General features: G+C 38.2%; 4 protein-coding genes across 12 annotated transcripts; 2 read left to right on the top strand and 2 right to left on the bottom strand.

Moving 5' to 3' along the window:
* Nucleotides 1–14,164: 14,164 nt before the first annotated feature.
* LOC121980004 (transmembrane emp24 domain-containing protein p24delta4-like) lies at nt 14,165–15,096 on the bottom strand. Its single transcript, XM_042531977.1, has 4 exons — nt 14,851–15,096; nt 14,576–14,788; nt 14,411–14,508; nt 14,165–14,309 (listed from the first exon to the last, which is right to left on the bottom strand). Exons 1-4 carry the CDS (start codon nt 15,094–15,096, stop codon nt 14,165–14,167), a joined length of 702 nt encoding a protein of 233 aa, XP_042387911.1.
* A 1,037-nt stretch (nt 15,097–16,133) lies between these two features.
* LOC121981724 (phosphatidylinositol 4-phosphate 5-kinase 1-like) lies at nt 16,134–33,013 on the top strand. Of its 5 annotated transcripts, none has more exons than XM_042534405.1 (10): nt 16,134–16,626; nt 18,157–18,214; nt 18,398–19,468; nt 20,788–20,955; nt 21,979–22,144; nt 22,917–23,024; nt 23,099–23,286; nt 27,509–27,663; nt 30,981–31,152; nt 32,151–33,013. In XM_042534405.1, exons 2-10 carry the CDS (start codon nt 18,177–18,179, stop codon nt 32,425–32,427), a joined length of 2,343 nt encoding a protein of 780 aa, XP_042390339.1. In that variant the 5' UTR covers nt 16,134–16,626; nt 18,157–18,176; the 3' UTR covers nt 32,428–33,013. The 5 variants fall into 5 exon arrangements, with proteins under 5 accessions (XP_042390339.1, XP_042390340.1, XP_042390341.1 ...); XM_042534406.1 differs by having other exon boundaries at nt 16,134–16,456; XM_042534407.1 differs by having other exon boundaries at nt 32,168–32,304.
* Nucleotides 33,014–33,709: 696 nt separating this feature from the next.
* On the top strand, nt 33,710–43,663 carry LOC121981727 (probable plastid-lipid-associated protein 4, chloroplastic). 5 transcript variants are annotated; one of them, XM_042534414.1, is made up of 7 exons: nt 33,711–34,108; nt 34,533–34,646; nt 35,141–35,239; nt 35,943–36,017; nt 37,708–37,775; nt 38,513–39,652; nt 42,275–43,663. In XM_042534414.1, exons 1-6 carry the CDS (start codon nt 33,785–33,787, stop codon nt 38,574–38,576), a joined length of 744 nt encoding a protein of 247 aa, XP_042390348.1. In that variant the 5' UTR covers nt 33,711–33,784; the 3' UTR covers nt 38,577–39,652; nt 42,275–43,663. The 5 variants fall into 5 exon arrangements, with proteins under 5 accessions (XP_042390349.1, XP_042390348.1, XP_042390347.1 ...); XM_042534413.1 differs by having other exon boundaries at nt 42,914–43,663; XM_042534412.1 differs by lacking the exons at nt 38,513–39,652; nt 42,275–43,663 and adding an exon at nt 38,237–38,509 and having other exon boundaries at nt 33,713–34,108.
* A 652-nt stretch (nt 43,664–44,315) lies between these two features.
* LOC121981726 (transcription factor TEOSINTE BRANCHED 1-like) lies at nt 44,316–45,805 on the bottom strand. Its single transcript, XM_042534411.1, has one exon. It carries the CDS (start codon nt 45,549–45,551, stop codon nt 44,616–44,618), a length of 936 nt encoding a protein of 311 aa, XP_042390345.1. The 5' UTR covers nt 45,552–45,805; the 3' UTR covers nt 44,316–44,615.
* Between the last annotated feature and the right edge of the window lie 26,000 nt (nt 45,806–71,805).

Here is a 71,805-nt window from a genome sequence, read left to right on the forward strand (position 1 = left end):
GAGTCCGCATTTTGTGTGAGGACGCGAAGACGAGGAAAGGAGCTGCCCAGTGCGTCGAGAGAGAACTGGAAGAGAAGTGGAATAGCTCCCCTTCGCCGGAGAAGCACGCCGGAGTAACGATCGAGACAGACGAAAACGTCGCCTGGGAAGTCGCCTAGGGCAAGACCGCGTCGAGAGAGAGAGAAAAGAAGAAATAGAATGAGGGGATCGATTCAGATCTAAGGGTTTAAGACGGGTTTTAAGGTCTCGATCGATCGACCGATCGATTGAGAGTAAGTGAATCGATCGGTCGATCGATTCACAATGCTTTTGTGAAAATCGAACAAACGGCTGAATCGATCCATAGATCGATTCAGACGCCTTCTGTGGAAAACCGAAAGAGCGTCTCAATCGATCCATATCGATCCATTGATCGATTGAGGTGCTCTGAATCGATCCATTGATCGATTCAGATGCCTTCTGTGGAAAACCGAAGAGCATCTCAATCGATCCATTTATCGATCGAGGTGCTCTGAATCGATCCATTGATCGATTCAGATCCCTTCTGTGGCCAAGTGTGAGCCTCCCAATCGATTGACCAATCGATTGGGAAGCCTGATATTTCTGCACGTCTGAAAAACTTTCAGAACCAAGATTTGGAAAAGCACAACTAATTGTACACTACTCCAAAAATCACGAAATTTTGCATAGACACTATATGTATGTCCCAAATTATAAAAAAAAAATAAAGTTTAATAAAAATGAACTCACCTTAGTGAAAACTTTCACAAAACCACAAATTATTGAAAACTTCAAAGCTATGAGGAAGTTTGTATCTACCTGTTTCATAATAATCCTCATCCAATAACACACTTCAACCAATGTTTCAGAAGTGAGTTGTTATATGGTAAATTGAAAATTTCCAATCATAATCGTAGGGCAACGGGCACATGAGTTGTACACTTGCTTTCCCTATGATTGGACAAATGAATGTTTCATGTGAAACTCATTTTTCTTGGCCAACTTAATGCATCATAACAAGCATTATGACCAAGATAAATGTTCCTAACCTCTCACCCCCATCTAAATCACACAAAGAAGATAACCCTATGTGTTTGTGAGAGGCAAAAATTAAGGTGAACCTAAAAGCTTTACCTATAAAGTGACCATGGAGGATTTGATTTAATCAATACAACACATTCCCAATTCTCTTCTAAGAAAGCTAAATTCAACTTCGGGAAGAGGTTTGGTGAAGATATCGGCTTAGTTTGATTTTGATCCAACATAATTTAACATGATATCACCTCGAGTTACATGATCACGGATAAAATGATGTTTAACCTCTATGTGTTTCGTTCTTGAATGATGAACGGGATTTTTGGTTAAATTGATTGTACTCACATTATCACAAAGTACTTGAACATTGTTATAGGTAAGTTTATAGTCTTCTAGAGTATGAGTCATCCACAATAATTGTGATACACACTCTCCCATGGCGATATATTCCGCTTCGGTTGTGGAGAGAGCTACACAATGTTGTTTTCTACTTGACCAACTTACTAAAGAGGACCCTAGAAATTGACAGCTACCACTAGTGCTTTTGCGATCCAACTTGCATCCAGCATAATCGGAATCGGTATAGCCCACTAGATCAAAAGTTTCGGTTCTAGGATACCAAAGACCAACATTTTGAGTCCTTTTGAGATAACGAAGAATTCGCTTAACGACACTCAAATGTGACTCCTTAGCACAAGATTGATACCTAGCACATATACCTACGGTAAAAAGTATATCCGGTCTACTAGCCGTGAGATAGAGAAGACTTCCTATAGCACTACGATATACTTTGGAGTCAACTTCTTTCCCCTCAATGTCTTTATCCAACTTAGTATTTGTGGCCATGGGGTTAGATTTTCCTTTGCATTTTCCATTCCAAATTTCTTAAATAGCTCTTTGACATATTTGGATTGATGAATGTAAATGCCTTCTTTTGTTTGCTTAATTTGTAATCCTAGGAAAAATGTCAACTCACCAACCAAACTCATTTCGAATTCACTTTCCATGTGATTAATGAATTCATTTAAAAAGTCTTTATTTGTGGAACCATAAATAATGTCATCCACATATACTTGGGCTACAAATCGTTACAATTATTTTTCAAGAATAAAGTAGGATCAATTTTTCCTCTATGAAATCCTTTTGATACTAGAAATGTTGATAATCGTTCATACCAAGCCCGAGGAGTTTGTTTTAGTCCATATAAGGCCTTTTTAAGTTTATATACATGAGTTGAACACTCCAAATTTTCAAATCCCGGTGGTTGCTCAACATATACTTCTTCTTTTATTACACCATTTAAAAATGCTGATTTTACATCCATTTGGTACAATTTGAAGCCCTTGTGGGCGGCAAAGGCCAACATCATTCTAATTGACTCCAATCTTGCTACGGGTGCATAAGTTTCATCATAGTCCAACCCTTCTACTTGATTAAAACCTCTAGCAACCAATCTAGCTTTGTTTCTCACCACTATCCCTTTATCATCAAGTTTGTTCCTAAAAACTCATTTTGTATCAATAATTGATTTGTTGTTAGGCCTAGGAACTAAATCCCAAACTTGACTTCTCTCAAATTGAGATAATTCATCTTGCATTACTAAAATCCAATCCGGATCAAACAAGGCATCATCAATGGTTTTTTGTTCTATTTGAGATATTAAGGCAACTTGACTTCCTTCATTTCTAAAGTAAGATCGAGTTCTCACTCCTTGAGTAATGTCTCCTACTACTTGATCTAAGGGATGATTTACATGAGTCCTAGTAGGTCTTGAGTCTTGATTTGTTATAATTTCGGGTTCAAGTGGCAAAGATTCATTTTTCTCACCATCACTTTCTTGATTTTCTTCTCCTTGATGATTTACCTCATTTAGTGTTAGTTTCTCTAACTCAAATTGTAATTCTTCATTGTTTGTTCTTATAGAGTTTAAAGAGGGATTTTCTTCAAACACAACATTTAGTGATTCTTCCACTAGTTTTGATCTTTTGTTGTAAATTCGGTATGCCTTGCTATGACTTGAGTAACCTACAAGAATCCCCTCATCCGCCTTAGCGGAAAACTTTTCCAAGTGATCCTTGGTGTTTAGAATATAAACCTTACACCCAAATACTCTAAGATGCTTAATTGTAGGTTGTTTACCAAACCACAATTCATGAGGTGTTTTTCCTAGAAACCTATGTATTAAAGTTCGATTTTGGACATAACAAGCCGTATTAATTGCTTCGGGCCATAAGAAACTATGTAGTGAATATTCATTTAACATGCTCCTAGCGGCCTCTTGTAACACCCTATTTTTCCTTTCAACAACTTCATTTTGTTGAGGTGTTCTAGGGGTTGAAAACTCATGTTTGTAGCCTTTTTCCATACAAAAACTTGTGAATCTATCATTTTCAAACTCACCTCCATGATCACTTCTTATTTTGTTTATCTTATGAGCCTTTTCATTTTCTACTCTATTACAAAAAGCAATCAAGGTATCTAGAGTTTGATCCTTATGTTTCAAGAAAAACACCCATGTATATCTAGTGTAATCATCCACAATCACAAAGCAATATCTACTACCATTTAAAGAAATATATTTACTACTATCAAATAAATTCATGTGAATGAGCTCTAAAGCATTTGAAGTACTTACAATATTTTTACCTTTATGAGTAGCTTTCGTTTGCTTACCCATTTGACATGCATCACATATTTTATCTTTTTGAAACTTCAACTTTGGCAATCCGTGCACCAACTCCTTCTTTGAAAGATTTTTGATATTCTTCATGTTGGTGTGAGCGAGTCTCTGGTGCCAAAGCCACGTCTCCTCTTCTTTGGACATGAGATACTTAGCAAACACATTAGTAGCACCAAATAGTTCAACTTGATAAATATTTTCTTTTCTATGGCCTATAAGAACATTGGTGTTTAGTTCACTATGTTTGACTAAGCATTGAGATGAGTTGAACTCAACTCTATACCCCCGAGTCACATAGTTGACTAACACTCAAAAGATTAAAAGTCATGCCTTTTACTAGTAACACATTTTTTATTACAAATTTCTCGGAAATTCTAATATCTCCAATTCCAATAACTTTTAGCTCACCACTATTACCAAAAGAAACGGTACCTTTACTTTTGTGTCTAAATGATGAAAATTTTGATGAGTCTCCCGTTATATGCTTAGAGCATCCACTATCTACGAACCATGTTGTTGGATGCTCCCCGTTTTCGCATGCCTGTTTAAACACGATGAACCAAATGTTTTGGTACCCACACTTTGGGTCCGGTAGCATCAATAACAAATTGCTTGGGTACCCAATCTTGAACACCCTTAACCCTTGAAGCATGGTTTCTACTAATTAGGGACATGAATTTAACTTCTTTATCTTGAGATTTGAAACCTAGTCCCGCTTTGTTGTACACGTCTCTTTGAGCTCCTAGAATCATGTCTAAGTATTTTGAGTTTGAGGTAAATTTTACTAGAGCACATCTAAGATCATCAACTTGTGATTTCAATGATACATTTTCTTTTTCAAGATCATCAACATCATTTCTGTCATTTTCATGAAGCATGCATCTTTCACATGACATAATTTCATTTTTGAGTGATTTCAATTCATTTTGCAATCTTTTAACCTTCCCTTTTGATTTAGCTAGTGCATTGGTTAAGCATGCAATGGTGGCATACATCTTATCAAGCTTGGGAGAAATTACCTCATCATCACTAGATGATGACTCACTTGAAGACTCCACATCTTCTTCATGACTATTTTCATCTTCACTGTCTTCTACATGACTTAAGGCCATGAGAGTCATGTGCTTTGAGCTCTTCCTTTCATCTTCTTCCGATGAGCTTGATGATGAGTCATCCCATGTGGCTTTCAACGCCTTCTTCTTTTTCTTGATCTTTTCCTCTTGCTTCTTCAATTTTGGACACTCCGTTTTGTAGTGCCCCTTTTTCTTACATTCATAGCAAATTACATCAGTCTTATTCTTAGAATCCACAAGAGATTTACCTTTTCTTTTCTCATCATTGAAGATTTTCTTAACATCCTTCTTGTCAAACTTCCTTGAATGTCTCATCATTCTTCGAACAAAGTTTGCCATTTCACTTGATGATAGCTCTTCATCACTATCACTATCACTATCTTGTTCGGATTCTGAAGATGACTCCTTCTTCTCATTTTTCTTTTCCTTGTGCTTCTTTTTGCTCTTTTCACTTGCAACCAAGGCTATACCTTTCTCCTTATGACTTGTGTTAGCTTGCTCATGCAATTCAAGTTCACAAAATAATTCATCCAATTTCACTATTGACAAATCCCTTGAAACCTTATAAGCATCCACCATGGATGACCATAAAGAATTTCTTGGGAAAGATTTTAAAGCATACCTTATGAGATCTCGGTTCTCCACACTCTCTCCAACTGAATGAAGACCATTTAGGAGTTCCTTGAATCTCCCATGTAGTGAGCTTACCGTTTCTCCATCCTTCATGGTGAAGTTTTGAAGTTGATTTATCAACAAATCCCTCTTTGCAATTCTTGAATCCTTGGTGCCTTCATTTAGTTCAATAAGCTTATCCCACAAATCTTTGGCACTCTTAAAGGGTCCAACTTTGTTGAGTTGTTCCGAGCTTAATCCACATTGAAGAGTCACAATCGTCTTTGCATTTGCTTGAGCCTTCATTTTTTGTTCAACAGTCCACCTTGATGACTCAAGCATTTTTCCATTTTCAGTTGGCGCAATGAATCCCTCCGTGATTGAGAACCACATATCAATTTCGGTCATGAGATAGTGTTCCATGCGGCTCTTCCAATAAGCAAAATTGCTGCCTTCATAGAATTGTGGTCGTGAAGTACTATGTCCCTCCTTCATTGACATCTTGTAGCTCTTTAACTTGTGCTTTCTTGATGATGAATCCTCAAAAGCAAACCAATGCTCTGATACCACTTGTTAGGATCGGTTGAGCTAGAGGGGGGGTGAATGACTCACTTCTTTTGCTGACCAACTTTGTTTTGCACAGCGGAAGTCTGAAGGCAATGCTAACACCGGTATTTACTTGGTATCCACCTCCTCAAGGAGGTGACTAGTCCAAGGATCCACACCACTCACACTCTTTCACTATCAAAAACCCTCCTTCTCGGATTCACACCGAAGGTGGAGAAACCTTAACAGAAATACAACTCTCCCTTCTCTTCAAAGTAAATATTACAAACACTACAAAGAAGAAGAAGAGAAGGATTACAAGCTTTAACCGGCTTCCTCTTTGCAGGTGAAACTTCAGTACATAGTGGAGAGGAGTTTGAACCCTTTTCTTTGAATCTTGATCGCTTGAGAACTTTCAAAAGACTTGGAGAGCAATGGAACAGTATGTTTTTCGTTGTTATGTGTTTTCCAGTTTCTTCCCGTGTTTTAAACGTTGAGAAAACTAGCCGTTTCTCACGCCGCCATCGCCGTGGATCGATTGAGGTTATATCCCAATCGATTCACAAGTATCCGTTGGAAGCCATTGCGTCAAGATCAACGGTGCAGATTGTTTTATTTGACTTGGATCGATTGGGGCAGCGTTTGAATCGATTCAACCATTTGCTCATGAAATCGCAGCTTCGTGAATTGATTGGCCGATCGATTCAATACCTTGAATCGATCGGCTGATCGATTCAGAATGATTCTGTGCTTCGCATAGAATGTTCATGGATCGATCGGCCGATCGATTCAATACCTTGAATCGATTGGCTGATCGATTCAGAACGATTCTGTGCTTCGCACAGAATGTTCTCGGATCGATCGGCTGATCGATTCAGTACCTTGAATCGATCGGCTGATCGATCCAGACGTATTCTGTGCTGCGGAGAACCTTACCAATCGATCAGCCAATCGATTGTCTTACCTTCAATCGATCGGCTAATCGATTCAGAGGCGATCTGCCGCACAGCTATGTCTGAATCGATTTACCAGTCGATCTCTCACAATGAGGCTATCACACACATAATCTTGTGACTTGTAGGAGCTTCTCTTGCCAAGAATCCGGTCCCCGACCTTCTTGGACTTCTCTTGCCTTGCATCTGGTCTTCTGACCCGCAAGAACTCTTTTTGCCAAGAATCCAGTCCTCGACCTTCTTGGACTTCACTTGTATCTGGTCTTCTGACCTGCAAGAAACTCCTCCTGCAAACTCACAATGCATGTTAGTTCCACCGTATTAACCTAAACTTAAATAATTGTCAACACATTGAAACTTCCAGGGCATGATTGCACCAACAGTTGGAACCCCAAGGTTGTTTTGATGTGATCAAATAAGATAAGTTAGGTCTTGTGGTGTTTTAACCTTATGTTTAAGTGTACAAGAGCTTAAGAGCACAAGAAGTCGAGCAAAAGATACAATTAACGAGAAGGACGACACAGGAGATAGCCGATAGGCTCGATGCGTCTAAGGGACGAGATGCTGCGGAAGAGTATGCGGGCGGATAAGAAGGAGGCGTGCAACGTTTCCGAGGGACGAGATGTCGGAGCGGAAGGTTGTTTGAGAAGGTAGGAAATTGAGTTCGGGTGAGCCTTATTCCGGATGGTCGAGATCACCCAAGCAAGCGGAGCCGGAGCGGAAGATCTGAACCGAGACGAGCAAAACCGGAGTAGAGGGGTCTGGATCGAAAAAAGTCAACCATGTTGACTTTAAGGCTCCGAGCGCCCTGACCCAATCCGAGCGGCCGGACCAGTACGGGCGCCCGAAACCCAATTCTATCCAAATCACGTTTGATCACGATCTGTTATGGAGGGAATAAAGTTTTATCCCCCTCTAGGTGTCTGGAACCCTTCCAAGCGCCCCGACCAAGGTTATAAATATAGCCTTGGTCCAAGAAACTAAATAGAACAAGTAATTTTCATTTACAATACTTATGTGTTTCTCTTTGTTAGTTTAGCTTCATCTTTTCGTGTTTTCACTGTTGTAAGAGGTTTCTCCGCCTGAAGGAGTATTTAATGCGCTTCACTTCCTTGTACTAACAATCTCCCCGGTTGTAACCAAGTAAATCCTCTAGCCTCAGTCTTTCAGTTTATTTCTGATTTTATTTATGCAAATGGTCATTAAGTCCGAGAAGGGTATTTTCTATTTTATTTTGCACATGGATATTCAACCCCCCTTCTAGCTAGCCCAACGGTTCCAACAACATACACTAACATACACTTCTAAAGAGGAAGAAACACATCATAGCACGTGTTTCATATTATGTGTGCAAAAGTGACCATTTGGAAAATGAGTAGTTGAGTCCCAACTCATTGTGTGAGATTCATAGGTTTATATATACAAACCTAATTTTATACCCTTAAGACTTTCAACTATTTCTTTTATTTTTTTTTATTTTAGTGATGCTACTTTAGCATGCTACCAATAGCCATGAAAGATTCGCCAATATGGTACATGTCTAAAAAGTAGCTAAAATAAAGATTGAAAGATTCTGATGGGAAAGGAGAATTTATTTTTACACTTATTTTATATTCACAAGCCTTTCTTTTTTGGCTTTCTAAAACAAAGTGCGTAGCGGAATATAATTAAGTAAGAAATAATAAAACAAGACACGATTGATTTTATTTGCTTCGGAACCTTTGTTGACTCATATTCTAAGACCTAGGTTTCTTGGACATTTTCGATGGATAATCCACTATCAATTGTAAAATCAATATAGATAAAAAAAAGTGTAACAACCTTACACTTTCTTAAGTAATAAATAACTTAATTAAAATGTTACCTAACACATAAAGATGAAGATCGGGATTGAGCTCTAGTGATGGAGTTGGTCTAACTATAGCTAAGTGTAGTAGCGTCGTAGTAGAGTGAAAGCACAATTGCAGAACATCCTAGCGATCAAGGATGCACGTTGAAAAATTGATTCAAAGCCTCTGCTCGAAGCCCTCTTTTAAACAGTGTTGGAAGCACCTCTAAGGGTCCAGGGCGCCTCCAATAGCGCTTAACTGATCGCAACCTCTAATTTTTATCCGCGCGAGGGCGCCTTCATTAGTTCTAAGGCACCTCCAATGTGCTCTGAGACGCCTCTATTAGTACAGTTGACACTAATAATTGAACTTTGGTTTTGATGAACGATAAATAGTTAAAGTTAGATTATGTGTTATCTGAAACCTTTACCGAGTGTGCAAGAATTGACGGATCTAGAGGACCTAACATTAGACTGAAGCCCAGTTAGGTATAAGAACCTGATAATTGTCATAAAGCCCAGATAGGTCAAGGTATGACCCGATATCTGACAGAAAGTCTAGTTAGGTCTGTGGGATCTAACAACTGGCTGAAGTCTAGTTAGGTCTACGAATCTGACAACTGGCAGGAAGACCTGGTGGGTCAAGAGGCACGCCAAATGATTAAAAATGATAAGTAAGGTAAGTCATTGGAGGAGAGTAATCTAGTGAGGACGAGCCCCAGTAAGATTATAGGCGACAGTCTAACTTACATCCATTTTGGAAGTCTAAGCCAAGACCATGAGTAGATCCTAAGACATGATCTAATTAATAATTATTTTATTTTAATTATGCTAACTCTGTTTTGCAAATTATTTTTTGTTATTGGGCTAACATGAATTTGCATGATTGAATTACAAATAATCACCTTGGATAAACAATGTCTGAGGCGCAAATAATCACCTTGGATGAACAGTTTCTAAGGAGACACCCTGGATTGAGAGGAGGCACCCTCGGACGGATAAACTTCGAGGATAGAAGTTTGCTATGCGAAGGCATCTTAGAGTGCATTGGAGGCTCCTCGGAAGTGCGCTGAGACACCTTGGAGCATTTGGAGAAGCTCTCACGCAGATAGAAATCGAAGGTCTCGAAGCTAATAAAATCTGAAGTCTGCACGATCAAATTTGAGATTGGAGGTGCCTCAGATAAGGTTGGAGGTGCCCTCAATACTCCTTATAAATAGTGTTCAGCCAACACTTGAGGAAGAACTTCCACACACGCTCTAACAATCATTCTGTGACTTCATTTTCACGCTGCGGCTATACCACTACTCTACTACACCCGACCACTGCCGGAAGACTGACTTCAACACACGAGCTCATCCAGATCTTCATCTTTTAATGTTGGTAACAAATTTACTATTATTTTTTTATACCTACTTAAAGGAAGTGTAGTTTTTTACACTATCTTATATTCTTCTTGTACTCAATTACTCTACCGGAAGTTTACTGGTAGAGATTTTAGTTGATTGCCCATTGATAGATGCGAGGAACTAAGTCTTGGAGTAGGAGTTGCCGAATGCTCTGAACCAAGTAACCGACTATATTTTGATTTTTCTTGTGTTTTATTTTCTTTTATTCCGCTGCATCGGGACCCCACATGACAGGAGCTTCATGCACTGGGCTGCCCTTTTTTTTTATTCTATTGCACGCTCACTTGTTTTAAAAGTTTTTTAAATACATGTGATTCACCCCCTCATGTGACCAATGGTCCTACAACCTCCATGCAACGAACTTCTATCCTTGAATCGTATCTACATGAGGGAGACTCTGCACTATCCAGGACGCCTCTATTCAGCTCTAAGACCCCTCCAGTCAGCTCTGAGGTGCCTTGAGCATTGTTCATCTGAGACTTATAATTTGTGCACTTTAACTCCTATAAAACATGTTAGTTTAAATACCAAAGATACCATGCAAAATAAAGTTAACACATAAATAAAATAAATTTATCACTTAGATCATATCTTACCAAGACCAGGTCTAATCATAATCTCAACTTAGATTTCTAAAATGGATCTAAGTTTGACCAGCGCTTACTATTCCCTTAATGGGAAATATGTCCTCACTGGATCTCTCTCCTCTAGTGCTTACCTCCAATTACCTGCCAAACATATGGTCCTCCAGACTTATTTGGGCTTTCTCTAGTCATGCTTAGTGTCTAATCAATCTGATCTACTAAAACTTTCTTGCAACACTAAGTTAGCATAATATATATAAAATATTAAAGTAAATCAATTTTAGCATCTTTTAAAATTCACTAGTTTGGTCGACGATGCACTTCTCTTATTAGGACTTTCATCATCTAACTTCATTATTAGGATCTGACTTCACTCATTAGTGTTGGTGCAACCTTAGGTCAAGGTTGACCTGGTTGACCCAACTCAAGGTGACTTGACTCGAGTTGTATTTTGATGTTTGACTTGGGAAGATTGTCGGTGCAACCTTAGGTCAAGGTTGACCTAGTTGAGTTGCATGTCGATGTTTGACGAGAAGAGAGTTGTATTCTTGATGTTTGACAAGAATAGGTGTTTGGGAGATTGTAGGTGCAACCTTAGGTCAAGGTTGACCTGGTTGACCTGATTCGTGAAAAGTCCAAGTATGGAGACTTGACACTGGAAAAGTCCAAGTACGGAGACTTGGCACGGGGAAAAGTCCAAGCAGGTAGCTTGGCACGCGGAAAGTCCAAGTATGGAGACTTGGCACGGGGAAAGTCCTAACTGGGATGTTAGGCAGTGTGGAAAGTCCTGGTGAGTGAAGCCAGGCAGTGAGAAAGTCCTAACTGGGATGTTAGACAGTGTGGAAAGTCCTGGTGAGTGAAGCCAGGCAGTGGGAAAGTCCTAACTGAGATGTTAGGCAGTTGGAAAGTCCTGGTGAGTAAAGCCAGGCAGTGAGAAAGTCCTAACTGGGATGTTAGGCAGTGTGAAAACCCTAGTGAGTGAAGCTAGGTGAAAGTCCTGGTGAGTGAAGCCGGGCAAGGGAAAATCCAGATGGATCAAGGATGATCGGACTTCTGGTGTTGAGAAGGTCAAGTAGGTCAAGGGAGTGACCGGATACTTGACACGAAGAGAAAAGTCCAAGTGGGTCAAAGGGATTGACCGGACACTTGGTGAGGAGTCTTAGCAGGTCAAGGGAGTGACCGGATGCTAAGCATGATGTACCAATAGGTCAAGGTTGACCGGATATTGGTTTGAAAGGTTAGGGACTTGGTTTGGGCAAAAACCAAGCTCTGGATCGGTCTGCAGACCGATCCAGCGATACGTTTGTGTATCTGATCGATCTGGTGACCGATCAGATAACAAACAGAAGGCAAAGCGCAGTTCTGTGAGCTTACTGATCGGTCTGGGGACCGATCAGCATGAAGTCTGATCGGTCTCCACGACCGATCAGAGACGCAGCCGAGAGAGGTGGGATCGGTCTGTGGACCGATCCAGCTGTGGCCTGATCGGTCCACAGACCGATCAAGAAACGAACAGAAAGTTGGGCAACTTTCTATGGAGCAATCTGATCGGTCTAGGGACCGATCAGCCCAGGGCCTGATCGGTCCCCAGACCGATCAGGGTGGAGCCTGATCGGTCCACGATTCGACCGTTGAGTCACAACGGGTCGCTCCGTCTTCTCCACTGGCTTCTGTCTTCACTGTGCAGGTTCGCAGGTTATAAAAGGAGATCAAGGCTTTGGTGCTTCTCCTTCCTTCCTTCTTCCTTCTCTTCTGCTGAAGATTTGTGGGTTGCGATAAGAGCTCTGTTGAGTTCCTTCCGAAAGCTTCGCGTGAGCTTCCCCGACTGGAACAGCTGCTGCTGTTAGGGTTTTTGAAGCTGCTGCTTCATCTGGACTCCAGTCGACGAGAAAGCAAGATTGGTAGAGTGCTTGTGTATTCTTATTGTATTTCTTGCTTATTCTTTGTACTTGTACTCCTGTTTGCTGTTGCAAATAAGTGTGGCGAGGTTTCTCCACCCAGAAGGAGTTTTTATTAGCCGGTTTTCCGGGGACTCATCCACCGACGGATTGATTGGGTTCGTCCACCTTACGGACACGCCGAGGAGTAGGAGCATCATCTCCGAACCTCGTACATAGCTGTGTTAAGGTTTGATATTCTTCCTTTCGTTTCTAGTTTATTTTTCCGTTGCGCTAACGAATTGTAGGAAGAAACGAGCGATTTGGGGCGGCTATTCACACCCCCCCTCTCTAGCCGTACGAAGGATCCTAACAATTGGAACTTCCTCTTGCCTAACTTCCAGTTAGGACTAATTACTTAGAAGACTTTTCACCAGCCTAACTTCTAGTTAGAATTTACCCTTGCCTAACCTCCAGTTAAAATTGTCACTTAATATACTTCTTACCTGCCTAACCTTTGGTTAGAACTTACCCTTGCTAGTCTCTAGTCTTGACTAGACTTTTCTTTTCCAAATATCAAATTATGTTTGGATTAACCTTGCCCCCACGGGCTTAGCTGAGTTGGTAAGTGGCAGGTTGATTGCCACATAAGGTATTGGGATTGAATCTCGGGGCTGACGAGGCGTAAATTGCTGCAACCCATGTAAACCCCACCTGCCACTTGCCTTCTCGGTCATCATGATTTACCTTATTCGTGTTGGTCCTAGGGCGGGCTGGCGGGAGCGAGCGTAATCGTCTTTTACCACATGTTTGGATTACCCCTTAGTCAACCTGACCCGACATATTGTCAAATATTAAGATCTTAGAGGTCGATTATGCTAATAGTTAAAACATAATTATGAAACATGAATATAGATAAATATTTTGAATTAAATATGCTCTTATTATTTTATCTGGGACAAGAGATATGTTGATTAGCAGAGTAGTATATCCTCATGAATAGTTTGAAATAAGTTGCTATATATCCTTAACATGTGTATGACTATAAACTCTTATTTAATATGTTTATTGGTCATATGATCTATTTGCTTATATAAAATTGATGGTATATGATTATGGTTTATTTATAGATTGAAGAAGTCTATATGTGAGTGGGAGATGTAAAAAATTTATAATGGCTAAATGAGTCTTCCACGAGGATGGACTCCATCAGACCTAATTGAAATATATATATATATATATATATATATATATATATATATATATATATATATATATCAAAAAAAGGGGTGTGAGAAAAAATTGAAAAAGAATTCTTATTTTATTACGAAAGCGCCCCTACTTCATACTAATTTTGTAAATAAAAAATATCATAATTATTAAATATTTGGATTGTCAGAATTAATCCTTTTCTGTTCGTGATCAATGTCAGACCATTGAGACATTTCTATCGCCCGTGAAGGAAGGTTAGTAAATTAACTATAAATCATCCTAAATCAAATGATGTCTTTTTATTCGATTTTCTAGTTAATTTTCCGTCATACCAACTTCCTTTGTCACGACATGTCTAGATCAGCCTCTTCTTGTGGAAGTACCCCTTTAGGTGCCGCAGCTGCAAAGCCGAAGACAAAATGCACACAGCGACAGACATCAAACTGAACAACGCCACCCTGTAGTTCGCCTTCTCACTATCATTCTTCATTTTTTCTCCCCTGCAGAATCCATAAACCGAAACGCAAGTCAATGAGTTGCACGTTCTCAAATGCCAAGTCGAAACTAAATTACGAACTCAGAGAATTAGTACTATTCTTACTTGCCGACCAGATACAGCATGCGTTGATGGATCAATTTCGCATACACCACCGCCTTCCTTAGCCCAAGCTCAACACCCTTTGAAAATCCACAAAGAAGCTAAGGTACTCGAATAAGAATTAATGAATTTAAACACAAGTTCCAACTCATAACGCATCATGCATGCCTCAATGTTTTCCTTCTTGGCAATGGCTTCCCAGTCCTTCGCAGCGAAACCGATCTTCCAGTCGATGTTAACGCCTGTTTGAATGCTCGTGTTCTCAGTACTGTCCAGCGTGAAACAGAGTTTGTAGGTGCCTTGCTCACTCGCGGTGAATCCAAACTGGCCTGTTGTTATATTTTCTTGATGGTGAAGGGTGTTCTCCGACGGCGAAGTCACCTGGAATTGAAATAGCTTTAGAATCTAGAAATGCCCATAAAATCGATGTCGCGGGCTTTCACCTTGACGGAGACGGTGGGCGTGACGTCGGACTTGTTCTCGCGGGCGACCGCGTACTCGGCCAAGGTGAGGACGCCGGCGTCAAGATCCTCCCAGATGCATTTGGTGCCGTTCGGCGCCGGCAGGCTCAGCCACAGCGCCGCCGCCGAGGGGGGCTTGACCAGTGCGGTCAGTATCCAGGTCGCGAGCAGCAGCATCATGCCTGCCGTTTCGTCCATTTTTTGTTGCTCCCTTAATTCTGGATGCATCGCATTAGTAGTTGGATTTGGCTTAATAACTCCAGTTAGATTCTAATTAACTGCGGGCATTTAATTCTTCTTTCGGTTTTGGATTTAATTAAATACACCATTAACTCTTCTAAATCTGGTTTCCAAATTTCGTAAAGAAATTAAAAATTAATCATTCTCTCTTTTCCATTTATATGCTTATCCAGAATACAAATAAATAAATGACTTTGAAGTCTGAATGGATCACCACATGGGCATGCTCTATTCAGGAAAACAATTATTATGTATTTATATGTGAAGCTGACACGGCGGAGGTTGACGTGCACGATCGAGACGTGACGTCCGGCACGATGACGATAAGTGGTTTATCAACTACGCCAGGTCAAGCAATTACGCTGGCGCTCTCCACTCTAAATTATATAAAACAAAGGTATATTACGAAGTCAGTTTATAATTGCATTTTAAAAATGTTTGGTGTGATGACGGGTTAATAACGTTAACGGGCAAGAATGATATTGGTTGACGAGCAAAGCATGCACTGGGTATCGACTAGCGAGTGGGGCCGGCAAGACTGTCAATTGCAACACGTCTCTATAACAAATACCATACGCGTATTCGTCTCCCGAACAAACCACGCAGGTAGCGCCAAATTGCTATTTTTTTCCCATTAACATACACGTATTTTTTCGTTTTGATGCCCGAGTCCCTGTACATTTTAAAATTGCAGATTCGTCATTATTTCTTGTCCTTTTAATTGCTTATTAAAGCAAGCACCGCCATCAGCCTGACAAAAATATTTCGGTGTCTAATGTTGCGGGCCCCCATCGTTAGGGCTGGGATATTTAAAGCTACTTAAAACTATAGACATTATTGATACTTGAATGAATAAAAAAAACGTGAGTCAGCGAAGAGAGGTTGCTTAAATGAATATAAAAAAGTTGGAAGGTGGAAGCAAAATTAAGAGGTGAATATTGAAATATCTCATTTTGAAGGATTAGATATGCAAATTTCGCCGAGGATATATAAAAACAAGAAAAAGGCAGCCTTTATTCACGATTGCCACATTCCATTCCTTTACTTTCCGTCGTTGGTAAAAAGTAAGGCACAGTGGAAAAAACAAGACACTCCGATTCCGACGGCAAGCGGCAGCACCAGCGGCGGAAGAACGAGGCAAGAGGAAAACAACAGAGAGGGGAAGGTAAAGCCGACGTCGTGCTTGAAACGAAACAAAGACTCGGAGAGAGATGCGGATAAAATTATGGGGCAGGATCGTTGGATGGATTCCGGTCGGTGCGTCGTGACGGAATCGATGCCTCTTGCCACTTGTTCTGCTCAGTTGGGAGCTCTAGCCCTTTTTTGGTTGGAAAATTCTTGATCCTTGGTGCGTCCTGTTGGCGTTTTTTCGCTTCCGGATTCGCCAAGCTGGTTTCTCATTCTTTGGTTTCCAATTTCTCCTTTGCGTCCTGGATGCTTGTCCCGTGCGGTTGGTGCTACTCGTTTTCATATTTCTAGTGCATCCGGAGGGAGGTTTGGGGTGCGAGTCTCGGCGAGGTAGGGTTTCTATTTGCTCTTAGCACTTTATGGTCTGATCGGTTTCTTCGAGTTCATGGGTGAAAGTGATTAAAGAATGATACTCTTTGTGAGGCGAATCTAATAGATTTGAGTAAGATATAGTACTTTATTCCGTTAGGACCTAAGCTCGTGGATAAATGAAAAGTGTAGTTTAGATATATTTGTAATATCTTTGATGATGAACTTGAAGCATTGTATTTCAATGGGAGGGTGGATTGATTTGCAGGGTGAAAGGCTTAATATATACGTAATAAATTTCCTTACTATTTCCACACTCACAACTTGGAGATCAGGAACCTCAATTCAGTTAAGATGAGGTTCAGATTTTTGTGGTGATGGAGATTTCTTGGAAAGGGTTGCTTTATTATGTGGAAGCCATTTTCAAATTGAAGTTCTCCTGTTTATGTCTCTGATTACACTTCTTAAGGTTAAGGTTACCAGGGCGTGTTGTTCTGATTTTGTCTATCAGTTTTCAACATTGAGATCTCTCTTATACTCAATGCCTTCCGTAGCTGTGTTGTTCGGAGCTAATGGTATATCATTTAGAATTTTGAATAGGGAAAGTACCCAAATAGGACCTCTACCAATGAAAAATTATGAGTTCTGATACTCTCACGGTTTTAAAAAGTTTTTGCTTAGGATTTCTATGAGGTTGTCTAGGCAAATTTTAAAGGGAATTGCATGGAAACCACATGTGGCTGCATATGGCATATGCACTCTGCATGTACTGTTAAAAAACCGTATTTAGTTTCCTCAAGTCTATTTAAACAAACAAATTTACTTAGACCCATAAATTTTCCTATTCAAAATCCTAGTGTTAACTTGATAAATAGGTTTGACATCAATATAAATATTTCTTTAAAATTTTCAATACTGATGTGCATATGCTCTTGCATTCCACTATGCGATATAAAATGAGTCCATTGCATTAGCACCTACTTAAACTCTTGAATCCTTGTGTCCCTTGTTTAAAAATACCCAAATTAGGGCCCTTCTACTAAAATACCCTTCTCAGTCCATGTAGGCAATTCTTCTTGTATAGACTTTACTGGCGAATCTATTGTTGGATCTGTGAATGTCAACATTTAGGTTCCACTTAGAGGTCTTAGAAATGGAACGTTAGAGCATACAAAAGCTAATATGTGATTTCATTAGTTATTAAAATATGTCAACCTCTTTCAAATCTTAATATGGATTTTGTATATGTTTAGTTGGATGTGTTGGCCAAATATGATTTTGCCATACATTGTTTTTCCTGGCCCTAAGAAAGATTAATTGTGTACTTCGCCAAGGGGAGCATACATGAGTGGGTGAATGTGATGGTACCTTTGTATTGTGCCTTCTTATGGTTCTCGTTTCCCATTTTCAATTATGCAGAGATTACTATCTAGCTTTTGGACTCATAGACTTTAATGCTACTGCTTGTTTAATGCTGAAACTGTCTTGCAGTCTCATATACGGAGATCTTTGCTTGTGGTTTTATCTTATCTTGATGCTTTTTTCATGTAGATCTTAGTCGGGAACATAACATGGCAGGTTTGAATATGAGCCCTGAGCTTGGTGGAAGGTGAGATGTTTTTGCCCTTGTTTCATCTACCTAGGTATTACATTATTTGCTCTCATCTTAAACAACACATCTATACATTTTAAGATGGTTGTTGTTAGAGTCTTCTTGATAAAAGCATCAAGTTAGACAAGTTTATGCTCTTCTTATCTTCTATTGAAATTTTATTTGTCACTTGCTTGCTAGCTATGGTGAGAAGGTACTCTCAAATGGTGATGTCTATGTTGGAAGTTTTGATGGTTTGCTTCCTCATGGGATAGGAAGATATACCTGGTCAGATGGAATGATATATGATGGACAATGGGAGAAAAGCAAAATAACTGGTAGAGGAAAGATATATTGGCTATCTGGTGCAACATATGAAGGTGAATTTTGTGGAGGTTTTCTCCATGGTTCAGGTACTCTTTTTGGACTTGATGGTTCTGTCTATAAAGGTTTATGGAGGATGAATAAACAACATGGAAAGGGAGTCAAAACTTATTCTAATCTAGATGAATATGATGGTCTGTGGAGGGAGGGTTGCCAAGAAGGTCTTGGCACATACAGATGGTGTAATGACAATACTTATACTGGAAATTGGAAGGCTGGAAAGATGTATGGTAAAGGGGTTATGAAGTGGGCAAATGGTGATATATTTTATGGTGATTGGTCAGATGGATTAGAAAATGGCTCAGGCTGCTACAAATATGCGGATGGATCAATTTATATCGGAATTTGGAGTAAAGGGTTAAAGGATGGACATGGAACCTTTTTCCCTCCCGGAAGCAAACTACCTAATGAACTTAGATGTCCAGAATCTGTTCTGTATGATAATATGGCACAAAGGCTTTTTCATTCTGCATTATACAGTGCCGAAGCACCAGTGAGCAAAAAGGCCTTTAACGGAAGATGTAAAATCACTAGATGGAGCACACTTGGTTACTTCCATAAATCAAAGCGAATATCACATAGGCCATCATCTCTTGGAGTCTGGAACATCGACACTAGTTGTAGCAGTTTGTCAGAGAGCACATCTCATACACAGTGTTCTTCATCTGATGGTCGCCATGTACTTGTAGATGCCTGTGTTGTAGCATATGATAGAGAGTACATGCAAGGAGTACTAATAACCGAAAGCATTAGTCATTATGATTTTGAAAAATCTCAAAGAAGTAAAAAGAAGTGGAAAATGAAACAACAATCAAGGGGACCTGGTGAAAATATTTACAGAGGTCACAGGAACTACTATCTGATGCTAAACTTGCAACTTGGAATTAGGTAAATATCTTGAATTAGTGAGCTTGAGAACATTGTTCAGTCTTCTTTTTCATTCCTTAACTCCTTCATTTAGTAGTTGTGTAACTCATATTGCATCAAACTATTTACCAATCCTTTTATTGGATTACTCTGTGCTTTGAAGTTAATTTATTCTGATGACAGAGAAATTTTTAAAAAATTTGGTAGGTTTATTTCTACATAGGAATTCAAAACAAATCTCTTGCCTATTTATTAGTCTATGTAGATTTGGTTTAGCTGAGTTTTTATATATTTTGGTTGAAAAGCCCATGCAAATAAATCTTCATCACATTGAGCCCTCTAGAGTGTTTTTTTCCTCCCTCACCCAGTTGACATCCTCTTGTTGAAAAGAATGTGAATCAAAATAATGAAAAAGGAGAATCTGAATTGAACTTGATTCAAATGCTTATGCACAAACAAATTGGCTTAGTGATGTTACCAAGGTTTAAAATCTTGTTCCAAGCTAGGCTTCTCCTGGCATGAACAAAATGTGGCAACGCTACATCGAGTATGCCGACATGTGCTGGACATATGAATTAAGAGGAAGGAATTGGGGAGGAGAATAGGAAAAAAATAGAAGGAGAGGAGAAGATGCAAAAATCCAAACCCTAGTCCTTCTCATGGTCGCCTCGTCTAGCTTGAGATAGCCTTGAGTGAAAGCTCCAACATTGTCATGGTAGTTGCTATTATCATGGAAACCTCATGTGAAAGCTTTGATGCTATCACAATTAGCATCTAGGACATAGCCGAGTTGGTCACTACGTGGTACATTTATAGAAATGGGCAAAGGTTGATTCCCGATGAAGCCGGTGGAAATAACCTCCCATGTAGTGGCCTACTCGGGGCGCTTGGGGTTTTGACCTTTTGCAGAAATTTGATGCTATCACAATCATCACAAAGCCCACGTGAAGGCTCTAATAGCATTGCTGTCATTGTTGACCTCGAGAAAGTCAAATCTGTCTCAATTGTGGAATGGGTTTTGTCTTCTTGGCCACTTTTTGTGTGTTGGTCAGCAGTTAGATTGATATATCTCACCCATGTTGATTGGCATAGAACAAATAAGAAACTGTGGATCATATTAATTATTAGCATAGTGAAGATTGATAAAATAATCATTTGATAATAAGAAAGTTAGCTTCTTTTCATTAGCACGAAACTTTCCTATTGAAATGATTCTCATGAGCTATCCTTTGTGGAATCTATCTTCCTAAGCTCTATATTTAACTTTTATTTGTTTTGATTATTATTTGTTGCTGTAACCTCAACGTTGAGAAACTGAGTTCTCCTTTTGAAACTGACAGGTATACAGTTGGGAAAATCACACCAGTGCCTATGCGTGAAGTCCGATCCTCTGATTTTGGGCCTCGAGCTAGAATACGAATGTACTTCCCTTGTATGGGATCTCAATTTACACCTCCACATAACTCCATTGGTTTTTTTTGGAAGGACTATTGTCCTATGGTTTTTAGGTAGTTCAGCATCATTCTTTCTGATTCTTTATTTAACTTAAAACAATCATTTTAGACATGTATTCTAGTGATTTACATCAGCTTAGGTATTGTTTTGGTCTTCCATGTTCATGCCATGCACAAGCAGTGAGAAATAGTTCTTTATCTTGGTTTTGATGCTAGAGGTTCACCCATTTAATCAAAAATATCATATAAGGAACTTTGCATGAGTCTTTCCAACATTATCATTTTGTATTTTCCCAACTCCCCCTCTTTCTGTATTGGAGTATAGACTTAATGACGTACATTTCCAACTTTACTGGCCTTGACAAAATGGCATGCATAGCCAGGGATGGTGGGACAGTTGGTGCAATGGGGGTGACTGCCCCAACTATCCCATAGGGAGTTAAATGGCCTTTTTATTCCTACTCAATCTAGTGAATATATTAATGCAATTTAATTTTTTTCTGGAATCAATTTCCCCTAAAAGTACTTGGCTTTGCAGCAAAAGTTATGAACAGTAAGAGTACATGGTTTCATAATCTATCTTTCCTTATATATATTTTAATCATACTCTTCTTGCATTGCATTGCATTTCTGTGATATATTCCTTTTATTTTGTTATACTGTAGAAATTAGAAGTTCAATCTGCCTCCTAGCCTTGGGTAAATTATAAGAAGAAGATTGTGTTGATTTTTGTTTTCCATCATCAAGTGATAATAGAAGTAGAGGAAAGGGTTTTCATATATTATAAGTTAGTGGTTGCACCCAATGCCCATAGTGATTAGAGTGTCTACAGCTTTATAAGTTTCAGCAGACACTTGCAGGGACACAAGCAAAAGTGCAGATGTTACAATTTACACCACCATTTGTTCACTTTTATCATTTTTTTTAAATACACAATATATCTGAATATTTGTGCCCTAATAACTACTCTGTGTCTCTTTGCACTTGCTTTGTTGTGTGATTTCTTATATGCAGCCTGTCCATTTGATTGCTTGAGAGTTGGTGCTCACTGTTTTTCTTAATGCAATATGTTTTCAGGAATCTTCGTGAAATGTTTAAGATAGATGCTGCGGACTACATGATGTCCATATGTGGAGGTGATGGTCTGAAGGAGCTTTCATCTCCAGGAAAAAGCGGCAGCATATTTTACCTTTCGCAAGATGAAAGATTTGTAATAAAGACTATGAGAAAATATGAACTTAAGGTTTGAATACTCATCTATGCATTTTATCACAGAAAAAATGAATTTTTTTTTCCCCCACAGGGCATTTGAGTGTTTTTTTTTTTTTCAATTTTCAAATGTTGCTTGCTTTGGTACCATTTAAATGAAATTAGTCACATGATGTTAAATTGTCAAAATTTTGTTGTTTCCCTCTCGTCCTTGCTTTGGATTGATTGTGTAATAGATGTAAAAATGGGTATATATTCAGCGCAAAAACATTGTTATCTTTTAATTTGGCAGCATATTATACACTTTTTGTGAGCAAATCCTATACAAATTGCTAGTTGCAACTCTTTTGCATAATTTCTTATCCTGAATCCTTTATCCATGATATTTTTGTTTCAAACACACAGGAGTTTTCTTCTACATGCTGCTTGATGAAGCACCTAATATGTAGTTCTGTAGTATTCTTGGGCTCTAGTGCATTAATTTATAGGTACATCTCTTTTTTGTTTTAGAATCAATTCTTCTATCAGTTTGAATTCAGGAAGGGATAAGGTCCAAGGTCATAAGACGCTTTCAAACTGTGTAAATTTCCAACCTAATTTGGTCTAGTTTAGAAGAATTTTTCGTAGTTCCAGAAAAATGCTGCTTAACAAAGGATTCTGTCATTGCTTAACTGTGACAAAGTAGATCCACTATTAGTTGTTCATTAAACCTAGTTGGAATATAAGCAATAATTTGGATAGCAACTGCATTAGCATAAAATTTTCAATTTAACTGAAGGTTCTGAATTTCAACATTTAACTTGTAGATCCTGTTAAAGATGCTTCCAAATTATTATGCTCATGTTGGAGCCTATGACAATACCCTAATAACAAAATTTTTTGGTCTCCACAGACTGACTATTAAAGGGAGGAAGGTGTGTTGACAAATTTTCATCACAGTTCTACATTTCAAATGCTTTTACTGCTATTTAACATGTTGTTGTTGTAGATTCGCTTTGTTGTTATGGGAAATATGTTTCGGACAGAACTGCGAATTCACCGTCGGTATGACTTGAAGGGTTCCTCTATTGGAAGATCTACAAGCACACATAAAACTAATGGGAACACAACATTGAAGGACCTTGACTTGTCATATGTTTTTCATTTAGAGAAATCATGGCGACAGTCACTTTTTAGGTCAGCTACTTAAATTCATTGTCTTTAAGATGATGTTTAGTATCATGTTAGACTTTCATTTCTGCCAGAGGCAAGGAATACATCATTCACTCAAAAACGGGCCTATCCTCTTCTACAAGTATTCAAATCGTAGAAAGATAATGGAAAACATGAGGGAATATTTGAATTTAGATCCTGGAATGTTGCTAATATTATTACTAAGGTTGCAAAGACCTTGGAAGTAGTTGTGAAAATCCTAGGTATAAAACCAGCCTCCTCCAAATGAGGGCTTGCTCCCATAATATATAACTAAATATAAAAATTAGGCAAGCCGTTAGCCTTTCCCTTTACTTAAAAAAGGTATCCTTGTCATGTTTTATCCTTTTTATAAGATTTTCCATGTTTCATATGAATGCCATGTTTTATATTCTCTCATTCCTAATAAGTTACCGTTTGCATTATTAATTGTAGTATCATTTTCACATCACTAGCTTCTTTATGGCTCTTTGCATATGATATTCCCTTTCTCTAAAATCTATCAATAAGTTGATATCCTTCATCTACCTTGATAAGTATTGATGTATTTCTGCCTCGGTGCAATGATGCAATGGTTAGGTCCTCTAACGGATAACCAAGGGATCTAAGGTTCGAGTCTTAGTTGCGGCGCATTATAGGAGATTTCCCCTCCGTGAACGCTACTATTTGGATGAGTCTCCATGAGCGCTTATCATGAGCCGATGGGAAATTTCCGTGAGGCTAGGCCGGTCACCTCTAGGATTAGTCGGTTCGAAGAGCTGAATACCTAGATTATCAAAAAAAAAGTATTGATGTATTTCTGCATGTCATATCACATTACTAGCTTCTTTCTTGCTTTCTTTGAATGGTCATCCCCGTCTCCAAAACCCAAGGATAAGTTGATATGTTTTAATGACCTTGATCACCGTGAGATACAATTAAGCCTGAAAAGTTGGGGAAGCTTAGTTCTAAAATGAAACTTAAATGCATCCTTGTTAGAATTTATTTAAATTAATTAATGAAATAATAAATCTAAATGAATGGATATTTGAAGTAAAATGGGTCAACGCAAATTTGAAAATTCAAGAAAGGCATGGCCGTTGAAATGGAATGGGTGTGAATGAATAGTTGCGATACATTCAGAAAATTATGGCTGTTCATTTTAATTTGGAGCTAGGCAGTTTTTTCAGTTTTAACATTCAAAACTGAAAACAAGTTGTATCTTTTGGCACATGTCTTTTGGCAAGAGACGTATCTATTCATTGTGACTTTTGGAAGAGACTATTCAAGTCTATAAATAGAGAAGAGATTGTGAAGACAAAAACAACAAGTTTTTTTCTCTCATCTTTATAATATCGAATTTTTATATTCTCCAAGTTTCAAAATATTTTCTATTGTTGCTTATAGAAAATATTGCAAAGGCTTGTCATATCTCAAAAACTATTTGTCATTGCTTCCTTAAGCAACATTGAGAGGGGGCAAATATAGTTTTTAGGAAAATGTATCTCGTACGTGTTTCAAGTCTTCAACCATTTGTTTCCTAATTTTGGGAGATCACCTCATATCATATCATTTTTCTAACAATTTCTTGCTCTACTTGGGAAATATGTCCTCAACTTGTTAAAGATACCTTGCCTTTCTTTCTCTATGCATCTCCCTTCTTCTATCTGTTCAATTGAGAGTTGAGGTTGAAGGATCGAAATAGTGATAGAGGGTGGGTGAATATCGCTCATTAAAAATCATTTTTATTTCGTAAAACTAAATCAAAGTATAACAGTGGAATTAAAAATAATAGATAAGGTGACAAGGTTGGTTACTTAGTTCGGAACTTGTGTCGACTCCTACTCTAAGACCCACGATCCTTGATTGCATAGTTGGGCAATTTACTATAATTCGTAGAATGAAGTTTACAAGTATTATGCAAGCTAAAGTAAATATACCGACAATGAAATTCAAGACAAAGATCGTCGAAGCTTTTTGGCGTCGTAGCTTGCACAGAGTTGAAGCACAGTAGAAAGATGCTCAGAAGATTACGCAGAAGTTTTGTAGTCAGCTCGGATCTCAAGGTCCTTTTATAAACTACGTTTGGTCAACTGAAAAAGCCTTCGGTCAACTGATCCTTTCGGTCGACCGATCTATCTATCGGTCGACTGATCACACAAAATTTCTTCTTTGCCGAGATCTGATCGTTGCCTCATTAATAGCATTTATTATTCGGTCGATCCTTGAGTTCGGTCGACTGATCCGCCTGATTGTCTTCTTCGCTGAGATTCGATCTTCTTCATCATTAATGCTTTTAAATGTTCGGTCGACTAATCCCTGGGTTCACACTGATCCGCCTGACTTCCCAATTCTACTCTGCGCGATCTAAATCCTGCCATATCAGCTTGGTTCGGTCGACTGAATCTCCTATTCGGTCGACCCGATCCCTTCGGCTTCTGCAAAACAGAGTTAGTTCCACACTTTATAAAAAAAAAATCCCTGCAACACAAAGTTAGCACAGTAGTATAATGCTGCATGAGTAAGAAAAGACAGTAAGATCTGTTTTGATCTCAACTTGGAAATCTCTCGGTTTCTTAAGTTGGATCAGCGACCTAGGGTTTGTCCTTTCCTAGGACACGACCTCCAAGTCACTCCACTCCAGTTGTTTACCTCAACCTACCTGTCAAAAATTTGATCCTCCAGATCTGTTTAGACCTGTTTGGACTTTCTCTGCTAAGTGTTTGATCGCCTGAGCCATTAAGACTTTTTTTACAATACTAAATTAGCCAATTGCAATAATAGTAACGTAAAATACTATGGTAACACTAATCTTAGGTTTACCAAGATCTACTGGTCCGCGGTCAATCGAAAACCTTTCGATCAATTTTGCTTGGAGTTTACTCCTCTAAGACTTCTCGTTACCTAAGATTACCTCCCCTAGGATTTTTATCACATGACATCACTCACCAAGACCTAGGATTATTTCCTCTTAAGATTTTCACCACCTGACATCACTAAGACCTAGGGTTACCTCTCCCTAGAATTTTCACCACCTAGCTTCACTCATCAAGACTCAACATCGGATCGGCCTGTCAGGGATTCAATATCGGGTATCAACTTTGACCTGACTAGACTCCTTTAAACATATTGTCAAACAAACATCAAAATCCTGGAGGTCGATTGTATCAATAGAGGTATTGGTTGGTCTGACAGTGGTGAAATTAACAATGCTAGATATGTATAGAATTATTATCTTCCTGCAAAATATTTGTCAAGAAACAATTTGATACATGAAAACATGATCCAGTATGCTAGTTAGTAGTCATAGTATGAATGGACCATTTTGTCGGAGAACTCTTGATCATGAATCTATGGTTTCATGCTTTTTGCAACTATTGATGCATACAACAGTTTTTAGGTTACAAAACCTATATATGCGAGAGCAATTAGGGGACTAATTGTATATAGTTCATAACTAAGTTGTTTTTTTGTAAAAATGACAATAATGATTTATAAACATTGGTAGAGGGTATCAAAATCAGGTTATAGCTAGGAGTTGCTCGGATCAATTTGTGTAGATCTCCATCTACGATTATGAGATCTTCTCCATTTTTAATTTATGCGCCAATGTTAGCCGGAACACCTTAACACCTAAGCTGCTGAGATTCTTGAGTCCACTTAAGGCCACATAGGAGTAGATTGATGCACAATTATCTAGCTGTCTATTGGTCCCAACCTTATGAGCGTATTTTGTTATTTCTTCTCTTGACCTTATGAGTGTCTTTTCATGTTTATTCTCTTTCTATGAGATTTTGGCTTATGTAATATAGAAACTAATTGATTACAAGGGCAACCAACCTTTTGTTCCTGTCACAAGGGCAACCAAACTGTTGGTTTATGTAATATAGAAACCAATTGAAGAAAAGACTGACTACGGGCTTATTCAAGAAAAAAAATCCTAGCTGAATCACACAAGTACCTTGTATCTCTTTATGCTCGATCTTGTTTACATCTTTTCATATTCTTTCTTGTTGTCACTCCTCACTGACCAGGATACATTTGTGGCTTGTGATCTGCATTTCATTTCTGATTTTGAAGTTCACGATACATTTTTTTTTTTATATTTGCGGCTTCACAATGAATTTAACTTGAGTTTATTTTCATGATTACATCCTAGAGATAGCCTTCAACTCACTGAATTAACATTCTTTCTTCTTCTTTTTTTTTTTTTTATAAATTTTTTCAGACAAATCTCTCTAGATTGTAAGTTCCTGGAATCACAATCCATAATCGATTATAGTTTGTTGCTGGGTCTGCACTTTAGAGCTCCTGAGCATTTGAAGGCATATTCAGAATCTCATAATTTACCAGCAGAGAATGCAGGTTTACCAGACAATTATTGTAAGTATCTTGTCCATTTCTGGTATCAAAGATACATTTGTCTACTTTTTTATATTCATTTATAATATTTCATTCTCATGCTTATAGTTTTCCAATTAGAGATATTTTTATAGTCACTGAATTTATTTTCCTCCATTATGTAATATAAATTTTGTGCCTCATTTTTTAGATTGAGTCAATGATCTTTGTTGTGGATTTTGTGGTCCAAATTAGTCAGTAAATTTTGACAACCTTTGGAATTTGACTATCCTTTATAAAGTTACTTCAAAACCCTAATGAAGTTTGATATAAGATCTGCCTAATATTTACTGAATATTCGATAAAATACATGGATATATCACTTATGCACAACATATTTGAACATATTTGTTTATGAATTATGGCCAGCTATAGTAGAACAGGATATTAATATGGATGTATGACAATGGTCTCAATGCTGCTCTGATGACTTTGCAAAAGATAAATATTGCTGAAACTTCATAAGTAATCATTGATTAGTCAAAATTAACTCTTGTGTATTTTATGATGACCATTTTCTTAGCCTTCTTAGCCTCAATTCATGCATATTTTACCCCATTTAGTTAGTGAAAAATTAAGCAGTTCTAGAGGGTCAGAACTTTACTTTTTACTACACCTTTAGAAGGAGAGACTTAACTGCCATTACCATAGATCCACACACCAAGTTGTAGGTCATTTTTTGTCAATTAACATGGCATCTACTGGTTTGCTGAATAACACGGATGATAATAAGTCTTGTAGTAGGCTTGCATACTTATAAAGATCCATCTATCTTATTATGATTTCTTGCTTGATTTACTCTCTCTCAATGGTGTGGGGCACTCGTGGGGAGGCCGTCATGATGACGGATTTCACCTTTTTGTAGAAGGATCTCTTGCTGTTGCACTTAGCGGTCGGCTATAAACTGACCCCGTAATTTACCTTCTTTCACATAATCTGGGGATGGACTGTGAGGGACGCCTAGGGTGAGCATAATTACCTTTTACTATAATGATCTCCTGCTATTGTTAGGGATATGGAAGTGTGACCACTGTCATTGTCACACAAACACATTAATTTTCTGAACAAATCTTCAGTATATATATATTTTTTTCAATTTCTGTAGTGCTTGTGTCACATTTTCTTTTAACAAGTCAAACTATTTTCACATTCTGAAATATGTGAAATCAATCCTTGTATTGGACGAGGAGTTGTAGAAAACATTTGAATAAAAAACAAACAAAGATGTAATCCTCATTTTCTTTGATGTTACCTATTCAATTTTTAGATGTTTTAAACCTAGGCCCTAAATCATTGGGCTGATCTCAAATAATTTGTTGTAGAACTATTTTTTGGGTTGACATACTCCCAAGGCGCTTTACCTTGCACCTTTAAGAAATGATTATTCGAAAAAGTGAAGTGAAAGTGGCATTGTCAGGCTATTTTTTAGTTGGCTGTTCAGTATAGCCGTGTTATTCCTAAATTGTTCTGCATGTAACATGACAGTAAGTTTGTGTATCTGTATGGTATAGGTGTGAATTCCTTATCATTTTCTAGCCAGGCTATTGACATGTCAACCTAATCCCTCTAGTGGGCAAGCTACAGCACCCATGTCACTCCCATCATAGATGCTGCTTAAAATATACATTTTCCTCAACTTGTTTAATCTGTTATTAAGAATTCAATACATTAGGTCCTCATTTAGGTTCTGATATGACAAATTGGTGTGAAATGTTTCAGAAGTCCATTTCTAAAATTTCTAAAATGTTGAACCAGCTAACACCGAACCTCGGGTGCTTAGCCCTACGGAAGTTTCCATGGGTCGTTAGAGTAAATCGGGAAGCGCTCGTAGCGGGTAGCCTAGAAGCCCAACATCATGTGGTTATGCGCCCCATTTGGAGGAAAAATCCTGAAAATATGCTATAGCTAGGGATCGAACCACAGGTGCCTAGGTGATAATTTGGCGCCCTTCCGCTTCGTAGCCTTGGGGGGCTCATTAGTCCATTTCTATGTGACAAAAGACGATTCACTCGCCCTAGTGCCCCGCCAACCCGTCCCTAGGCCAACACGAAGGAGGTAAATCACGGGTGGCTACTAACCATTAGTGTAGGTGGTCAAGGCACGGGGGAAGACATGCTTGGACGCCGCGTTTTGATCCCAAGACCTCATGTGGCAACACCTGTCAACCACCGCACCACCCTGAGGGGACCCTATTAGTCCATTTCTAGAATCTTAGGAAACACGCTTTAATTTTGGAAAATATTCTAACATCATTTCTCAGATGCAACAAAACCTTATGTAAATCTAAATATAGTTGTTAGTTGTAGATCTGGGTTTTTTGTCCTAAACGATATGACAAATAAGCAAATCTTAACTTCGGATGAGAACATATTCATGAATTTGAAGACCCCCATACCATGCTACCCATTCCCTTGCTGATCATGTAATGACTTTTATTGTTATTATGCTCTTCTATGATTTTCCTCTCTTGTGATTTGGTCATGGTCTAAGCTTGACCAGACTTTAATGTAAGAGATTGTTAGATTATGGTTTTGGTTGACGCGATCATAAATATTGTTATTACTTCACCAATCAATCGGAGAACAAAAATAATCTAATCTACAGTTCATGAGTATTCTTTTATTATATAATGGTTATTTGCAAGGTTCAAAATTCCATTCAGTGCTAGGTATATAGTTGACCAGCCTGAACAGTTCTATTTGGTGGTTGGCTAGAATGGTTCTATTTTGGTGTCAATGACACAAACAAAAAGGGGAAGGAAGAGGATGAAAGGAAGATGATTTGCTCTTGTCCCACCTGACTGCCGCCTAGCTTTCTGCCCACCTGCTTTCTGTAAAGAGAACTTTGCCTGCCTTCCCAGCCATCAAATTTTCCTGCTTAAGCCTCCTTGATGATCCTCTGTTGCTATTTCTGCTTTTGATTGCCTTCCTACGTGCTTCTGTTGGTGTTTTGAGCTGGAGGCTGTTTCAATGCACTCCTATGTCTCACCACCCAAGCGAAATGGTGAGACAGAATGATACTTTAATCATATGGTTAAATATTGTGTAATTTATTCAAGATAGGCGCATAAATTTGAATTGTGATTCTAACTAAATGATCATTCTTTAGAATCAAAATTCACCTTATGAAAAAGTGGTTAAATAGCTTGACAGAGCCCTGGATAACAGATTTGAATATTTAATTCAAGTGAGCAATTTCTTAGTTGAAATTGTTGGGCTCATTTTATAGCATTTGTTTTCAATTTTCTTCCCTTTTTTTTTTTTTTTGAGGACTATACAGTTTTGTTTTCTCTCATCCAGCTGACGCCCAGTTACATGAAGAAATCAGAAACCTTCCAAAGGGTTTGTACTTGGTTGCACATGAACCAAGTTCTGTCAGTAGTCTACCAGGTTCACACATCCGAGGCAGCACATTAAGAGCATCTGCAGCTGGTAATAAGGAAGTTGATCTTCTTTTGCCTGGCACAGGAAGGTACATATTAAAAAATTTTCAATCTTGTTTACTTTTCACATGTAGCCTTTTCCAATTAACATGTATTTTAAACATGTTTTAAAACCTCAATAAAAATTCAGGCCAGTTCAGTAGTAGTAGAGATAAAAAGTAAAATATCATAATGAATCACTTATATGAGCTAATGAAGACTTCACATTAATCTTTAAAGAAAAGGCTCAACCAAAAATATATATATTGGATATTAATGTTAACTGACATTTGAAAGACTTGAAACCATAAAGAACTCACCTCGTATCTAGATAACAGACTAACAGAGTAGATGATTTCTCATGTACAAAGAATTACATGGGTCGTATTCTTGGCCCATTTCCATAACTGTTTGAAGTCTGAACATAGAACTTCTAGTGAAGCCAGAACAAACCATATGCTAAAGTCCATATTGGTTTAGATAAAAAAAGTAGCCATAGACTTCTAGTATTTGACGACCAGACTGTAATTATTCTATTTGACAATAGCTGTAGAAATATCAGTTGGAGATCTACCCAACTGAGTTTGTTGGTTCCCTGATCCAATCTCCATAGTTGAAAAGAGGGTGCTGTCCTAAAATGGTGATATTGTTTTCTATTATACTCTCACAAGTGTCATCTAGCAAGATGCTCGATGCTTTCTCTTGCTCATCATATCTTTCTTTGACAATTTTTACTTGCAGAACAATAGAAAAAAGTGTAGTTGAATGAATCTCACATGCATTAATGCTGCTACTGTAGTTAGATATTAATGCCAACCATTCAGTGTTTTGAGCGTACGCATCTGATATTCTGATCAGCCTGCCTGTGGTTGGTATTTGGACGTATTGTAATCTTGTCAGATTTTCTGTAAGCATAGATCGTGTTATTTGAAAAGAACACTTCAAGAAACAAAGGCAACCTTATACTGCATGCATACAGATTAGATTTTATTACATCTACTAATAGTGTAGTGGTGCTATTGGCAAAGATATCTAATAATCAGTACAGGTTGCGTGTACAATTAGGAGTTAACATGCCGGCTCAAGCTAATTCGAAGCTACTTCACAACGGGCTACTTGATTCAGCAGAAACTGGTCCCATTGAAGTCTATGACGTTGTTCTCTATTTTGGAATCATCGACATATTGCAGGAATATAACATGACCAAGAAACTGGAACATGCCTGCAAGTCACTCAAGTATAACCCCCTGTCGATTTCTGCTATTGAGCCAAAGATGTACTCAAAGCGGTTCATCAGTTTCCTGAAGGAAGTGTTCCCAGAATAGGTTCTATTTAAGAGGAATCATGGAGGTGCCCTGTATTGGCAGAGTTGATGGGTGAAAAATTGGTCAACAACGTGTGCTCGTGTATTCTTTTTCCTGTTGACTGCCTGCACAGCACATGCCATGACCCATTAGGTTAAAGCTTTGGCTGTGAATCAATGTTCTCAATCATAGTGGCGTTCCCCCGTGTATCCTTGGAGTTTGGCAAAGATTTTCAAGAAATTTATACAGCTTCAGTCAATGCAATTAATCAACAGAATGGAGAGTCCATGAACATCTTGTCATCGTGCAAACACAGTGGGTTTCTCCAGCCAGGATGATGTTACTTCTGTGAGATTAATCAGTGTTTCCCGATCAACCATCATGTCCCATGAGCTGACAAAGTGATCCATGAGAATGTTGAGGAATTACTCCTGATACACCTACAGTTCATTTTGCTCACGTTCTTTCTGTTCCTTGATCTATTTTATAGTAGAGATGTGGAAGTCTTCATTTACAGAAAATAACTACAACCGCTTGTGGCTTGTTGTCGGATCTGTATGAGTGTTGTAAAGTTCAAATCAGTTGAGGAATTTATATGTTCATCTCATTCATGAGTGAGTTCAAGTTCCTTCTCGATTTGTTATGCGAAAGACCTGTGCCATCCCAAACAAAAAAGCCTCGTTTAAGCACATTGCCGAGGATACTAAATAGGGATGATGTCATGGTGCTGGTAACTCAAATTTGGATCCTTCGGGATGGTACGGTGGTTAAGGTGATGTTGTCATATAAGATTTTGAAATTAAAATTTGACGTGTCTGAACATGTCTTTTTTCATACCTTGTCATCTACACTAATAGTTAGTAGTTATCTGTGATTTACTTTCTTTGTGTTGGTATAGAGATAAGTTTATAAGAGTATGAGAACGAGCGACATGTATATCTGTGTCATTTACCTTTTCTAAAGGTATTTGCACAACTCTACATTTTATAAAATAATGACATAACGAAATTGATTCACAAAGCTTAGTTAAAAATCTATTTTACCATTCCAGAGAATGATTAAGGTAGAGATGAAATACGAATGTGTATATTAACAAAATGAACAAGATGATTCTTTATATATACCAAATTGAAATGAAATCCTCCTCTATTGATTAAGGGGTTAGTTACATATGTAATAAGGTTGCATGAAGTTTAAAAATATTTAAGCCACTTAATTAATCTAAACTCGCACTCAATTTGATGAGTGGTCTACTTGTTTAGCTTCTTTATGTTATTTATTAAATATTAATATTTTGGTAAAACTATTTTCCCACGTTTCGTGGCAAAAAAGACTCGTTTATCCGCTGTCCTCGGCAGTACGTGGCGGCGCAAGCTCCATGCTCGTAGCCATGGCATTTGCTCCGGCCCCCATCGCTACTCCCTCTGCCTCCATTCCGACACCGAGAAGCCTCTTCCTGTGCCACCCTCAGCTTCCGTCTCCCCTTTTCTCGAGCAGGCTCAAGGAGACGAGCGTCGCTGCTCCCCTTGAGTTATCCAGCTCCGCCTCGCTGAGATGGAGGACTGGGGTTTCCTTCTTCCCTTCGTTCCTCAATAAGAAGGCCAGGTCCCGCGAGGAGATCAAGGAGGAGCTTCTTGCGGAAATCGCGCCACTCGATCGTGGTGCTGAAGCCACTGACGAAGACAAAGAAAGGATCGATCAGGTTTCGTCTTTTTCTTGAATAGCTTGTTATAGGCAAAATTTGAATCAGGTTTCTATCGCTTCTGTAGTTGAATTACCCGACTCAGTTCATCAAGGAATGGCAGTGGGTTGGATCTCTCTATAATTTTTTTTCCTTTATAGAAAAGAATATCATATCACTCGAGATTTATAAGATTTTTCCCTCCAATCAAAGTAGCTCGGCGTAATTTGAAATCCTTTCACATCTTTCTTCGTTTCACTTCTGTTTAACAGAAAGGACTAACTTTAGATGATATGCACCACACAGCTCTGTAACACATCTGGTTTCATAGTCTTTTATTTGTGGGCTAAACTGAAGACCCTTACCGTTGTCTTTATATAGTGCAATAAAGATTTAAGATGCACTTCCTTTAACAGACTGAACTCTTGCTGTTTGTGATGGTCAGATAGCATGTGAGATTGAAGCAGTAAATCCGACTAAGGAGCCTCTCAAATCAGATTTGTTGAATGGAAAATGGGAGCTTATATACACAACTTCGAGATCAATTCTGCAAGTCCAGGTAGATGGTGTATGCTGAGATTCTATTTCCATTTGTCAGTCCCTAGTTACTTTTCTTAGTATTTTTGGTCTGTTATGACTGCTCTGTTCTTTTTCATTGTTTTCACTGTTTGATTCTTCTTCTTTTTTCTTTCATTTTTCCATACGGTTGATATATGCATATGGTTCTTGTATGCACTCTTGCACTTGGGAAATATTTTGTCAGCCACCCCTTTGTAATTAGCTACTCCAGTTAATAAGCACCCTTATGCTAACCTACAACAACCCTTTCAATTAATGCTTTCACACAATTTATATATTTGTTATGGAATATCAATTTCTTCTCTCAAAATTTATCTAATTTGTTCTCTCGCTCATTATCAAATTTTATATATTTTCCCTGATAATTAAGAATTTACTATAGTAGGTGTTCTTCCTGTTGTGTTTCATTAGTTATCTGAAAGTGGCTATACCACTTTAAGAAGTTATTTGAGCACTGACAACGAATACTCTCAGAGACCAAAATTTCTACGACCCAATGGAAAGATCTACCAAGCAATTAATGCTGATACCTTACGAGCTCAAAATATGGAGACCTGGCCCTATTTTAACCAGGTGATTCTTACTTTAAATTTAGTGATATTCTTGACAGGAAAAGAGATGTTTAAATTCTCTGAAAGGAAATGACAGTTCATGTCAGTAGAACTAGTCTATGTCTCAAATGTGCTTATACCATATTCACGCAGTTAATGCATGGATGTAAGAATCAGAATCTAGTACGTATGGTTCTTATTCTGCCAAACAAATTGTGCATGAACTGACAATTTTGATTGCAGTTGGCATTGGGACAATCATTTTGAGAATTTGGTTTATTGTAACTTGCAGAATTTCAATTGTATCTATATACATAAAATAAACCTTGTATATATGCTGGCTCATAACAATCATCTGCATTAGAAATGACCTCATAAGTATCATCTTTCTATCCTAATCTTGTTCATTTGTCTCATGTACTGAAAGGAATTGGTCCATTATGTTCATTCAAACTACAAACTTGTAACTTGCGAAAAAAAAGTTTCATGCATCTAGCTTGCATGGATTTTATTCTGAAAATTTTAAGATAGGTATTAAAAAAGAAACTTTTTTTTTGGTACATGCTAATAAAGCATTGAGAATGAATTAAGGTTTTTATTATGATCTGATATTTCTGGTAGGATATTAAGAAACTTTTACGAACTTTCTTCTAGTTGATTGAATTTTACATATTTGTTTTGTTGAACTCGATCTGTAATACAACTTTACAAGTTTACTTTTGCAGGTAACTGCTAACTTGATTCCCCTAAATGCTAGAAGAGTGAAAGTTCAATTTGATACTTTCAAAATACTAGGATTGGTGAGTAAATTTCTGATACTATTCCTTTGCAAAACGACAAAGAATGTAGTTCTTAGTCAACAATTTCCGCAACCTCAGTTTGATTAATTGCTCAGTTTAAATTCAGAGTATTGGAGGTTGAACCTAACCTGCCTGCAAATCTGATCAGGACAGTTGGTTGCTGGGTTAGTTTAGTTGAATAGAATTAGATTTGATGTGCACTAAAATTGAGATTTTATTTAGAAATGATAACCCATAGGTTTTCTTGACATATGTACATTATTTTTCATTTTATAGTTTTAGCTTTGATTTCTAATCAATAGCTCATGAATATACACATATATTGGGCTGGCAGAAATTGGTGATGCCATTGTTTATCCTTATTTCTAGTTGTGCTTGTGTTTGTGATCTACCAAGACATCTAGCCAAGGTTTAAAACATTGGTTTCTCCTTGATCACAACATGACAACACTGGTTCAATAGTGTCGATACTAGTAGGCACAGGTTAAATCTGTTGACTTGTTGCATTGGTCTAAGAGGATGAACAGGAAGAACAGGAGGAAGAAAAGGAGATGAGTAAGAAGCAGCGGAGGAAGAACGCACGGAACATATATGAGCCCCTGTTCCTTGGAAGTTCATCTCTATCCTCCTTGATCTAGGGGAAGAGCTCCCTTGGCTATCCTCGGTTTTATCCAAGATCAAAACCAGATTTGTTAGTCTAAAACCAATTAACTTGTAAACAAAAGGGGAGATTGATCATTAAGGTTACTATTGATTGCTCGAAACACTTGCAACCATGCAAGAACAATAAAAGAGATAAGGATGCAAAATGCAAGTTAACAAAGAGTGAGGAGAAGAGTTGGGAGAAGTTGAGGTCCTTCTGTAGCTAGCATCAGGTATTTAGTTTTTCGGACTGATTAATCCCGCGGTCCTGTGGAGGTTTTTCATCGACTATCAGGATAAATTTGAAAGTGCTTACAACAGAGCAACCCAACATCTCAGGTTTAACATCCCACCAGAGGAAAATGCTTTACAGGGCGATGTAATAGGGAATCAAATCATAGGTGCTTGGGAGACTGCATGAGCGCCCTGTCGCTGCTCCATAGCATGGAGGTAGCAGAGGTCATTGTTGTTTCATAACTTAGGGAACTAGTTTCAGATTCTTTCCTCCTGCCTATTGAAACTGAAGTGAAATGTTTAAACCATTCATCCAATTGATGCAAACTTTTAGCTAGTGTAGGAATAGAAAAATGGGAAAGAGATAGTAAATTTGTGATTTTCAAGGCAACCTAGGAGAATTTTCTTGTAGTCTCTGGCCTTCTTTTATTTGATTGATAAATTTTACAACTCTAGAACTGAAAAACTCTCATTCTATGCTTTGGTATTTTCAAATAGTTTCTGGTTCTTGCGTAAAAGGCTGACAATTCAGGTCATCATGTAAAAAAAAAATGCTCTTGCAATTCCATGGTAATATAAAGTTCTGAAAAATAAATACTTAATTCTGTTATTTTTAAAATATTGTAGAACAGCGTTACATTTTCTAAAAGAAACCCAAGGTGATGAAACAGTTTGTTTTTGTAGTTAGTGTATGGAGATATTTGTTAGATGTACTATAGCGTAGTTATCTGGTAACAGATGGTTGGAAATTGACTTGACTTTGGTTGCGTGAGATAATGGATCCCGTAAATCCTCTCTCTTCATTTGTGCACAGATTCCAATAAAAGCCCCTGGAAGAGCCAGCGGTGAATTGGAGATTACTTACTTGGACGAGATGATCAGGTAATTTTGCCATGCGAATCTTTAGTTCCGACCTGGAAGATAGTGCCCTTTAGTTCTGGGTAAACGTACGTTATATATGTTCCAAGCTGCTTATACATTTGATCATTTTATTCCTTAACATGATTCAAGGACCCACGAATTCTGAATGCCTGGATTAGCATTTTCTAACTAGAGACTCGCATGACAGGGTTGTTTGTGACAAGGTATTTTTGCTCTATAGTCATTTTCACACACACACACAGAGCCAACTATGCATGGGCTTGGATATTATTGATAATGCTTGGGTTTGGTAACTACGGGGGCGCGTGGTATTCACTTGACGAGCATTAGGCCTATCGGCACTAGTTAGAGCATTTAGAATTGTCTGTTCATTCTAAATGTTGCCCGAGTTGTTCTTGTTCGGTTGAATCCTGAAGCTGCACAGCCTGCACAGCTACTACGAGTTCATGCTTTCTTTGCAGGGTCTCTAGAGGTGACAAAGGGAACTTATTCATATTGAAGATGGTTGACCGATCATATAGAGTTCCACTTTGATGTTGACAAAATATGTTTGACTTCACCTCCGCCACCTCTCCTTCATTAGTTTTCTTTTTCTCTTCCACAAATTACTACCGGCGAAGTTGTCCTTCCAAACTTACCTGCTAAGGGAATACATGCATTGTAAATATACATTCATGTGTTGTATACGAGGAGATTGTTATATTTAATGAATAGCATGGAACTCTTTTCTCCTACAGGTCTGGTCGCCTAATCATGTATGATGACGAACTTAAAGGATTCCCTCTCGCGCACGCACCATAAAAAAAATCCAACAAACAGAGGTGACAGGAGGATCTACCTATGAGAAGCAGGCCGATCGAGATGTTTCAAGTCAAAATTGGCTGCGAGTTTGAGGGACATCCGGATCATGGCGCCATTTTATATTTATATATTGAAGAATGCTAATGGCGATCCACCGGGTTTGAACCATACATAACAAAAGCATGAAGGCTACGGAGCGAGGGAAAGGATTAGGGTGCAGGCTTTTGCGTACGACGCCGTCTCCCGCTACGCCATTCTGTTCCCCTGTTGCTGTTGACATGACACGCACGAGGAAGGACGGAGAAGAAGCATAAGCGGTGGCCAATCGGGCCCCCCTCGTACGGACCTTGACTAGAAGGCAGGGCCAGTGGCCGGCTGGCTGGCTGTGGCAGGGCCTAGCAGCTCTGGTTTGGGCAACAAACCTCGTCGGGATTCGTGCGCCCGCCACCGTCATGCCGCCCGTTTCCAGCGATCACATTCTTCTTTATCCAAATCTACATCGCTCGGATTCTAAATAGGAAGTCTCTGACAGGGATATAAATTCAAATGCCTGCTGTATATATCTCTTAACTTTTGGACGTCGTCCCCGCCTTCATGGTTTTTGTTAAGACAGGACGTGCATGCCTATTCAAGGTTCACGGCTGGATCCTTTTTCTGATAAGACGGCTCGAAAGAGACAGCAACAGTTAACTTTTCCACAGTTGTTTTGTTCCCATGGCGATTCTTGTTTACGTTCACTGTTGGCGCAGAGAGAGAGAGGAGGGGGGAGGAGAGGAGAGGTGGCTTTGAATACGATTTGATGCAAGTTTAGTCAGTTTCTAATGCGTGGAAATTATGGAATACGGGCACTAGCCTAATCGTATCATATTTTCATTCAGTAAATCTAACTATCAGTAATGAATGACCACTACTTGAGTTTTAGAGCTTCGCTCAGAAGGTAACTTGTTGCCTCTCACCCTTTGAGCTTCACTACTGGCGGTCGTCTTCTTCTCAAGTTCCTTGGCTTTCTCACTCGACTGCACTGACTCTTCGCTCGAAGGGCACTGGCAACTTTCGTCTCAGCTTCTTCGCGTGAGGTACGTCGATGCTTCTTCATTGTTTAGCTTTTTCTTAAATTTAGCTTCTTCCATAGACTTTGGCTGGCTTTTTCTTCCATTGAATCGGATTACGTAGGCAAAGTGAGTTTACCTAATGCCTTAAGATTTAGCAGTCATGTTTGAGATTTCAGAATCTGTAAATAAAACTAGGAATACAGATCGGTGTGAACTATGAACGATCGAACTGTAACTGTCTACGTCTTGTGAACTGTGAATGTCTCACATGCTTCTCCAGATTACAACATCAAAGTAAAAATTGTTAAGGGAGTAGAGTTACTAAGGGAAAGATTCTGAATCCATGAATTAGACCTTGTGTGACGAACGCCTATTATGAAAGTCGATTTAGTTCCATTTGTAGCTAAGTACATGAATCACAACAAGTGTTCTCTCTTTTTACCATTGAGAAAACATAGTAGAGATCATTGATGGTGGCTGAAAAGAAGGGAACATTTCGCGAGATTTAAAAAATATAAAGGTTTGTCCTAATATTAAGAATAATTCTAAATAGTGTATTATGTTTATGTATTAACCGTTAAATTTAAGGTGATTACTGTTGGATAAACTTAATTATACATGTAAAATAAATAAACTTTCCTCTTATCATCCACCTATTTGCTTGCTATTGGAATGACCTACCACTCAAAAGCAATAAAGTAAAGAAATTAAAATTGAATTATATCCCTCTTCTGACCATGAAATTTGTTTGTTAAATAAAAGATATTGTCCTCTGAGTCATTTTTATCTACCAAAGCTTCTCCTTCTCCATTCTTGAAAACCATAAACTTTGTTGGATGAGTTTTAGTCCTATTTGATAAATTCATCCTTATTGTTGAGAAATCAATGTTTAGGACGATATCAAATGAAAGAGTTTCAAAATCTTTCCGTTAAGAATAGCTAAAATTAAATTCCTCTTTGATTATCCTGCTTAGTGTCCAAACAACTAACTGCTCACGAAAGAAGGAACAGGGATGATAACTAATAGTCTTTTATTCCTAGAGTAATAGGCATAGCAATCAACAATCCTTGCCACAAAAGAAGGCTATCAATTACTTTTAGAGTGAGGAAGATGGAAAGGATAAGGTTTAGTTCTGTAGATCTTATGTCACGGTATATATGTTTGAGTTAATCGAGTGAGCAAGTCCACAGTCAAGAGACAAAGGGAAGACGCAAACTCATAGTAGTTGGAGGGATTTACAATTTCTCACTTGGTAGGGATCATAATGGATGAAGAATTGTTATGTTAGGGATGGGATATGGATCAATTTTAAAAAAAAATAAAGTATGATAAGTTGACTTGTTTCACTCTAAATTTCATAATTCATAGATAATATACTTTACCTATTGTGGATGTATATAGACACTCATCTCCCCATATATTGCACGCGATTGTTGTTGGCACTTTTTTGTTGTTTTGTATTGTGTTGGTGCTTTTTTTGATATCGTAGTTGTCGCACATGACAATGATGAGCTTCACCATTCGTGCAAGAATTATAATTATGTCATAGAACATTGTGGAAAAGTATGTGCATCACCTCTAGAAAAGTGTAGAACTTTTTCCCATTGGCCAATCATGTATTTAGATATGCACTTGATGCATATATAATGTTATAGATATGGATTATGACTCCTACAAAGCAATTGATTTCGATATCATTTTAAGTGGATAATACTAGTCTAATGTTCATTCCATATAGTTCATAATACTATCCCTGATTTATCTGTTTGTATTTTATCGTAGGGCCGGTGATACTAGGTTGTTTGGGGTGAGCGATATCACTTTTTATCCAATAATACAATAATCTTGATAAAGATAGCTCTTTAAATAATTTATAGATAATCTATGAAATTCTTATTGTATGTTTATGCTTATAAATCTCTTTATGTTGAACTTGCACCCCTTATATGTACTATCAAATCATTAATGGAGACTTGTTATATATATTAGTTGTTTTTTAATTGATTTTTTTTATAACTATATGAACTCTTAGCTTTTTCGTATCTTATTCTTAACTTGTTATAGGAAAACTACTTAGCAACATGTATTTCAATTATTAACATTTTAGTAGAATGGTTTTGAAAATAATTATGCTTAAAGGGTTATATATATATATTGGATTGGGTGCAACATTAATTGTTTGATTCACTTTTGAATTAATAACTTAAGAGTAAGACTAAGTCATCATCTAATATATGTTTAATAAGTGTGGATTTTTGTCCACAACAAAAAACACAAGAAGAAACAACTTGTTATACAAACTCTTATTGTAAGGACATCTCTAATAGTTAGAGCTCTAAATGAGATTTTTTTTTATTATCCCAATGTCACATCAACAATATGTAAGCTTATTGAAACATCTTCAATGGTTAGAGCTGTAAATAAGTTTTTTTTTTGATCGAATTTATAGCATGAATTATATGGTTTCATGTACATTGTATCAATTTTGAGACAAAAGAGAAGGTTTGATTTTTCACTACTAATCTTAAACTATAAATCTCAAACCTCACTTCCATAATGATTAAAAGTTTTTTATTCAACTTTTTAAATTTTACAAATCTCTCGTAAATCTTAAATGTCCTTATGGCTGTCTTGGTTTATTGCAGTAACGTGTAAGTCAAATTTTGGGGAATGTTGATTCAGAAGCAATTAATGTGATTTCTCTACTTTTCCAATCATCTGACTAGAACTTTTCAAACCATTGAACTTTGCTATTTCTACAGTGGTAGAGGTTTGACACGATAAGTAAAGCAAAACCTCGAATAGCACACCCAAGCTATCTGATGGTAATCAAATATTGAAATAGTCACAATGAAAAATATTTTACATGCGAAGACTTGAAGATGCTTGATTTTGTATTCAAGAGATTATCATAATAACATGGGAATTTAGGTTGCATAGTCATAACTTTAAATAGATTATGTAATTTTACTCTTGTTTTGAATGAATGAATAACCTTGTGTTCTCTAATATTCTTCATGGTTTTTTAGTAAAGTGTTTTTTTCTCACTCTTTTAAATGTGAATTCCTTGATAATTACTCCGCTTTTTCTCTTCTTGATGGATTGCTTATAAAAAGAATGGTTCTTCTTCATTTGGTTGGGCTGTTTTCTATAGTATCCATTACTATCTCATCATCCATTATTTTTTTCCTCGTACATCCAGTGTTAGAAATTATAGTATCTCGAACTTTGATATTCTCTTGATAGTTTCCATCTTTCTGATTCTTTTATTGTTGCTTGATCAGGGATTTTAATCTACTGTTTCCCCTATAATCTATCAAGTTTTTAAAGGAAGGATCCTTGAAATAGTAAAGTTGTTGAAAGGAGCTTTGATCTTATATCACTAAGAAGACACATAATTCCTACTCTTTCTTCATGAAACTTCAAAATGGTATTTAATTTTTGAGATAATTTTAATGTTATACCAGTGCTTTAACTTCAGTAACATATTGCTGAATTCTCACAAGAATTCTTCTTCATGCATGATTATGATACATAACTCCGAGATATCTTATGGACCAACTCAATATAATTTTCTTATCAAGAAAAAAATGGATAATGAAAATCAGATATTAGCTAATGCTTTAAGAAGATATAGATATTTCCTTGCTATGATGCAAATGAGGTTTGCTGGATTTAAAGTGCTCAGCTTTATGCTCAGAAATGCTCTCGCATTCATCAATGTTCTTTGTGCATCCAATTTTAAAGCTAGGAATTCTGATGATGTTTGTGATGGACATTTTGTTCGAGAAGAATATTTATACTGACTAATTTTATCTGTTTAACGATAAACCAACCATGATTTGCACATCTGAATGGTGAAGAAGTTTCCTCCATCTCTTTGATATCTTCCAGACTTGCACAAAGAGGTAAATTGTCTCCTCCCTTGTCAATCTGCTGATATTCCTGACAACAAATTAAACGCGAAACTTTCTAAAAATCTTCTCTGGTCTTATTATGGCACTTTTAGAAACTAAAACATGAGACCTAAATTGCTATCTCCAAAGCGATTCATCAGAAGAAAATATATATATTACTAAATTGTCAATAAAAGCTCTATCTGCAACTAATATGATAGAATATGTTTTCTGCATGAGATACATCTTCTATAATGTGATCTGTTCTATTAAAGTTAGCACTTTCATAGATAATTAAATTAATTATTCCATATTTGAATTTGCAAACTTGTTACATTAGGGTTCATATATATATCACTCTTCAGGAGGCAACTTCAGGTTAATTCCAGTTCACTTAGATTATTCAGATGATAGACAGTTATGAATGCAAGTTCTGCCATTATTATTATTATTATTATTGTTATTATTATTGCTTCTAGGCTAATTTGCATGATTAATTACCCATAATTTTTTGTTGAAAAAATTGCATGACTTGAATTTAACATTAACATATTAGCAATTGACGGTAGATATTAGCCTGTAATGGAAGTGTTCTATTTCTCAGAATCATTGTGTAAAAGCGCAAGTATAAATCATTCAATACCTAATTAATTAAGCTTCTTTCAGAGAAACTACTTTGAGGAAATAATAAACTTATCTCATTTATGATTTCGTTGGAACAAATTTCCTGAACACACAATTCACATAAACTTAAGATCAGTGATATATAGCTTGTTTAATATTTTATGCCCTCAGTGTTTCGAAGCTTAGCTATTACAGTTCGAGTAGTTCTAATTAGTTTCCAACAGTATCAGAGGAAAAACTTGCAAGATTGTTGAAGTTTAAGCTACAAATCAACAATTAGTTTCTTCTTTATATCACAAACATTTAGCCAGATGCCTAGTCACATCAAGTTTACAGTAGGCATGATCATATTAGAAATGAAAATTAAGCACACTGATAAACTAGCTAGCAAACTAGATTATAAGGGCACTAGAATCATAAGGCAATAAGTTTGATAATATTACTGATTGGGACGATATCGATTATTCTATGATCTTGAGTACAAGGAAAGGGTTTCCATCTCCCACTGTTCTTCAAAGATGTAGCTGGCGAAGTTCATTTCTGCCATGGTGGCCGGACCATTGCCGAAGATGGGGCCTTCCTCGCTCGAATGGTTGGGCGGTGGCACTCGAAGGTCCCCTTGCACCTCTTGATCGGCAAACTGATCGAGTAGAGTCTTCAAATCGAACGAGCTCACGTCGACCCTAGTGGGATCCAGGGCGATCGGGAAGGAAGAAGACAGCATCCTTCGCTTCACGCTGGTCCTCTCCCTCGCCCTCTCCCGCGCCTTCGCTCGCAGTTCTTTGGCCTGCGCCGAGTGGAGCTCGGTCTTCTTCGCGGGCTTTATGGCTTCTTTCTTTGATTTCGTCTTGGACGACGACTTGGTAGCTTTCCTGGACCCGGAGGCATCATCGCGAGGCAAGGCTGTTGATGATCCAGTGCTCCTCAGGCTCTGGTTGCCCGAACAAGTCCCGTTCTTGGATGAGGAAACGAAGGCGAGTTCTTTAATGGCCGCTTTGGACATGGTGAGGAGCCATTGCACCGTCTTGCTGGCCTTGTCGAACCCGAGCATGTCCTGAAGCCGGAAGAAGTTCCGCGCCACGTCGATCGAAAGCCGCATCCTGCGGTCCCTCGGCCCCTTCGCCGTGCATATCTTGCTGTGCCTCCCCTTTCTCGTACCTTTCTGAACTGATCTCTTATCCCCTGATCTCCTCGAGCCCTCAGCACCAGCAGCCGCAGCAGCAGCAGGAAGAACACTTGCACTTGCATTCGCGACGGCAGCCGAACCGAAGACGATCCGGCCGTCGAAGCCAGCTGCGGTAGTACCGTAAAAAGCAGGAACAGTACTAGAAGGGAAGTAGGAGAAGGTCGGAAGCAAATTAGGGTTTAGCTCCAGTTGCCGATCGTGATCAAAAGGCAGCATTTTTCTATAAAGCGATCGAAGATGAAGCGACTCGAAGGCGACGACGGAGTAGCGGCCGTGAAGCAGTAGTAGTAGTAGTGGTATTTATCATGAAATCAAAAAGCCATAGATAGATATGGCTGGCTGGCTATACGTTCTTCTTTTCATCAATGGGTCAAGAGGAATGTGGGAGTGGATAAAATGGACTAGCTAGCTAGCTGCATCATATACTTAATTGGGGTTCGAGTTGAAAGGTGGTGAGATCAAAAACAACGACTGTTTATATTACAACAATTGGCCACCAACTAACAAATATATAATAAAAACAGGTCGATCGTGTGATTCTTCTTGTGATGATGGGCCACAGTCATGCCTCGAAGCCGCCTCGTGATTGGCTGGATCCATGTGCATGCATGTATGCCTCTCTACTAGCTTCTCCAAAAGCGAACAGGGCAGCGAGGCACACATATCCACCAACACGACTGTTAAATTATTTTTGGTAAAAAGCTAGCTAGCTGAAGTCAGTCGGAGGTGCATTCTGTGAAGCTTTAGTTAGGGTTTTACTGTCGAGGGAGTTAAGTTTCACATACACTAAGGACCACGGCCAGCTCTTGTCTCCATAAGGCCACAGTGAATTGTTCAGATCACGTACTGTCGCCCCTCTCCTAGCTTCATGCTACCCACGTCCTCACTCCTGCAAACAACAAGGACAATAATTTCACTGATTTAGCCCTACGCTACCACAGCCCTGCAACCCTAACTTTGACCATTCACCCCTCTCTCTCTCTCTCTTTCTTATAGTGCTCATGTGCACTATCTCTCTCTGCCCATTTATACATGCTGCGGCTACCTAGCTCTTCTTCAACTCTCCTTATCCTGAACTCACTGTGCAAAAGGTCGCAAATCATAGCCGTCCCAAGTTGCTCGTGCTCGTGCCCGTGCATGCACTCTCTGCAGCTCCCACTTTCTGATGATGTGATTGAGCAAAGAACATGAAAGGCATATTCCTAAGCTCTTTACCTCCAGTGGTGAGATATATATAATTGCACCTCATCTGCCTTTTATCTTTGTCCTCTCCTCCCATGGAAGTTTGCTGCGATTATGGTTTTACGATGGTAAAAAGGAATTGGATGGAATAATTAATTAAACCAGCAGCCGGGCTCTTGTTCCTAATTCATCGCCGGCTGTGGGGGAGGCAAAAGAGAGACTAACAAGAAATGGACACACACCGATCTATTAAAATTTAAACAGCAAGGTGAATGGCATCTTTAGCTGAACAGAGAGGATGGCGTACGAGGCCACTGTGAGAGAAACTTGTCCTTTTTAAACCTGATCCTGTTCTTCACTTTGTGGCTAGCTAGTTGCCTGCTGCAGAGTAGTGGATGGATGTCTTTGTCATATGATGATTTTGCTCAAGTTGAGCAATCACGAGTGGGAGAAAATTAAGCTATAGCTGAGTGGGGGGAAAAGAGGAGAGATGATGATCATGCAAGACTTTAATTTGTTTCTCTCTTTTACCAAATTGATATAGTTGACTTAAGGCTAATTAGGTGATTTAATTAAGGTCTAGTTGATCTCTTTCTCTTGGATCTCTCTTCTCTAAAAGTCTAACATATAATCTAACTAGATCTCTTCCATGTTAATTTTGTCTTGAGCTTCATTTTGACTTAAAATGTTGGAGTGGCACCTCGCCAAATGTATTTGATTATCCAAAATTTCTACACACGTCCACTTCTAGCAAAAGTCCAACATAATGCTCCATAATCAGTAGTGCCTCCACTTCAAATCTCTTTTATCGAAGAACTAACAAACAAATCCTTTGCTTAGAGCCCCTTTTTAATGCAAAAAAATTCTATTATAATATTTGGCTAGAGTAATAATTATTTCAACAAGTACTAATTAAGATAGGAGGGTGTGGAGGGGTCCCGGCCTTAAGGCCTCTTTATATATCTTAAACCCATATATATATATATACCTTCTTGTTTTTTGTTTTTAATAGAATTAACAAGGTTGTTTTTTTCCCCTTTTTTTTTGTTTTTGTATCTTTACTCATTCCCTTTTGTTTCTTTATTGTTTTCATTTAATATTAGAAAAAAAATTTTGAGAGGGAAGAATTAATGCACAATGGTTTTATTCTCCTTTTATTCTATAGTGATCTGCCTCCAAAATATTTTTATGAAATTGCTAATTAAGTAAACAATAATAATAATAAAAAAAAGAGAATACCTCCAACCTTATCCTTCAAATAGACATATATAGTTGATGTTATTTATCACATTTTTCACACCGAATTTAGTACCCATTCTCCAAACGTGGTCCCATGTTAGTGGGCTCACTCACCAACCGCCGCGTGGATCCTCGGGATTCTCCTATTTAGCATTCTTTCTTACTTTTATCCGTTCATGGCGATTCGCCGGAAAACCGTCCTCGGAAGCTGCAGGGATTCAGCCGCCGACCTCGGCTGAGAAAAGAAACCCCTACCGGAGGAAGAATTGCCCCTGGTCCAGTCGAAGCTCGGCACCATCGTCCTCGCCACTGCTGCGTTTTTCTTCCTCTGTCTCCTGCCGCCTCCGAACTGCGAAGATCCATCTCCGTAAGCACTTCCATGAGCTTCGATATGATCTCTTCGGGTTTGACCATCAAAGTGTTGGTTTCCAACTCGAAAGAGAAAGTTCAATTTGACCAGTCTGGTTGCTTGATTGTGTCAGTTTTAGGTGAAACTGTTGTTGTCCTTGTCGATCAGCTTTGGCCACTTTGAATTGAAGCTTCCCACTCACACAAAATATTCATATCAAGGTTTTAATGCATTGGTAATGACAAGCAGTATGAAGTCTCAGTGTTGTATATAAGTTATTGACATTTACTGATCAAGATGAAGCTATTTCAATTTATGCATTGAACTTGCTGACATTGTTGTTTAGCTGCCTTATTTGTTTCAGTGGAGACAAACCGTGGAAACTTCACGACAATATCAACAAAACTAAACTGATGATCATTTATTTTGTGTGTCTTGTCCATTGTTTATATATTTGTTTCAAAAGATGGCTTCTCTTATATATGCATAGCTAGTAATCTTTAGGTTTGACAATGTTTCTATACTCCAGTCCACAAATAGCTGAGAAAATAAGCTGATTTATTGCTGAGACGTGTGCTTGGTTTGACTATTCCAATAAACATTGACATGATTTTGGATGATTAAAGGAGAGTTATGTAAACATTGATTTGGGGATACATACTTTTTTCTAAGTAAAGGAAAGGGGAAATGACTGATTTGGTATTTACTTTCATATAACTGGTAATCATAATCAGCTGAACAAATTGGTTATGTTTATGCTATTCTCTATAAAGCATTTGTGTTGCTTGGTGTTTGGAATTAAGTTTATAAGAAGATAAAAACAAATGGTTCTATTAATTTGTATTAATTATCCTTCCTCATCAGTCTTTGTTGGTGATATCTACACCTACTTTGCTGGAATGGCTTCGGTGTATTTTGTATGCTGTGAAGGATCGATGGTCTCTATCAAAACAACTTTATGCTGGCAATTAGTTGTAATAAAACAGCTGTAGCTTGCCCTTTGTTCCTTAGTGTATGTCTAGGATGTAAAGAAGGCAATAGGCATCCCTAGTAGAAAACTATTAACTATGACACCCGTAGGAATTTCGATTTCCATGTTGGATGCAAACATTTATAAACACACGAGGACAGATTCTTCTGATGGATCGATGGAAGCCTAACATCAACTTGAAATCAGTATTTTGGCATATGAACACTATTTTTCAAACTAGAAATAACTCTCATTCTTGCATTTACGCTGGTAAAATATAATGTTGTTGGATTTTACTTGATCTCCGTTTGATTTGATGGGTTTGCATATTAAGGTTATATAACACAGTATTGTCTCTAAGAATTCCAATAAGTGATAATGGATGTTTTTATTATGGGTTTAATTTAATGGATGTGGATTATATAATTCGTTTTTTGTTATTATTGATGAGCTAATAAGGGAATCGGGCCTAAGATTATATTATATATAGGGTTGTGATTCATTTTTTTTCCCATCCGGAAGAGGAATTTGACCTTTGTCTTGCTCTAACTACTCCTATGAAAGATTAACCCCTACTACAAGAAAAGCGTTTTTTTACTATGAAACTTTTCGTTGCTAAGTCATGTATTTTTGTTGTTAAAGTAAAATAGCGGCGATAAATATTCGTTGCTAATAGTCATTATAAGATTATCGTAAATGATATTTAGTAATGATTTGTAATATTGTCTCTAATATTACTGATATACTATAATATGTCGCTAACATGAACTTAATCGCCGTTAAAAGACACTTGGATTTTAACAAGAAATATTATTAAATTGTCGCTAACATTTGTCGTAATTAGTGACGGGTTTAGCTAAAATCGTCGCTAATTGATTTCTGAAAAAGCTAGATGGCGTGATAGGTTTTGTTGTAGTATGGTTATTAGTGACGAATTTGAGCCAATTTCATTGCTAAGAGTGATCATTAGTGATGAGTTTGACTAATTGTTAGGCTTATTGATGAATTTTGGCCTAATTCGTCACTAATAGTTAGGTTTAGTGATGAATTTGGGCCTAATTTGCTGCTAATAGTTAAGGATTAGTGACGAATTTGACCAAATTCGTCATTGACCATATTTAATAATAAAAAATATTTTTTATTTACATTAATATCCTATATACAAATTTACAAAATCATAAACAAATTCATACACAACTCATACTTCAACATCATCAAATTCACAAAACATTTACAACTCTAATAACATTCATAAACAACTCATACAATTCTAAAAATAAACACAACAAATAAGTCTAAAAAGTAACTCATACAAGTCAAATAAGTAACTCATACAGCTCTAACAAGTTCACAAGTCTAACATCATCAAGTTCACAACAACAAATAGTAACACAACAAATAAAGTTCACAACATCAAGTTAACATCCAAATTCACAACTCTAACAAAATTTCTCAATATCAAAGTCTAAGATCGGGAAGGAGATGGAGTTGAAGATGAATCATGAATTAAGGATTGTAATGCTCTAGTTGCCAACTGATTTAGAATAATTTCAAATATATCTTATCTTAAATTCATTAATGTGAACTCATCTTAGGTACTTACTAATTGAATTCGAGTGCTTGCTAGCTCTTCTTCAATGCTTACTAGTTGTTGATGGATTCAAGTTTTTCATGTAATGATGCATTAATTAATCTGGATGAGGTGACATCTGAAGAAGTAGGTTTAACTAGTTTTGGCCTACTTCTAAATTTTTTGATATATCCAGAACGAGTATCAAGGATCTTATGTAATTTGATAAGAAAAATATCAAGTCATGAAAATGACCAAGATGAAACAACCACGATGGATATATGAACAAGAACTCAAAGCCAATCGTTGAATCAGCGTAAGCTAATACGATACTAAATACACATTGTCACCATATGAACTTTGAAATCAATGGCAACGCTAGAATCATTAGGAAATACAAGGTTTTGTAAGTACCAATAGGTGTCAACTATCTTAGAGAAATACAAAGATAGATAACTACGAATGTCATACTCGATGTCAACTTTGTTTTTTGAAAAAAGAAATACATGGATAGATAACTACCAATGCTATACTATACTCGGTAGATCTTACATTAAGTCATTTTCCTCCAAAAGGAAAAATTTATGAATAAAGAAGTTTTGATATATGAATAAAGAATTTAAATTATATCAAATTATGGCAAATAATGCAAGTGTATCATGGACGTGATCACGAACTACAAACTATATTTGCAACTTAAATTGTGTCAATGTCATTTTTTTTTGTATTTACTTGTGTTTGAATATGCTCATCATGCAGTTTTGCCATATCATTCTACAAATAACAAATATATTAAAATATCATAAAAAATAATTATGCATAGTTAAGAACAAATTCACTAAATAAGGTTATAACACATGTATACAATTTCAATCATATGCACAATCCATTTTTTTGAAGAGATATACTAAGTTTCATTAAAGATAATAATTTGATCATTTTTCAAGGTGTCAAATTATAATTTACAAGTACAACATGTCACATACTATAAACTTTGACATGTTTTCAAACAAATTAAAATCGTTAGTAGTCAATCCTAAATGAATATTTAGTGGATTACTAGTAAATATTTTATATGGCATGTCAAATTCTTTCCATAATTCACTATATGTTGGGTGCCTTAATACATCATATCTTCTCATATGCCAATCTTAACTTTTAAAACATTTTTTTACTTCATAATGAGAGTTTGGAATCACATTTGGTTTGAAAAATACCTTTTGCAATAACTGAAGTAACATATCAAAAAATTTATTACTGTAGTTATTTAACACCTTCACATGTATTAACTTGACCAAAAATTGAATGCGAAAAAATCAGTACAAGTGTGATATAATTTTTTTGTTCTTTCAAATATTAAGTATAACTTCCTACATTCATGTTTTCATTAATATCATCTAATTGAGGTCCACTGGTGTTGATTTTCTATATTTCTTAAATTAGTAAACATGTCTTCAAAATCATCTTCTTCAAAATTACAATTATGTTTTTCTTATTGACAATATTTATATTAAGAGTTGTGATACTCATCTAGAATTTTCATCTAGATAGACACATAAATAATGAGATCCATCATTTAATTTTTTGTGGGTCCATCATTTATGTGTCTATCTAGATGAATTTTCTAGATGAATATCATTTCTCTTATATTAATAGATGATATAGCAATTTTTTCATAAAAATTTCAGACTTTGTATAATTTATCAAATTCTCACTTATAAAGATGTTTTTGAATATAATCTAACTCATATTTAAATAAATTATCACACCTTCGACATGGACAACGAATTTTAGATAAATTCAATCTTATCATATAATTTTCTGTCACCTCCAAAAACTAATTTAACACATTTATATATTCATAGCTAATTTGATTTTGAATCATTATTCAATTTTTTATCCATATTTATAAATCTGATTCTCAATCAAATTGGTTATATTTGATTCTAGCCATGTCGCCTATAGATACTATTCTTGTAATACCTTATGACATTGTATCTAGGTTTCATATGTTGTCTTAAGAGGGGAGATATTGTTCGTTTATCAGACAGGGACTCCTTTGGGGCATGACACTTATAACTTGCCCGAATAGTTCGGGATTCTAGGATAAGGGCCAAGAGCAACTTCGCTTGTAACCCGATTGGGTGGTTTTGGAGTCTGGGATATAGGCACGAGAGCATGCTCACTTATAATCCATCTAGACAACTTGGGAGTCTGAGACAAGGGCGCGAGAGCACGTTCGTTTATAATCCGGTCGAATGACTCGGGAGTCTGGAATAAAGGCACGAGAGCACGCTCACTTATAACTTGTTGAACGGCTCAGGAGTCTAGAATAAAGGGGCGAGAGCATGCTTGCTTATAACTCAACTAAACAGCTTGGGAGTCTGGAATAAAGACTCACGCGCTCGCTTATAACCCATTAAACAGTTTGGGAGTATGAAATAAAGGTGCGAGAGCATGCTTGCTCATAACTCAATCGAACGGTTTGGAAGTCTGGAACAAAGGTGATAGAGTACGTTATCTTATAACTCGGTCAAACAGCTCAAGAGTTTGTAATAAAGACATGAGAGCATGCTCGCTTATAACCCGGCCGAATGACTCGGGAGCGAGTCTGGAATAAAGGGGCGAGAGCATGCTCGTTTATAACCTAGTTGAACGACTTGGGAGTTTGGGATATAGGTGTGAGAACATGCTCGTTTATAATTTGGCCAAACGGTTCAGGAGTTTAGAACAAAGGCACAAGTACATGCTCGTTTATAATTCGGTCGAACGGCTCGGGAGTCTGGAATCAATGCACGAGAGCATGTTCGCTTATAACCTGGTTAGGCGACTTGGGAGTCTAGGATAAAGGCGCGAGTACACGCTCGCTTATAACTTGGCCGAAATATTTGAGAGCATGGAATAAAGGCGCGAGAGCATGTTCGCTTATAACTTGGTCGAACAACTCGGGAATCTAGGATAAGGGCATGAGAGCATGTTCGATTATAACTCGATCGGACGACACGGGAGTCTGGAATAAAGGCGTGAGAGCATGCTCTCTTAAAATCCAATAGAACAACTTAGAAGTTTGGGATAGGTGCACGAGAGTACGCTTGCTTATAATTTGGCCAGATGGCTTGGGAGTCTGGGATATAGGCATGAGAGAATGCTCGTTTATAATCCGGCTGGATGGCTCGGGAGTCTGGGACAAGGTTTTTGATATAAAATTGCTTGCATTTTCATCAAATGAAAATATTTAACATGTTACGTCAATGTATTACAAGCGCACTCTCGAGCCCTATAGGGCTGCAAATGATTTGCACTTCTAGGCCGGTCCAATTTCTTTTCATTTCCATTATCTCAGTGTCGGGGGTGCTTCCCAAATGGCGCTAACCTCCATTCACTAGTTTTTTTGAGCTGTGTTGGTCTCGGTCTTGATGATACCACGTAGTCCTTGCACGCCATCAACTGATTTCTTTTGACTTCTCTAACTTTGTCATCCATGGAGAATTTAATTTTCTGCAAGAGAGTTGAGATAATCGTCTGGAACTCATTTAAGGCTGGTTGACTTAAAATGACATTGTATGTTAAGGGCGTGCCCACCGCAATGACTATTGATTGACGTGTTCTCATTAGGGGCTCATTCCCTAAGGATATGATCAATTTAATCTGGTCGAACAGCTGGACTTCGTTGCCTGTGAAGGTGTATAATGGCATTATCATGGGCTGGAGCTCGCTCTTCTCTATTTGCAATTGCTCAAATATATTCTTGAAGACGATGTTGACGGAACTACCTGTGTTAACAAAAGTGTGATGTATGTTATAATTGGTTATGACAAGCTTAATAATCAAAGCATTATCATGGGGGTACTTCCACCACCTCAAAATCCTTGGGCATAAAATTAATCTCGGGTTCTTGTGCCAGTTCGTAGCTATAGTCGACTGCATGGATCTTCAGTCAACGAGCGTGTGATTTTCTCGCTGGTTGGAATCTCCGTCGATTGAGCCTCTGGCGATCATCCCAATAATCCTCGAGTGATATTACGACGTTTTTCTTCTTTTCGCGTTGGGAGATGCTCCTATTTGTCCCATACAGGGACCTATGTCCAGTTATCTTGTTGCTACGACGTTCGTCGACACTGCTTAATGCCTCAGTAGTCATTTTGGGGTTGTTCGTTAGGTTGTTGATAGCGATGATGGTTGGGAGACGGCAAACGTCGACGAAATCCTTGATTTGCCCGTCTGGCACTTCTCTTGATTGTAATGATAACAATCTTGAGTATTATGCGTCTCTAATCGATGATAAGTGCAGAACTTTGGAGTTTACCTAGAGGCTTGGGAAATTACGTCTGACCAACTCTTACGTGTTGTACAATGTGTTGTCACGACTCATGAACAGGTGATGGAGGACCTACTCAGGGCATTTGTGTGGCAAGGAAAGAGGAGCCCGATGCTTAGGAGCGGCTGCCGGCGTGTGTGTGGTTGTTGGTGCAAGTTGCACCAGAATCAAACTTAAATTTTGATGTTGTCAAAGGTTCAAGTTAAGTCTTATTATGATCTAACAAGTTGACTGAGTGTGCAAGATGTTTACTCAACCGGGAAAGACCTAGTTGGAGGCTAGGCAGGAGAAATCTTAGCAGATCGTGGAACTCAGGTGCAAGTCCAAGTAGGTCTAGGAGACCCCGAAGCTTGGCAGTGTGATTGAGAGGTCTAGAGGACCGAAGATCAAGAGAAAAGTCCTGGGGAGCCGATCAAGGCTGAGTGATAAGTCCAAACTAGATTTGGAGGTTTAAAGTTTGGCAGGTAGGTTGAGATAAACAAATTGGAGGAGCGACAGCGAGGTCGGGTTCCCAAAGGGAACAACCTTAGGTCGCTAATCCAATTGAAGAAATCGGGAAGGTTTCCAAGTTGAGATCAAGATAGTTCTACTGTCTTTCATATTACTATTGCTTTATAATATTATTGTTCCAACATCTGTTTTGCAGGAGATTTTTTTGTCTTAATACTAATTTGTAGGTCTGGCTGGACCGGTCGACCGAACAGTAGTATCGGTCGATCAAACCAGGTAAAATCAAAACAACGTTCAGATTAGAGTCTGATCAAAGTTTGATCGGTCGACTGATCGATGGTGACTCAGCACTCGCTAGCTCATTAGCACCGATCAGCAGGAAAAGAAAAAAGCCTAATCGATTGACTGAACCGGAGGACTGGTCGACCGATCTAATCAGCATTAAATACAGTATTAAAAGAAGATCTCAGCTAATTGTGACGAACAGGGAAAAGATCCTGTTCGGTCGACCGAAAGGCATGATCGATCGACCAAACCCTTTAAGAGCATTGATTGCCAGAGATCGAGCCAGCGTCAGACTCCAGCCAGGAAGGAAGGGAGCGGGTTCGGTTGACCGAACAGAGGGATCGGTCGACCGAATGCCCAAGGCACCTGTAAAATGAGGCTCAAAGTCTGAGGCTAATACAACTCTTCTGATAATCTAAAAAGCTCTTCTTCGCATACAGATTGGGCTACACATCTTCAACAACTTAGCAAGTCACTTCGTCCGGAAGTACCGACCAAGCTATATCCTACGCATACGATTGTCGGTATATTTATTTTCATATTGCACTTAAATTAAAATAAAATAGTAGGAGTGTTACTATCTTATTTCATTGTACTTGTACGATCTACTTCTTTCTGATGATTTCAGAAAGAAGGGTTTTAGTGCTTTGCCCATCGGTGCGGTCGAGGATCGCGGGCCTTCGAGTAGGAGTCGAGCTAGGCTCCGAATGACATAAACGACTTTGTCTCTTTTGTTATTTCCACTGCACGATTCTGATTTAAAAATTAAAAGAAATATTTTAAAAGAAGCGATATTCACTCCCCCCCCTCTATCGCTCGCATCCGATCTATCAATTGGTATAAGAGGCTTGTTAGCTCTGAAATAACTTAACCATTTTTCAATGCATTTTTTTTAAAACTTTCTCTTTTCTTTAATTTAAAATATTTTTTTGTTTTTCTTATCCTCTCAAGCACTGCTAATCCCAAGACGAAAAGTTTTGGAAATACCTTTCTTTTAATTTTTGTCTTGCAAGGATGTCGAACTCGTATCAAGAAGGATATAGTACTGTCCGTGTAACAACCCGACCCCTCGGCCCCTTGGGTGGCCTAACTGGCGACCCATTTGGCGGCCCTTTGGCAGTCCCTTGGGCAGCCCAACTGGCGGCCCATGTGGCGACCCCTTATGTCATCGACCGACGACTCTCGGCCATGCCGTTACTCACTAGGTCTTCCCTGGGAGATTGTTAGAATGTATACTAAAAGCCTAGCTGTAACGACCCGACCCCTCGGCCCCATGGGCGACCCAACTGGCGGCCCATCTGGTAGCCCCTTGGCGGTCCCTTGGGCGGCCGCAATGGCGGCCCAACTGGCGACCTCTTATGTCATCGACTGACGATCTTTGGTCGTGTCGTTACTCACTAGGTCTTCCCACCCCTAGTCAGTGGATTTTTGCCTTTCCCAAGATTCGAACTCTAAACCTTCAGGCTAAGTACTAGAGTTTATGAATCCGGGTAGCCAGGTGAGCGTCACTCACTTAGCTACCAGGATTCATTTATTGTAACGACTCGACCCCTCGGCCCCTTGGGCGGCCGAACTGGCGGGCCATTTGGCGGCCCCTTGGCGGTCCCTTGGGCGACCCAACTGGCGGCCCAATTGGCGACGCCTTATGTCATCGACCGACGACCCCTTATGTCGTCGGCCGACGACCCTCGGCCGTGTCGCTATTCACTAGGTCTTCTCACCCTTGGCCAGTGGATTTTTGCCTTCCCCAGGATTCAAACTCTAGACCTCCAGGCTAAGTACTAGAGTTTATGAATCCTGGTAGTCTAGTGAGTAACGACACGGCCGAGGGACGTCGGTCGATGACATAAGGGGTTGCCAGTTGGGCCGCCAGTTGGATCGCCCAAGGGACCGCTAAGGGACTGCCCAAGGGGTCGAGGGGTCAGGTCGTTAGCTACCAGGATTCATAAACTCTAGTACTTAGCCTGGAGATCTAGAGTTCGAATCCCGGGGAAGGCAAAAATCCACTGGCCAGGGGTGGGAAGACCTAGTGAGTAACGGCACGGCCGAGGGTCGTCGGTCGACGACATAAGGGGTCGCCAGTTGGGTCGCCCAAGGGGCCGCCTAAGGGGTCGAGGGGCCGGGTCGTTAGCTACCAGGATTCACAAACTCTAGTACTTAGCCTGGAGGTCTAGAGTTCGATTCCTAGGGAAGGCAAAAATCCACTGGCCAGGGGTGGGAAGACCTAGTGAGTAACGACACGGGCGAGGGTCGTCGGTCGACGACATAAGGGGTCGCCAGTTGGGTCGCCCAAGGGGCCGAGGGGTTGGGTTATAGTCTGACCTTCTCTATTCAAAGGAGAAAATTTCAGTTATTAGAAGAATAGAATGAAGTGCTATTTGAAGTCCGACATGGAGCTCTGGTTCACAATCTTGAAAGGCTACACTCCCAAGACGAAAGATGGAACGCCTCTTGAACATGAAGATTGGACTCCCCCAATGATCAAGAAGACGCAACTAAACTACAAGGCAATCAACACCATTCAGCGCGGGCTTACAATGGAAGAATTGAATCGAGTCGGCCCCTATGACAATGCTAAAGAATTGTTGGACTCTCTAGTCAAACTACACGAAGGAACCGACGACTCGAAGGTAACTAAACGAGACTTACTTTTAAATAATTTATTTAATATAAAAATATTTCTCGGAGAGACGGCCTCGTAACTACTCGCTCGACTGAAGGGTGTACTTAATGGTCTCCACATGATCGGACACAATCTGGAAAATCGTGACACAATAATGTACGCCTTAAATGTCTTTCCGAAGAATGCTTTGTGGGCATCAATTGTAAATGCGTACAAAGTCTCCAAGGATCTTTCAATTCTTAAATTAGACGAGTTATTCTGTGAATTGGAATTACACAAACAGCCTAATATAAGTCATGTCGAGAAAGGTGTAGCTCTGTATGCAGGTCCAAGCAAGGAGACAAAATCAAAAACTAAGATCAAGTCTGAAGGCGAGTCAGACTCTGACTCAACAAATGAAGAAGAGTTAGCCAACATAGTGCAGAGACTTCTGACGAAGAAGAAGTTCAGAAGAAATTTCAAGAAGACTCGCTTAACTTGACCCAAAACAAATCAGAAGTGATTTGTTACGGGTGCAACAAAAAGGGACATTTCAAAATCGATTGCCCGAACCAGAAGGAAGAAAAGCCCAAATCGACACGACGAAAGAAGACTCTTCAAGCAACTTGGGGCGAGACTTCTTCCGACGAATCTGACACGGGGCAAACGAAGCACTCGAGCCATCTTCATTTATGGCAAGAAACGAAGATTCCGACTCCGAGTTCAATAAAGAGTACGAGTCCGAGATCGACCTCGATTCCAAGAGAAGCCCCAGATCGGAAGATCCAAATATGGTAATGATTTATTCTAAATTTAATTTGGTTAAAGTAGTTAAGTGTTTGTTTAAAAAATTATCAAAATTGGAAAAATAAAATGACTTGTTACTTAAGGAAATAAACCACCTTAAGCAACAAGTTAACTTGAGTGACTCGACTAACCATGTTCAAGTCAGAACTTCAACTCAAGTTGAAAAACTTAAGGATGAAAAATCCGACTTGAAAGGACAAATCGAGCGACTCAAGAAAACGTTTGAAAGGTTCGAACTGGGATCTAAGTGTCTAAATATGGTACTTAGGTTGCAACGTGCCGTGTACAACAAATTAGAACTTGGCTACAACCCTAAGCAAACAAACAAATCATATGTCTTTAATTAGTCAAAAAGTTAGAAGTCAAGTCCAAGCATGGGTTCAAACAAAACATTTAATCAAATCAATTATACCAAAACTCTACTTGGTCCCTAAGAGTCAAATCTATTACTTAGATAGACCTTATCTAAGCTATGACTCAGGGGGAGCTATTAGAAAAATAATTCAACCAACTTGATTAACCAAACTCATACACTTAGGATTAGGTTTACTTTCTACTTAAAATGGTTAGATGAAAAAGGTTTATCAAACCCTACAACATAGCATCGGAATGGATTGGGATGATAGTACGTCAAGGAAACTTTGTCGAAGGCATATCTAGGCTGAATATGGAATTATACCTGGTGTACTAGACTTAGTGGATCTGACCGAAGCTACTCCAGTCAAACATGGGCTAGTTAGACTAAAATTTAGTATTAAGTTTTTTGGACGGGAACAGTTTGGAAAGTCTTCAGCAAGTGGTCCACTGTTGATGCACAAGAAGGTCATATACCTCGCCACTGAACTGAAAGCTTATCCTTATGAAGTCTACTTGATTAACCCAAAGCTAAGTTTGAATCTAACATGGATTCAATATCCTTTTTCAAACTTAATTAAAATTCTAAACCTAATTAAAATTCTAAACCTAATTCTAAACTTAATTAAATTCTAAACCTAATTCTAAACTTAAACCTAATTAAATTCTAGACCTAATTCTAAACTTAATTAAACTTCTAAACCTATTAAATTCTAAACCTAATTCTAAACTTAATTAAGTTTCTAAACTTAATTAAATTTTAAACCTAATTAAATTCTAAATCTAATTAAATATCAAACTTAATTAAATTCCAAATCTAATTAGTTAAATTCCAAATCAAATTATTTTAAAACTTAATTAAAAATTATTTTAAAACTTAATTAAAAATTATTTTAAAACTTAATTAAAAATTATTTTAAAATTTTAATTAATTTTTTTAAAAACTTAATTAAAATTATTTTAAAAACTTAATTAAAAATTATTTTAAAAACTTAATTAACAATTATTTTTAAACTTAATTAAAATTATTTTTAAACTTAATTATTTTAAAACTTAATTATTTTAAACTTAATCATTTTAAAACTTAATTAAAATTTTTATACTTAATTTTTTTAAACTTAATCATTTTAAAACTAAATTTAAATTATCAAAATTATTTTTAATCTTAATTAAAATTACTAAAATTTATTTTAAAAACTTAATTAAAAAAAGGGGGTTCCGTCAATCGAAAAAATCCATCGGTCGACCGAATCGTTGTTGAACCGGTCAATGTTAATCAATTATTCGGTCGACCGAACTAATTAATTCTCATCCGTTCATCTACTGTGCACCTACCCTGTATCTGTGTCGAAGTTAATATATCGGTCGATCGAATGTATGTTCGGTCGACCGAACGTTGGCTCTCGTGTCAAAAAGGCCGAGGATTTAAAGGGATCGGTCGACCGAACCCTTTATCGGTCGACCGATCAACCTCTATAAATACAGAGTCGGGTAAATCACAAGACTCATCCAATCCATCCTCTCCTCTTCCACTTCTTAATCTATTCGCTGATCCTAGCCTCCCTCCGTGTCTGATAATGCCTCGGTACTTCTCTATTCTTTTCTTATTTAATTATATGTTGCAGAATTAATTTTCTTTATTCTTTTTATAGTGAAAAAAATAGAGCTATTGTACAACGGGAGACTAGCTCTTTTAATCCCAGCTAGGACCCTAGGTTTTCATCTGAGGAATTAAGGCAATCTTTTCCAAATAAAGAGTTTAAGGTGATAGGTACTCGTTGTCTAGATCTCCAATTCTACTAAACATTTTGTCATGAAGCCATAGAGATCAATCAACACTATCTACTAGATAGCATTATCTTTTGCAGACATGCATACAATCCTATCATCTATTCCGAATTTTATCACAACTTGTGTGAACTTGATTCTCATCACTATAGGACTAGGGTCGCCACCAGAGAGATGCTATTTGATCTAGATATATTTCTTCGGATTTTACGTATACGACCCTCGGTTAGCCGTATCTTTTTCAGTACCTCACTTCCCGATCCACTACCTACTCCTTTTACCCATCTAACTCTTGATCTTATGTATGTCGAATTCTTTGAAGGGCGGCGCTCTAAAGATATGTCTACTGTACCCTTAGTCTGACAGGCAATGTTTTTTTTTATAAAATGGTTGTTTCCTGTATTCATCCCCTGTCATCTAGAGATCAGGGTGTTTTACGACCAGTTCATCTTTTTCTGATGTATGCACTGCGACATAGACTAGATTTTAACTTAGGATACTGGGTATTCCGATCCATCATCTATTATTCAGGGTATAGCACCTCGAATAAAGTTCATATGATCTAGTGTCATGTTCTCACTGCCTATATTTCTTCTTTGGGTGTCAGAGTTCATCGAGGCGAGTTGATTGAGTTGTCAGATTTTGATCTTGTCGGAATTAGGCAATTGTCCTTGGCTGGGATTAAGACTAGCGCCGAGGGTCTAGTGTATAAACGAACTCATCCATACTATATGCCACTGACTGTTGAAGCACCCATTGCTGAAGATGATCCGGTCCCAGCTACTGAGCCTCCTCCAGTGTTTATTGATCCAGGATTTGCCATGACGTCTTACTTTGATTTTCCTCAGAGCAATTCATATGCTCCTCCTCCTCCGACTAGTGACTTCTTTACCGTCTTCGTGACGATATTTTTAGTTGATTTACCTCTTTGGAGACGAAGATGGATGATCAGTACAATTCCCTTATGGATCAGATTGTAGATTTTCGTCAGGAGATGATAGATCGTACTGATGCTTTAGAAAAGGAGCAGCAGAGGATATTTGACTATCTTAGAGATGATGAGGATAAGGAGGAGTGATCTTAGTGTCTCTTACTTTTGATTTGCTGTGTCTATTCACTACCTTGGACTATGACTATGGATGATCTTGAGTACTTTTCAATTATGATCTTTGTTAGTAACATTCTGGTTATAATTATAGAATAAGTTTTTTTTTTGAAAATTATTACTTAGAATATTTTTTAAAATTATTTTTGTAAAAATCTTTCTTTCAAAATTTTGGTTTTCAAAAACTCTTTCAAAATATTTTAATTTTCTGGAGTAGCCTAGGCTCTACCGTATATCTACATGTTCCTATAGTTCTAGGAGTCAGCATCTCACAAGTACAATAGGATCCCTTACTTGATAACTTAGAATGAGTGAGATGCTTAGGACCTAGCCTAAGATTTCAAATGCTTATGTCAGTGAATCGTTTTAAATCTGAGTTTTAAACAACATACATGAATCAATTTGAGTTGACTAGCAAGTCAAAACCTGGTTAGTCCTAAACACTCAAATTGACCAACCTAAGTCTATTGCTATTATCTTATGGTAATTAGCTTTGTACAAAGGTTGGACATTTCATCATAAGGACATTTTTCCTTAGTCTTTTTGTCCATGCTTGGACTTTTAGGCTGTCATCAATTCTAGGGGGAGTCTTGAACTATGCACTTTTCACATTTTTATCCTAATTTTTGAAAATCTTAATTTTTATTTTTCAAAATATTTATATTTTTACACTTAGTAAAATTCTTCCATATTTTTTTACAAAATTCTTATTTTTCATATTTTTAAACTTTTAAATTTTTTTTATCTTTGCAAAATTCAGGTAAAATGTTTTTCTGAAAACTTTTTAAGGGGTTAATATTTTCAAACATTTGAATCAAAACGTTTTACATACTTATTTGCTTTTAGAAATTCTAACTTCGTAAATTTTTTGCTATTTTTTAAAATAACTGTTTAACTTAGGAAAATTATTCTTTTTAAAATTATTTTAACTTAGTAAAAAATTTTAAAATATTTTTAATTTTTTTTTAGCTTTTTACCTTTGTTAAAAATATTTTTGAATATTAAAATTAACTTTTTTCATTTCAAGTAATTTTTGAACACTTAGTTAAAATTGTTATACATTTCAACCCTTCTGGTTTGTTGGTCTTCCCTTATTTTTGATGTGTGTCAAAGGGGGTGAGATAGTGAATTCAGGGGGAGGTATTTAACTCAGGGGGAGTATTAAAAGTTAAATTGCTTATTTATTTAATTGTTGTATATTTTTAACTTAACTTTGAACATTGATTGTCAAACATCATAAAGAGAGAGATTGTTGGTGCAAGTTGCACCAGAATTAAACCTAAGTTTTGATGTTGTCAAAGGTTCAAGTTAAGTCTTGTTATGATCTAACAAGTTGACTGAGTGTGCAGGATGTTTATTCAACCGGGAAAGACCTAGTTGGAGGCTGGACAGGAGAAATCTTAGCAGATCGTGGAACCCAGGTGCAAGTCTAAGTAGATCGAGGAGACCCGAAGCTTGGCAGTGTGATCGAGAGGTTTGGAGGATCGAAGATCAAGAGAAAAGTCCTGGGGAGCCGATCAAGGCTGAGTGAAAAGTCCAAACTAGATCTAGAGATCAAAGTTTGACAGGTAGGTTGAGGTAAACAAACTGGAGGAGTGACAGTGAGGTCGGGTTCCCAAAGGGAACAACCTTAGGTCGCTGATCCAACTGAAGAAAAAGGGAAGATTTCCAAGTTGAGAGCAACATTGTTCTACTGTACATATTACTCTTGTTTTATAATATTATTGTTCTAACATCTGTTTTGCAGGAGATTTTTTTTGTCTTAATACTGTTTTGCAGGTCCGACTGGATCTGTCGACCGAACAGTAGTATCGGTTGACCGAACCAGGCAAAATCAAAACATCGTTCAGATTAGACCAGAACAGATTAGAGTCCGATCAAAGTTTGATAGGTCGATCGAACAGTAAGATCGGTTGATCGATCCATGGTGACTCAGCACTGGCCAACTCATTAGCACCGATCAGTAAGAAAAGGAAAAAGCCTGATCGGTCGACCGAACCGGAGGACCGGTCGACCGAACCGGAGGACCGGTCGACCGATCCAATCAACATTAAATACAGTATTAAAAGAAGATCTCAGCTAATTGTGACGAACAGGGAAAAGATCATGTTCGGTCGATCGAAAGGCATGATCGGTCGATCGAATCCTTAACGAGCATTGATTGCCGGAGATCGAGCCAGCGTCAGACTCCAAGTAGGAAGGAAGGGAGCGGGTTCGGTCGACCGAACAGAGGGATCGGTCGATCGAATGCCCAAGGCACCTATAAAATGAGGCTCAAAGTCTGAGGCCAGTATAACTCTTCTGATCATCTAAAAAGCTCTTCTTCACATATGGATTGTGCTACACATCTTCAACAGTTCAGCAAGTCACTCCGTCCGGAAGTACCAACCAAGTTACATCCTACGCATACGATTGTCGGTATATTTATTTTCATATTGCACTTAAATTAAAATAAGATAGTATGAGTGTTACTATCTTATTTCATTGTACTTGTACGATCTGCTTCTTTCCGAAGATTTCGGAAAGAAGGGTTTTAGTGTTTTGCCCATCTGTGCGGTCGAGGATCGCGGGCCTTCGAGTAGGAGTCGATCTAGGCTCCGAACGAAGTAAACGACTTTGTCTTTTTTTTTATTTCCGCTGCACGATTCTGATTTAAAAAGTAAAAGAAAAGTTTTAAAAGAAGCGATATTCACCCCCTCTATCGCTCGCATCCGATCTATCAGTGGTGACCTCCTTTTTCGCGCGGATTGAGTTTCTTCTATATTGATATACTTGGTCGCCTGTCTAAGTAAATGGTCGAAGTCCCTAGGAGTCTTTTTTATAAGTGAGCAGAAGAAGTCACTATCTGTGAGCCCTTGAGAAAAGGTGCTCCCCAGAATCTTCGGGGTGGCCGAGGGAATATCCATGATCACTTAGTTGAATTTTTTGATGTAGGCCTTCAGTGTCTCCTTGGGCTCCTGTTTGAGCGAGAATAAATTCAATGTAGTTTTGTAGTATCGGCGGCTATTAGTGAAGTAATGAAGGAAAGTCTTATGAAAATCCTTGAAGCAACATATGGATTCGACCATGAGCTGATTGAACCATCTCTGTACTGAGCCTGAGAGTGTAGTGAAGAACACTCGGCACTTTATGACATCTGTATATTGGTGAAAGATGACTACATTTTCAAAGTTAAGGAGGTGGTCTTTCGGATAATTTGACCCTCCATATTCCCTAATCGTCAGGGGACGAAAGTGGTTTGACAGCTTATCCTCCAAGATTTCGTAAGAGAACAATATGCTTATCCATTAGAGGGATCCGCTGACCATATGGGCTTTTCCCTTGCACAGATCTCACACGAGCACGTCTCCTGAAGATGATACTTGGGGCCTTTCTTCTCAGTCCATCTCCTTTGGAGGCATTCAAAATAATACCTGATGATAGACAATCGGTGATGGTGGTACAGGCAGTTGGTTAATTGGTTGCGCATGTGCTTTCATGAAGCTAGTTGGGGGAGAAGGGGTTGGTTGGAACCCAATTGGCCCTCCCTCTCGCGTCCTTTGCTCGACATGTGGCCCTATCATCGATAGGGCTAGGTCATTTGGCAAGGGACGCTCTGTTGCCGCTTGTTGTTGCTATGCAAATTTCTGGATTCATGCAGCTATGAGTAACTCCAAATCTTCTTGCAATAGGGTGACAGTTGTGAGTCGTCCAATTTCTTTCATCTCTTTATTTCAGATTTAGGTGAAAGTTCTCACAGATAATGTCAAATTTGATTATGTCTGAAAGTGGTGGAGATGATGCGCTGGACAAGTGGCTCTTTTGTTGACCAGGAGAAGACCTCAAACTAGAAAAAAAGGGCTCCTTCTCTACACACCAAAGAGAGGGAAAAGGGAACGTTAGAGCAAGAATCAAGGAGGGGATCCCTAGCGTAGGCCCTCTAATGCTTAAGTCAGTAGGGTGGCCAGTGAAAAGTTAATAAAAGAATGAACTGTAGAAGCGTGTGTCAAAATATGAGTATGGACATTTTTGCGTACCTCGTCAACGGAGAGAAACCCCCTTCTTATTTTAGCTCTCATAATATCTGCAATAATTAGGTGACGATGAATATTGCCTGTTAGAAGAACTTGGGTAATTGAAGGTGTACAATCTGGAAGATGTGAAATCATCCTCTGAGGAATTTTCTGTTACATGTATATGAATAGTTTTTTCTAACATCCGCAATAATGATAGAAGATGTATAGCCACTCTCAAAAGAAGGTTCTATTGTAGGCATGTGTCGGATATAAGAATATTCCTTGGAGAATAGTTGTTATTTTCTGGCGGGTTGTTGCGATTCCTTCATAATATTTGTTGGTCAGCGTTGGCCGGCTAAAAGGGGGGTTGAATAGCCTTAAAAATAACACAAACACAAAATACCCTTCTCTAACTTATAACTTAAACATTTGCATAGAATTGAAAGCAATAAACTAAAAGAAGTGGCTCACAGACTTGATTTGGTTATAACCGGGGAGATTGTTAATCTAAGGAATGAATTGCACACTAAAAAGATCTCATTCAAGCGGAGAACCTCTTACAGCAGTGAAAGCGCAAAAAGAGAAGCTAAACTAGAAATGGAAACTCACAAGTGTTGTATTGCTAATTCTTGTTCTGTTGTGAAGCTTTTGGACCAAGGCTGTATTTATAGCCTTGGTCAGGGGCGCTTGGAAGGGTTCCAGGTGCCTGAGAGGGGATAAAACTTTATCCCCTACACAACGGTCAGCGTCCACGTCGATATTGATAAACTAAAGGTTCCGGGCGCCCAGAGTCCGAGCGCCCGGAATGGGTTCGGGCTCTCGGACCCTTAAAGTCAACTTTGTTGACTTTTTCGATCCGGGCCCTCTGCTCCAGTTCAGTTCGCCTCGATCCGGGTCTTTCGCTCCAGCTTCGTTCACTTGGGTAATCTCGGTTATCCGGAATAGGGCTCACTCGAGCCCAACTTCTGACATTCTCAAGCAATCTTCCGCTCCGGCTTCTCGTCCCTCGGAAACGCCGCGCGCCTCCTTCTGGCCCGTCCGCGTACTCTTCCGTAGTACCTCGTCCCTCGGACGCATCGAGCCCGTCATCTCTCTTCCGTGTCATCCTTCTCGCTAGCTGCGTCTTTTGCTCGACTCCCTGTGCTCCTAAGCTCCTGCACACTTAGACACAAGGTTAAAACACCACAGGACCTAACATAATTTGTTGATCACATCAAAAGAACTTTGGGGTTCCAACAATCTCCCCCTTTTTGATATGAGCAACTTAAGTTAAGATAGGAAAAATAGAAATAAAAGTAAAACAAATAATATTGCAATAAAGTGCAAAAATAAAAAATTGTAATCTACCTCCCCTAAAGTTTAACCTTTTCCTTTTCCCCCTTTGATCACATAAAAAATGGGGTACCAAGAGAAAATCTAAGGGTAATAATTTTGAACACTTGAAAATTTCGAAACTTTATTTCAATACTTTTTAGAAAAAATTTTTAAGTAAAAGAAAATTTCAAGTAGGAAAAAAATTTCCAAGTTAAAAAATATCCTAAGTTTAGATAATTTTGCAAAAAAAAAATATTCTACAAAATTTTTTCTAAATTTTTACAAGCATAAATATTTTTGAAAATTTACAAATGAATTGAGTAATCTTTTAAATAATTATTTAATTAATATTTTTTCAATTAGTCAATTAAACTTTTTATTTCAATACTGGGCTTCTAGGCAATGGCGAGACACTAGACCTTCTTAGTTATTGGATCAACAACCACTTTTTAGACAAAGCCTCATAATGTAATTAAATGTTTAATTTTCTCGCTGAAAGCGCTTAGTCTAAATTAACGTTCAAGTAAGACAAGACTTAGGAACCCAATATAGGTTCCAGCCAACTGGATTAATTAGATATTTTTTAGGGACATATTTCTTTGAAATATTTTTAATTTGTCCCTTATGGTATCTAAGGTACCAAGTTAATCCATAAAGTTTTCTAAAGCTTGTATTTGATGAACATGTCTCAAATTTTCATTTTCTAATTTTACTTTGTCTAACTCTTCTAATGGGTAAGATTTAGCTAGAATTAATTTAAAATTTTTAAACTTTTTTTTTCAAATTTGCAGCAATCTTTAGTTAATAATTTAATGAACTTAAATAATTTATCGGGAGGAAGAGATCATACCTGACTTACCTTGTCGATCTCGTTATCCGTGTTTCCCCCTGAACAACTTCTTTCTTCCGATGTAGCTCCCCCTTCATCGATGCTCTCGATGCTCATTTTGGACGAGCTTGAATCGTAGTCCTCATCTTGATGACTTGCCATTAATGCAAGTCTGGAAAAAGCCTTGACTTCCGATTTGGACGACGTATCATCCCACGTCGCTTTTAGTGTCTTGAATTTGTTCGTTTGGACAAACTTCTTTCCTTTGTTATTGTTTCTTAGCTTGGGGCAGTTGTCCTTGTCGTGCCTTTTTTCGTTGCAGTGGTAGCATCAGATCGTCCTTTTCTTTCTACCCTATGGATGGTTAGTTTTTCTAGATTTACATAATTTCTTAAAGCGCCTTACCATCATTACCAGTTCCTCATCGTCGAGAGAAGACTCTGACTTAAGTTTGTCTCTCGATGCTTTGAGGGCGACGTTGTGTTTCGTCTCCTTCGTACCTGCACATCTCGATTCATGCACTTTAAATGTGGAAAATAATTTTTCTAAAAAAATAGTTTCTAAGTCCTTAGTTATATAAAAAGCATCTACTAGTGATGCCCATTTTGTGTTCCTAGGGAAGGTATTAAGAGAGTACCTTAGCGAATCTCGGTTACTTACCTTTTCTTCGAGATTCAAGAGTCCGATGATGAGCTCCTTAATCCTCGAGTGGAGATGCGCAATGGTTTTGTCCTCTCCGAATTGTAGGTTGGTGAGCTGGTTACGAAGTAAATCTCCTCTCGTGAGCTTGGTTTCGGACGTCCCTTCGTGTAGCTCAAGGAACTTCTCCCAAAGTTTCTTTGCTGAGTTGTAGGGCCAACCCGGTTGACTTCTTGTGATGGAAGGACGCTTAGCAGATGAAACTCTGCTTTGTCGTTTGCCACGTAGTCGACCTGCTTCTTTTTCGTCCACTGTATTCCTCCTTACCTTCGAGTGCTACAAAATCGAACTTCATTATTAAAAGTAATTCAAAGTCGGTTTAAAAAATACCTGCATTTGCTTTTTCCAGCTAGCGAATTCTCTTTCGAACTTCGTCGGGTAAATGCTTGGTCGGACCATTGATTCGGTGCTTCGATCTGCGGTTAGTCCTCCTGAAGCGTCTTGGCTCTGATACCACTTGTTGGTCCACGTTAGTCGGCTAGAAAGGGGGTTGAATAGCCCTAAAAAAAACACAAACACAAAATACCCTTCTCGAACTTATAACTTAAACACTTGCATAAAATTGAAAGTAATAAACTAAAAGAAGAGACTCACAAACTTGACTTGGTTACAACCGGGGAGGTTGTTAATCCAAGCAATGAATTGTACACTAAAAAGATCTCATTCAAGCAGAGAAGTTTCTTACAATAGTGAAAACGCAAAAGGAGAAGCTAAACTATAAATGGAAGCTCACAAATATTATATTGCTAATTCTTATTCTGTTGTGAAGCTTCTGGACCAAATCTATATTTATAACCTTGGTCGGGGTGCTTGGAAGGGTTCCAGGCGCCTGGGAGGGGATAAAATTTTATCTCCGACGCAACGGTCAACGCCCACGTCGATATTGACAAACTTGAGGCTATATTTATATCCTTGGTCTGGGCGTCTGGAAGGGTTCTAGGTGCCTGGGAGGGGATAAAATTTTATCGTCGACGCAACGATCAACGTCCACGTCGATATTGATAAACTTGAGGTTTTGGGCGCCCGGATCCTTAAAGTCAATCTTGTCGACTTTTTCGGTTCTGACCCTCTGCTCCGGTTCAACTCGCTTCAGTCTGGGTCTTCCGCTCAGGTTTCGCTCGCTTGGGTGATCTCGGCCATCCGGAATAGGGCTCACCCGAACCCAACTTCCGGCCTTCTCGAGCAACCTTCCGCTCCGGCTTCTCGTCCCTCGGAAACGCCGCGTGTCTCCTTCTCGTCTGCCCGCGTACTCTTCCGCAGCACCTCGCCCTCAGGCGCACCGAGTCCGTCGGCTCTCTCCCGTGTCGTCCTTCTCATAGCTGCATCTTTGACTCCCTGTGCTCATAAGTTTCTGTACACTTAGACACAAGGTTAAAACAATACAGAACCTAACTTAACTTGTTGATCACATCAAAACAACCTTGGGGTTCCAATAATATTGTCCCTTGGAGGTAATCCAATTGGACATGTATCTGAATGACTATATGTAATAGGAGACTATTAATAAGAATAAGGAACTAAGTCTCTCGAGTCCGACTGACTATTAGGCTGACCGAGCTATATGTTGAGAGCAGTATTGTAGTAGTGAGAAATGAGCTGTCCTCTAAGTCCGAACGACGCCAAGTTTGGCCATTTGTACACTAAGAGTGCTTTTACTGGGAAATGGGAGCTCATCCCTAGGTCCATTCAACACTTTAGACCGATCGACCATATGTAATAAGACTTGTCCTTGAACAGTTGTACTGAGCTTTGAGAGTTGCCTTAGTGTTGCAAGATAGAAAACTATGTCTTGTAAACCTGACCAGCCTTTGGGTCGCCCAAGCATATGCTGAGAGATAGGGAGTTATGTTCTGTAGGCCTGACTGACACTTGGTACGACCGACCATATGCTGAGAGATAGGGAGCTATGTTCTGTAAGCCTGACCGACACTTGGGTCGACTAACCATATGCTGAGTGATGGGGAGTTATGCCTTGTAAACTTGATCGGTCATTTGGGCCGACTAAATTTATTCTGTTTGTCTTGACACTGAGGTGAAGAGCTCTGAGGCCTTTAAGTCCGACCGGCTTTAAAGTGACCGACTCGGTACTGAATACCTTAGCGTTGAGAAGTGAGGAGATAGCTCTCGGTGAGAGTGAATCACCCATTTATTTGACCGCCACCTCATTTTGACTTTGACCATCACATTATCTTGACCATTAATCGTTCATTACCTCAGGGTTTATTTACACCATATCGTATCAAAATAATTAATTTAGATCTATTCCCATCTAAGTTTTTTTTATTGACCATCAAATTAAATTCGGAAGTATGAACCATTTATGGTTCACATAGTCATTTCAAAATTATCTTCCACCGAAAGAAATTAATTCTGCAGTGTTTCATTATTAGTGCATTCGCAATAGATGTATTAATGAAGTGTTATAACACTCTGTTGGTGTTAACATCATTGTGTTCACTAGAACGTGTTCAAGCAAATATGGTATTACACCATGTGTGTGTTTTTTTTTAAATTTTATTTATTCAAAAATTGAAAATTTTAATATTATTTTTTTTAAATAGTAAAATTAATTTTTTAGAAAGTAAGATTATTATTAAAATAATAATAATAATAA

The sequence above is a fragment of the Zingiber officinale genome, chromosome 5A (assembly GCF_018446385.1).
Source record: "Zingiber officinale cultivar Zhangliang chromosome 5A, Zo_v1.1, whole genome shotgun sequence".
Taxonomy (NCBI): Eukaryota; Viridiplantae; Streptophyta; class Magnoliopsida; order Zingiberales; family Zingiberaceae; genus Zingiber; species Zingiber officinale.

What these genes read in the sequence shown, in the direction of transcription:
- LOC121980004 (XM_042531977.1), bottom strand. Translation starts at nt 15,096, where the DNA reads ATGCATCCAGAATTAAGGGAGCAACAAAAAATGGACGAAACGGCAGGC. An exon ending in CGCCCACCGTCTCCGTCAAG is followed by an intron (nt 14,789 to 14,850) that starts GTGAAAGCCCGC and finishes TTTCAATTCCAG; the next exon opens with GTGACTTCGCCGTCGGAGAA. An exon ending in ATGCTGTATCTGGTCGGCAA is followed by an intron (nt 14,310 to 14,410) that starts GTAAGAATAGTA and finishes TGGATTCTGCAG; the next exon opens with GGGAGAAAAAATGAAGAATG.
- LOC121981724 (XM_042534405.1), top strand. Translation starts at nt 18,177, where the DNA reads ATGGCAGGTTTGAATATGAGCCCTGAGCTTGGTGGAAG. An exon ending in AACTTGCAACTTGGAATTAG is followed by an intron (nt 19,469 to 20,787) that starts GTAAATATCTTG and finishes TGAAACTGACAG; the next exon opens with GTATACAGTTGGGAAAATCA. An exon ending in AGGTTTACCAGACAATTATT is followed by an intron (nt 27,664 to 30,980) that starts GTAAGTATCTTG and finishes TCTCTCATCCAG; the next exon opens with CTGACGCCCAGTTACATGAA.
- LOC121981727 (XM_042534412.1), top strand. Translation starts at nt 33,785, where the DNA reads ATGCTCGTAGCCATGGCATTTGCTCCGGCCCCCATCGCTACTCCCTCT. An exon ending in ACAAAGAAAGGATCGATCAG is followed by an intron (nt 34,109 to 34,532) that starts GTTTCGTCTTTT and finishes TGTGATGGTCAG; the next exon opens with ATAGCATGTGAGATTGAAGC. An exon ending in GATCAATTCTGCAAGTCCAG is followed by an intron (nt 34,647 to 35,140) that starts GTAGATGGTGTA and finishes GAATACTCTCAG; the next exon opens with AGACCAAAATTTCTACGACC.
- LOC121981726 (XM_042534411.1), bottom strand. Translation starts at nt 45,551, where the DNA reads ATGCTGCCTTTTGATCACGATCGGCAACTGGAGCTAAACCCTAATTTG.